We start from the raw sequence: 72,089 nt of genomic DNA on the forward strand, positions 1-72,089 counted from the left end.
AGTCAATTAACCTAGTTTGGATGAATTTAAGGCTATGTTTAAGGAATACCATCTAGAATAGGGGTATAAGGGTTTAAAACCATTGGCCATGTTGTGCATTCATTTATCAGTTCCTATGTTTCTATTTTTGGAGAAAATTTTCAGCCTTTTTGTCTAATTTTTTGACCTCCATCAATATGGGTATTATTAGAAATCTCTTAAATTCCCTTGAATAGTAGATTTTTAATGTGTGCTTAGCCTATGGAAAAAGGAATGATGCCTTATTCAAATATAAATGATGCTAAATCTTTGATAGGAGTACTTTTTTAAAAAATTGGTAGTACTTTGGAAAGTGTCACTTATCATGGAATCCCTCATGCTACCTCCTCCTAGACTCCAGCCATGTGAGAGGAACTAGCTTGAAACACAAGTACTGAATGAGTTTCTCATTAGATTTCGGCAATTATTTTCAAACCTTAGCTATAGCCAGAAATTTCAATCTTTAGCTAAGAGTTCAAAGGTCACATTCTTCATTTAAAGTGTAGATTCTCAAATGCACTCCCTTGATCTCTTCACCTTTCCCCTCCGATCCACAAGCAGTTTATTATTTTTGGAGGAAATCGTTAGCTTTCTTATCTCAATGTTCATAGGATCCATCAATATGGGTATCACAAAAGCACTTGAAGAATATATTCTATCCCCAAAAAAAATAAATTTTCCATATTCAAATCGTACATGAAGCCAAAGACTTTATATATGTGACCTTGTTAAAGTGTAACACCTCGTAAAACTCCTTGCATGGCCTCCTCTTAAACTCCCTCATGCAAGATGCACCACCTTGAGAAGCAAATATGACAAGTGTTCTAACAAGAATTCATAAGTAGATCTAGGGATTAACCACAAAGTGTCTTCTACTTTTTTGGTAATAACTGGTGCACCTAGACTCCCCATTGGCTCTTCCCTAGAGTAAATAAATATAGAGGCATAGTACCTACCACTATTGCACAAAAGGAGTTTACTTTATTTGTGGATTTTCATTCAATGAAAGGGATCTAGCTATGCTTACTTAGGGTAAACTTGAGGTTGATAGCGAAAGTGAGAAAGGGAGAGAGAGAGAGAGAGAGAGGAGTGCACACGATATAGCTAGTAGCTACCTGTACACCATCCTCAACAAAGGTGGTATGCATATGATGTGTTTTTATATAGGGTATGGTAGGCTAGATGATGGAGAGAGAAATACATTCTTAATATAGAAGATATCCCTAGCCTTTTTTGGTAGTTGGAGAGTTAATCACACACTAAAAGATCCATAGGTATCTCCAGCCTTTTTGGTAATTGGAGAGTTAATCGTACACCAAAAGATCCATAAGTCCATCCTCTTGATAAACAGCATTGAGTTACCTTCCCCAAGGGTAGTGTTTGGAAGATGGTTGCTAGCAACATGGCCAAGATCATCTAGGTTGCATAGTCTAAGTGGTATCAATTATAACCTACTACCACTCTCATCTACATTTTTTGCTAGACTTCATATACGTTTTGCAAGAAGTGTATTGAGAAAGATCAATTCTTTGGCAAGGCTTGGATTGCATGCTGTTTCTATACTTTTATGTATCAAGAAATGATTCTAGTTATATAGTCCAAAACCACACAAGTTGCTAGCGCATGTCCATGGGCTATCATAATAATGATTTGGGATAAGAGAAACTAGATGACAATGGATAGCTAATTTTGAATTAATTCTTTTCAAACATATAATAGAAGAGTTTTTGAAAGAAAACAAATTACCTTTGAGCTCAAATTTCTCCTATTACTCTCTCATTCTTCCCAGCCTGGTGTCTAATAACATATATGCTCCTTACTCTCCTTCATGAGCTTGTCAATATATGCTTCTTAATCTTCTTCATGAGCTATTATAAATTGGATATATTGGTAAGAATCTTCTACATCAATAGAGGACAATAGAGTATTAACGTGGATGGAGTAACAATGGGATAACGAGGGAGGAGGAGGGATGGAGTGACAAAGAGAGGAAGAATCAATTGTTATGACACTTCTAGTCCTTAAGCGGTACCTTTTTCAAAGTTCAATAATATCATATGTACTACAAGGGATAGGACATCTTTTGAAAAATCTTGGCATGTACATTTAGGAATTTTCTCTCCCATGAGTTTGTCTCAATTCATGGTTGTGTCGAGTTTGTCTCAATTCATGGTTGTGTGTAGATGTTTCCATTGTGTTGAATCTCTATCTTCCAATCGTTATCGCCCATCAAGATGGCGATAAATTCTTAGTACAAACATGAATTTTCATGGGTCATGCAATGCACCAACCACCTTTCAGAGGATAATTTATATTGCAATCTAGGACCCTCCTAAAAAATTCTTGCAAATTCCTAGATGCCTTGTCTGTACACTTAGGTAAATAGAAAGATGTGGAATGTTTAGTTCTTTAAAAAGTGTAAAGAATAAGGGATTTCCCTAGATCCTACGATATGTCTATTCTTTGTACTACATGGTATTGTCCTAGGCCATATATTGTTAAGATATGGAATTGACATATACATGGACAAAAATAAAATTATATAGAATTTATGGCATGTAGGGTACTATAGAAATTCTATTCTTAGCTTCTAGTAGATTCTCATGTACTAAAGACTGTGAACAATACTTTGAAATCATAAAGTGGAGATTGGCTATTGCTTTAGTATTAAGGACACATGTCTATGAATTGGAGTTCCATGTACATGCAGAGGGATCTAATTATGCCATCAAAAGTGTACTTTGCCAACTTATGAGAGTTGGTAGTCAATAACTCAAAGATACAAAAGCAGACTATAGCACCACTAGGAGAGAAGCATCAGTAATGATGTTGCATCAATAATGATGCACAATGCTAAGAAGTTTCAGCTCTATTTATTAGCAAATGAGTTTATCTTCTACACTAGCTATCAAGCCTTTATATATTTAGTTAGATAAAGCCTTGAGCAATTGGAACGATAGCTAGATGCCTTCTACTATTCTAAGAGTTCAAATTCATATCATAACCTTAACCTTCCCAAAGCCAAAGGCACCATCTTGGGGCATCCTACTCTAGAATGCTTGGGGGGATCAATGTGCCACTCCTTCCCCAACCGGCCCACAACTCTCATCATCTGCCAATGAATCCCATCCAGACTCCCGTCCATCTTCAGGTCTCTCTCAAAAGCAAGATTCTAGGCCCTATGTGGAAGAAACCAGGAAATTGCTGCCTCGTTGGATCATCATTCTCAAGGGGACCCCAGTCCTAGAAAACTAACCCAACCAATTGTTGTCCATCCACGCGTAGCATCCCTCCCACCAAGACTCAGGGATGGCGCAGTCAATCTCCCTCATCCACTACCCTGCCCCTCACATGTGTGCTAAGGCTCCAAGCCTCGCTTCTACCTCCAAGGGTAATCTACTCCATCTGCCAAAGGAGCAAGCCGGGCCGCTGTCCCACTGTGCCCATCTAATGCAAGTCCAAACTCAAGACCTTAGTGAGCATCTTGTATGCGGTGTTAAGCAGGGTGATCGGTCCCCACTACCGAATGTCCTATCTCCCCCTTTCGGGATCAAACAAATCCACCCCCTGCTCAGGGATTGAGCAAGGGAGCCCGTGTCGAAGATCTCCTAACAAGCTAAGCGCTCAGGGACTGAGGAAGGGAGCTCGTCGAAGATCTCCTAGCAGGCTAAGCGAAAAAAGGTAGAAATGATCTCCCAGAAGTTCCAAAAGAAGGCTGGAGTCAAGCCATCTCTGCCAAGAAACTTCTGGGTCAGGAGGGTCTTGAGAGCTTCCTAGAGCTCCTCATCCGTGAAAGGCTCCTCCAGACTCCTGCATAACTCTCGCAAGACTAAGCTCAACTGAAAATCCACTTCAACACCATGGACGTGCCAAAGGTCTAGTCCTTGTGGCCCATCCATTCGTCCATCATGCATGAAATCTGATCCCCCAACATAGCATCAAATAGCACTCGAGACCATTTCTCCAATCTTGTGAAAGTAAACTAGAATCTCCAAACTGGGTGCCTCTAGGAGCCCACTACGCTGATCGAACCCCCTTTCCGAGGCTACAAGATCAGAGTCCTTGATCTCTAGGTAGTTCCAGAGCCCCAATCTCCAAAAGTCCCGCGGTAGAGGACGCCCAGGCTGGAGTTTGGAAGCGGTTGACTGGGAGGACGATAGGCCCCTTCCCTCTAGATCCCACCTTGAATGGAGGGAGGGGATGGGATGCTGAGATGAGGAAACGAAAGGGGACGATGTCTTACCCTTGCTTAATGGCAGGGGAGTCGAGGCAGGTCCAAGGGAGGGTGGGAGAGGGGGGAGGCTAAAGAAGCTGTTACAGAGGGAGAGGGGGGTGCGGAGGGAGGAGGGGAAGATGCAGAGGTGGAGGTGGAGGGAGGGGGACGGGTGGTGAGGATGACCATAGCAAGAGGGACGAGCGGGTGGGGAGAGCTCGAGGGAGAGGGACCCGAGAGGAGAGGGGGACGGGGAGGAATAGGGGCAATCACAAGCACCCTGCTAATCAAGCTCATTGGGGCTCTAGATCCCCTCCTCAACCGCTACCGCGCTACTCTCCGTAGCTTCCGCCATCGCAACATCAAGAACTCGAGGTTCATTGCCAACGCATGGGTGCGCATGGGTGACTACAGTCGCTAGACATCCACTACGGGAGGATCTTTGCACATGATTTAATTTTACACTCACACGGCACCATTGTAAAGCCTGTTGGCTATTTTCTAGCATTGTGCACAACATTCAAGTCTTATAAAGCCTCTTGGCTATTCCGTGCATCATTTGCCACAAGCCTGTAACAAATTGAAATATATTGCAATTCTATCTTCACCGATGGTTCAGATTTTACTTGATAAGGACAGTGTTTTGCAGTTGATTCAAATGGTCATTTTCACAAGCACTTTGATTACTATCTTACACCATGTCTATGACTAGCAAACTCAATTTGAAGGCATCTACTAAGTTAGACAGCCCAAAATATGGAACATGGAAATACTGAATGGAGACCATTCTTGTACTTCAAGACAGATGGGAGTATGTCAATGGATCGACACCTAGATCATCAAACGGTCCAACATCAACTCCCACCATTGCCACAGCACAAGCAGAGGGATCTACACATGTACCAATAGTGATCACACCTGCAGTAGATCCTGCCATTGCCCGATCACACGCAGTATGGGACAAGAAAGACAAATATGCATATCATTTGATCAAGCAAAATGTGCAAGATGTCATGCTAGGCTGACTCAACACAGTGAAGACATCCAAAGAAGCATGGTATATGTCTGCAGCTCTGTAAAAGTCTAAGAATACTCTGAGAAATTAAATAAACCAGAGTTTTTGCAATAGCAATGAAATTGGTCATGCTTACATACTCAAAATCAAGGACTAAGAGTCTAGTCTAGCGTATTGCCATTTAATGGCAAATTCCAACATTAGAAGAGTTATAGTCAATGTTACTTGGTGAAGAACTTAGGACTCGGGCCATTCAAGCACGCAAAGGTCTAATGATCAAGCTTTCACAGCATCAGATAGAGGTAAAGGCAGAGGCAAAGGTAGAGGCAAAGGTAGAGGCAGAGGTAGAGGCACAGGCAGAGCATCTCGAAGGAGTGATTTGCTTGGTTTCTTTTTCTTTTTTACTTGGATCCATTCTTGTCACCCAGGGCATCTAAGACTCGTGTTGCCCTAGCCACGAGGACAGTCTCTAGCTAAATGACCCATCTTCCTGCAAAAACGAAGACACTAGCCTAGGAACCCAAAAATCTCCACTCTCTGACGAAGTGTACCCCCCTCAAGGGTCTCGAGGAGGATCAACTTTGGGAAGGACTCTGGGTTCTCAACCACCAGTCTGATCCCGGAAACCCTGTTGTCTACTACTCATGATGTTGCTGAATCTGTTTGGGAGCCTCGAGAAGCAGAGCGTCACTGGGAATCCGAGAACATGGTGTGTCTTGTCCATGTCCTCCACTGTAAAGCCATGGTACCAAGGCAAGAGGTACACCAAATGCATGTCAAGGCGATAGCGCGGGAGCTCAGCTGGATGAGGAAGACCCCTCTTCCGTAGATGGTGACCATGTGTAGATGGCACAAGACGCGCTAGTGGTTTGCCTACTAGCCTAGCCATGCTCTAATGGACAGAAGCTTGCACACACCATCTTTAGTAGAAGGTGGATGGGAAATCCCCATGCACCTAAGTTGCAACAAAGTCGAGTTGCGTTGCCTCTTCGTACCTCGTTTGTCCATGCACTCTACCTACAAGATTGGCCTAACACGTTGTCAACCGTATAAATTGACCACGTGTTGGGCCAAGCATGTAGGTAAAGTGCATGGACTGAGCAATCAGCAACAGCAGTCAACTCAACAACCCTCTGTGAGACCCAAATGAGGTTGGTAAGCCTGGGGCGGACAGCACTCCCTGGCACAAATGCCAGGAGCAGCAGCTGCTGGGAGAAGGGCTCTGCAGGACGGCCAGCAGACAGACCTGGTCAGCCAGATGCGCAGCAGGTGTGATGCAGGAGTACACTGTTAATATAAGCTGCCCCCCAATGCCCCTCCAGCTCTAACAGTTACTCTGCAGCCTTGAGGGCAGATCCACAACAATATGGAGTTGGTGAACAGTCCGCAGCAGCAAGGCTCTTTTTCGAGTGGGCAACAGCTCCTCACCTGCAGCCAATAGATTTCCACCTGGTTTTTTCCTCCCTGCCATTGGCTAGCACGGCAGTATGCAGGCACGCACTGAGATACCAGCAAAGGCCTTGTCTTTTGAATCTCTGAAACAAAGAGTGGGCTGATGTCAGGTGACTAGTATGACCTTGTGATTGATACAGAAATTATGCATACTAATGCCTACCATTAAAAATGCAGATCAACATGGCCTTGCGATATCCTAAACTGGGGATGGGCAGTGAGTAGCGAACCCCAAATTGTCTCAATGTGGATTGGAAAAGGCGTATAACAGTCTTATGACAATTATATGATGCTTTGCCAAGGTGGGTTTTGGTGAGCAATGTGATTGTAATGCATTTTGAATCCTAGTCAATGGGAGGAAAGAGAGCTGCTTTCTTGTCCCAAGTCTTTCGAGCAGGCATGCTTGAAGGCCCCTTTACCTACGTTCATATGTAAGGGTTCTGAAGGTATTAGAAAGGGTGGCTCAAAAGCTTACTATGGTGACCAGCTCTTGGCTAAACCATGGCTGATGATACCAACAAAACCCTTCAAATATTTCAGCTCTCCTGTTTTCTATGAAGCTCCAAATTAATCTGGATCAGGTGGCTGTCCAACACCCGTCAAGAATGCATGTGTAGGATCCCCATGAAGATTCATTCAGGCATCTTCAAAGTTCTACAGGGGTTGACGGTCAGTTCTTGTTTGGCACGTTGCTAAAATTGTTGCTAAGCTTAGCTATTGAACTCCCGAGTCACTACGAGGTTACAAAGGAACTCTTTATCATGCAATCGGCGAGGAAGACAGAAAATGCACTTTGTCGGGTGGAAGAGGTTGCCCCCCCCCCGCCCCCAAAGACAAGGGTAGTTGAAGTAGGAGTTTCTTTCCAGGTTCCCACTTAAGATTGAGACATTCAGATTTACTTATACCATCAGGGCACTCATTGCAGCATGGTGGATCAAGGGAGATCAGAGGATGCCTCATTGTGTAAGACCTGCCTCCTCAACCAGGACCCCTTTAACAGGGTGCAATCGCTAATAAAATCATTATCAAGTCTAGAGATAATTGGGACCTGGCTCTGGGGGGTAGGAGTCACAGCAGTGACCAAGAAACTCACAATCTGCTCTGCCAGATGAACCAGATATGGGCAGGGAAAGAATGGTGTCCCTTTGGAAAGAGCAGCAAATCTTGTCTGTAATCATATTAATAAAGCAGGTCAAGGATCCCACTTCGACATTGCACCACTTCCAGAAGAGAGACTGCTACGCACCACTTCCAGAAGAGAGACTGCTACAGGAAGCTGATACCAAGCTCAGCAGTGAGAAGCTCCCAGTGCTATGCGGCTTACACTGAAAACAACATGCAGCTGTACTCGGTTCAGCCCATCATAGGAGTCTGGATTATATTACTATATAATAGCGAAGTGGTTGTAGGGGCAAAAATCTGTACTCACTGTGCTGCCTGCTGGTGAAGTGGAAGCTTCTCCTAGAATCTGCAACTCCTGAGGTTGCTGTTCCAAATCTTGAGTGCTAGGAAATAGAATTTCCTTTGGAGGCAAGAGACATAAATTTGGTAGCATATTTCAGGTTGAGGTGGCCAGGCAGCTGGTACGCGGAATGTTGGTGGCACATATGCAGGGCGGATACGCTGTTTCTGACTAAGCTAGAATATTAAAAAATGTTTGGGATGTTGCCTTCATTGTATCTCGGTCTCAAGTGTCTCAGGCTATTGCTTTTCAGATTGTTCATCCTCTTTACCGTAGTTCAAATGATATTAACTCTCCTCAGAAAAAAAAGGGGAAGAGATCCCCGTGTCATTGCAAAATTAGAGTCTGCAATGAAAGACGAGGGCTAATTGCAAAATTGGTCAAAAGGACAATTTTTCATATTAATATATCTTCCATCTTTAGGGGTACTCTTGACCAAGAAACATGTGACCTTGTCTTTCAAAACGCACCCAAAAGAAGACATTTTTCACCCAGATGCCAAAAATGTCACACCTTTTACATCAACTTTTTTCTGGCCTGGATGGCAATTGATGATTACATGAAAGAAATAACGACACTAAGCAAAAATGGCTCACATTTCTTACCAGCATATCCCATCAATTCTAAAATTCACAGTTTTTTCTTTTGCAGGGCAGTAAGGCTCTGAATGAAAGATTTGAAATGCTTTAAATCAAACCACTTTCATTGCCACTTGGCTCTATTGAATTGTCAGGTGGCACCGTTCTAAAGCTTGAAAATGATTGGTGATGCCACTTTGAGGTTATCTTTACGGCCCAGTCCCAAATATCCTGTTTCATGTAAAAATGACTCCAGCCAATCTGGCCAAAGGGAAATTTGAATTTTCTTGTATACATCATTCGGAAAAAAATCATGCCTTGGAGTCAGCCAGCACAACCTCCATTATATTACTCCGATTCACTTCAATGCATTTGGAGATGGTGTTTATGGAACAAAGGTCATCTATAGGTGTGCACCGAAACCACCACTAGATCTTCAAATTTTGTCTCTTGCAATCATACAAAACAAGCCCAATGAGTAGCAGAAACTTTACTCATCTTCCTCAACTACTGTGAAGGAGAACGGTTGGAACTTATAGCCATCTCCCTCATAGAACTTATTTTGGAACTCTACCCAATGCAGCCGCAATGCATGCAGGAAGGCACTGAGAGTCTCCATGCAAAGCAGCACACCAACAGTTGCACACACAAAGACAATAAATCCAATGATGATAATAAAAATGTTCTGGTATCTGCAAGAAGCATCATCATTAGCAATGTCCACAAATAGAATGAATTCACTACAGCCGAAAGAAGAAAACCGTACTTCACCTATATCAGCTGACAGAGAAAACTACAGCATACAAACAAAATTGAAGAACTTACCCCCATGCCAGAACTAGTACTTTATCATAGAACACGGAAGACAACTCCGAATGCGCAAGACTGACACACACAGAATAACACATTTTAATCCATTTTCCTCATCAAAAAATGATGCTGCTAATGCCACGAGAAATGCATTTTGATACCTGAGTGCCCAAAGACGAAGGTAAGACGCTGTATTTGAAACAGCACCCAAAACAAATTCAATCGTATGAATCATTTGATGCACAAAGACCTCACTGAATTCGAACTCCTCATGATCAGGATCACTCTCATGATCCAGATCAACTGAATCTGAATCTGAGCCCCCAAGTATACCATATGCACGTCCTTGCAGTTTCTACACAACATGCACAAATCAAAATTTACACAACTCTCTCTCCAAAGGGTATTACTCAATCCCACCTATCAATGCTTTCAGCATATATATAAATCACCAGTATAAACATGCACAGAGAGGCTTGACGCTAAGCACTACCAACCTAGCTTCAGTCACGCACTTCCTATGGAATGATATATTCAACTTGCTTTCATTATAGACCTTAAGTTGACAAATCAAGGTGTGAATTTCACTAGGTTGATATATTTCACCATGCTATGATACCCCGCCCTGGTTAAAATCCTCAGATTCAAAGATGTGTGTGTTTCTTATGAACAGAAATGTTTATTCGCCGAAACAAAGCAAGCTACCTGAATGTGTTGTCTTCTCAAAATCAATGGTTTTGGAAAAAGCATCCAAGGAACTGCAACGAGAGCCAAGAGCAGGAGCACAATCTGAAAATGGAATTGTACTTCACATCAGTTCAAAATTCCGAAGGTGCAGGGCAGTGCAGTCATTTAGAGATAAGTAGAGTGCAAAACATAGAAGAGGGGAAGGGGGCTTTTAACCTGAATATACTTCTGGCCCCAAAACAGCTGATTTTCTCCTAGATCATCAGTTGGACTAAGGAACATATATATCATTACATGATACAAATCTGCTGTGGAACCTGAACACCACTTGATAATAATCAAGAGACTAAGGTATCCAAACAGGGCATTCAAGAAAATCACCTGCGGGACAAATTGATACCTGCACTACAAGACAAAAGTCAGGCTCTGCACATATTACCACCCCCCCCCCCCCAAAAAAAAAAAAACACAATGTGCACGTGCTCACACACACGCACACACACACACACACACACAACCTAGCTCACGTCTCACTCCTGAGGCAATATAGGCTCCTACGGCACCATAGCATCCATATCTCTTGCTTTCCATGATATGCCAAGATCTCCATCTGCATGTTGGTCTTGAAGTACTAAAGTGTATAACCATAGGTTTATCATGTTTGACCATTAAATCTATTTGAATACATGAATTTTGTAGGACATACAGATACTATCTGAGGCAATCAGTAGAGGATGGCATGAGGATCACACCATCTGCATAAAGTAAAATGGGAACCACTGTCTCGGCATATGGTGACCCTCTCCACCAAGGCTGTTGATAAATGTGGACAGCTCTGTTAGGTTCACAGCCAATGAGACTCACTAGTTCTACGGAGACAGTGTGTGTCAAGATGTCTGCAAGATCAAGACTGCCAATCCAGATTAATCCAGATAGTGGTGAACTCTGTCCAGGAATCATAGGCTTTGTGGAAGACTCGGTACCACTGACTAGGCATAATGCCAATCTGTCTTGATGTGAAGCTGATGGGAGCCTCAGACTGCAAGCAGGCCATCCGTAGGGTAGGTCTGGCAAGTCTGTGTCTTTAGAGCATGACCATGACTTGCAGTCCCACTAGCTTTGGTGGTGATTCTCTATTTACAATGGTCTGAGTGTTCCTCTTGGCTAGACCAGCTCGCAGGCATCTGGTTGTGTCTGATTTTCTTCAAGCATCAATGCAGACAAGCTTAGAAGAAATCTCATTGTGGCCAATGACATGGTAAGTACTAAGTAACATCCATCTCCCACAGCTGGTGGGGCAAGCTTCTGGCAATTAGGGTAGATGGGCACTGGTTTTGAGCCCTATTTAACAGGACAATGGAGGTCACTGCCATCCGATTAGCGCAGTAGATCTGGCCATCTGTCAGACTTTGCGTAGGTAGAGTTACCTTTGCTCTGCCAGGCAAAAGGCAGTGAACAGTGAATAAAAGGCAGGCTGCAGGACAGCAGGGCAGGCTGGAGCTGTACGTACCTGTCAGCAGCAGCCTGTAGCCTGCAGAGGTCAGCAGCAATCTGGAGCAGTGAGTACAGGCTGCAGGGTGGAGAGAACAGCAGGCAGGGAGCAGAGCTATTTATAGGCCCTAGCAGCCAGTGCAGGTCGTCTTAACACAGACCTGATCGGCCAAGGCTCTGTACCCAGAGAAGGTCCTTCCCGTCTATGAATACAGGCCTTGGTCATTCCTTTGGGTAACCAATAATATGGATCGTGCCTAGGAACCCATGGTTGAACAAGTAGTATCCTTGGATCTCATAATATCTAGGGCATATCATCCATTATACACAAATCTTTGCACCTCATGCATGTTACATAGAAACAGAGCCTTAAAATCTCAACCATGTCATCTTGCATCAATCCCATGACTACGCGTTCAACTTAAGAACCTAATTGGCGTGTGCGCAGATATCCAAAAAGACTATTCTAAAATAAGATCATAATTTCACTACTTGAAAGCGCCCAGTTACATTCTCATGGATTATGAATCACTGCGTAGCCAACCCAAGCTTGACAGACTTCTGCTTGTTACACTGCCTGGTCCTGTCACCATATCAGTGACTAAGCAAAACTTGATACCATGCCTTATTCCCTGTGTATGCAGAATTTTATTTTAATATTGAAGAAATCTTCGAAAGCTGAAAATCAACCTGTATTACTGGTTTGAAAACCCTTATGAGCCTCTCGAGGAAATATCATGCTACTTTACTTAAGCTTTTTTCATTTGAGAAACATTAATCACTAGTTGAGACAGATCACATGAACATGCTTCACAGTTTATTATATCATGAAATGTCCACACCCGTGCATGGTGGAGTTCAAAGATAATGTCCATGCAACACTATTGTCGCTTCAAACCAATCCTTACCAGACATTCAACTTGTTGTTGAAGAACTTAGCATTGAAATAGCTAATAGCAATTCCCAAATTCATCTGGGCTACACCAATTAAAATAGACATCTTCATCTTTAAAGAGTTGAGAAATGTAAGCTCTGTACTGCTTCCATGCCAGACTGGATCTACACCAAATGGATAGGGTGTTGAACGTGTCTTCACCAGCCCAGTGGTGTACTCATCGCTGCAAGTATAGCATACAGGAAGGAGACATCAGACATCCAAGTCAAGAGGCTCTATTGTGCATATGAGAGGCTACATTTTAGAATCTGCAACAGGTTTAGAAGTAGAATAAATACCTGCAAGTGGAATCACTGCAATGGTAGGCTGAAGATCCAAAAATTGAAAACGGTACTGAAAAGAACTCATTGTAAATGAGCCCAGTGTATATTGAAAATATAGACATCAGCAAAATCACGTATCGACCAGAAAATGCCATAGACATAATGTCACCCAATTTCTGCCCCAAAAAGAAAAGTGCGTGAAATTAAGATCAAGTTAACCTCATAGATCAGATAAGCAACTGAGATTTAATAGTCCCTTGAATAATATAGCTTCTGTGTACCTGACTGCTCAATTTTCGTTCATTGAAGATAAGCCAGAGAATGGCAACTAATAAGCATATTCCATGGCCCCAGTCGCCAAACATGACAGCAAAAAGAAAGGGAAATGTTACAATCGTAAAGACAGCTGGATTGGCTTCTTGATACCTTGGTACCCTGTTCAATCAGCATAACAGAAATCAAGTGACTTGAAAAGTATCTGATACAGCACAAACTGTAACAACTGGCTAAAAAACTCTTGTGCTTACCCATATGCATCAACTATTTCTTGGAAAGCCCCCGTCAGTTTGTTTGTTTTGAAATAAGTGGGAGGCAGTTCTTTTGTATGTATGACTTGAAATATAGTCACCACTTGTGAGTTGCTGTCAAAGGCTGCACGCTGTAATGCTTCTTGAATCTATGGACAGTATTGTAGACATCACAAAATTTAAAATTTTGATGCAGTTCAAGCTTCTCCAACACATAATTAATCAAGACTTCACATTACACAAAATTTGGCAAGACTAGACATTACAAAAAATTGGACACAACAGGTATCATGTCAGTTTTGGCATCAAGCTTTACCTGAGGCTTTGCAGATAATGGGCACCAGGCTTCAGCAACCAGGCACTTTCTTGTGACGTCAATACTGAGCATATTTAGTGTATGATAAACAGCCTTCTCTCTTCTGACCTGTTCACATGCACATATAATGCTCTGATCCTCATCACTTTTTACAGCACATGTTAAAAAGAACAAGGAAAGGAGATGGGTTGATCAGAAAAGATGCAAGAACATTTCAAATGGCCTACAACAGTAGGAAGGATAATAAAGGTTTTATTTCCCATAGCTCACCCAAACAGCTCGCTCATCTCCTAACACCACCCACCTCTCGCGCTTTCAAGAGAGGACAGAATCAATTTGGGACTACCATGCTAAGTTGAATTTCAATCAAAAAACATCCTCAAGTCAAAAACTTGACTTGATATCACTCCAGCAAACATTGGCCATAATGCAATCCTTTGCCATAGTTTAACAGATTAAAAGCTCCATGCATGCATTGTCTTAGCTCACCATTGAAGTCCACTTTTCAACTTGATATGCAATAGAAGATAGCAGATTATCACGATGCCTGTTCCCAGCTTCTATGGTGGCTTTGAGTTCAGATAGCCTTGCAGAAACCTGTATGTAAAAGGAACTATGTCATCCATTGCTTTAAAGTAAATCTTAAAAAGATGGCATTGTACAAGGAAGTATACCTCAGCCATCATTTGTGCTCGACGTCCTACATCTTCAGGGAACGGATATCTATTTGCTCCAAAGGCTTCACAAATCTTCATGATCTTCATCTTTGCACGTTCACCAGAGAAAAAAACAACAAATACAATCTTCTCCACCTATGATGATTGATAGAAAAGAGGGAAAGAAGAGGAAAAGTTTCATCAACTGCCAAAGACAAGTGTCAGGAGAAAAACATGTGCATGTGCATTTCACACAAATCTTGTATATCCCTACAAAAACAAGCTTTTTGAGTGCATGTATGCATGGTTGTGTGTATATGTATGTATGTATCTATGCATGTACAAAGAAGATGTATAAAGACGAGTGACACAAAGAAGAAGGGGCAAGGGCAAGATGGGGGAGGCGAGAGAGGGAGAGAGAGAGGAGGGGGGGGAGAGAGTTTATTAAAGTCTTTGGAAGACTGATGGATCTATGAGACTGTGAGAAACCTGATACAAGCAAGCTGAAAGGGTGGAGCTACTAACCGACCATCAACACCCATGCAAAAGCAAAAAGCTAAATGCTACATAATCGTATCAAAATGTGTGTGTGTGTGTGTGTGTGTGTGTGTGTGTGTGTGTGTGTGTGTGTGTGTGTAGAGATAGAGAGAGAGATATTAACGTCCACGGGAGGCCTCACGGGCCTATGGGACAAAGTGACATTCCCATCCCTGGTCCCTGTCCGAATCGGGTCGTGGAAAAAGATCTGATAGCAGCGTCCTATACCACTGAGACAAGGGTATCGAAGACACTGGTGAGGTCTATGTCATCTCCAAGTAGAGCCGAGAGCTCCCTGGCTAGATGGCTCATGTACAATGGATCAAGAGCACGGTCAACATGGATCTGAGTGCATGGAAGCGTGGGGGGAGCTCTCCCTGTGGCTGGCCTGGTGGTGGAGATATGAAAATCCAAGTATGAGTGGTCAGCTCCGAGTGGGGGGGGGTGGCGAAGTCGTGTTTCCATGAGACAAAGTCTAGTGGGCCTAGTAGATAGTCCATTGTACTAAGATCCACCACCATGTGGAAAGCAAGTGAGTCTCCCAAAAGATGGCCATCTGTGAAGGCCATTAAAGATTGCCCCCAACTCAAGCAAATGTCATCCATATCCTGTCACATGTGGGGCATTTGCAAAATCCCTCACTATCCCAAGCTCAACTGCATCTAGTTCCGAGACTATGTGTCGGTCTATGTCATCATCTGAGTGGCCAAGTAGGCCCACCTGTCTATTTCCTATCCATGCATTGAAGTCCCCTAACAGGAGGGTGTCTCCCTGTCTGGAAAACTCCGTGATGTTATCATGGATCGTCTCATATGGATTGTGTCCATCTGTAGTGACCTCTCGTGCATGGGATGACGTGCCTGGAGGAAAGTAGCACACTACAATGAAGATAGGCCGAGCATCTGGGAGCTGAACTCGTATCCACATGTGTCATGCATGCTCCTCTCTCCGAACCATAGATATGAGTGGTCTCAATTGTGATCTTAAAAGGACAACCACTCCACCGGAGCATCGGACTCTGCTATCTCTTCTCAACTCTCTTCTGTGAGCTGATTCCCATGTATATCCAGTCACTGTGGGCAGCCCTCGCTCCGGACTCTCATGTGTTTCGGTGTAGAAAATTATGTCTCTATCAATGTAGGTCTCAAAGAAACCACCTGGGGATCGGACCAGAGGGTGCCATTACAATTCGATACTGCCATTTTCAATCCACTATGTGCACTCATCCCGTGGACCCAACACCGTCATGATTCACCTTCCTCTTTTTTTGCTCTTTCTGCCCTTTCATCCAAAAAAGTCGTGGTGCCTTTTAGAGCTGCCCTCATGCTCATCTGTGTGGATCTGTCCTCCTTGGTCTAGAATCTTAGTATCAGAGAGATGATATGCCATGTTCTATCCTCTGGCGACAAACCAAATGAAGCTTCTGAATACATCATGTGCCACATCTTATGGCAACTCAAAGAAGAGCATTACCCCATGAACTACATCTATATAATATATAGTCACAAGAAACGTTTCGCTTATTCGTCGTTTCGACAAGTTTCGTTTCGCATTTTCGGACGAAACGGATAGGTTTCGAATTGACACTCAATATATGCAAGGATACAGGCAAATAAGATATCTTATATTTAAGTTTAGACTGAACAAAGAGAAATACAAGTCAAGACCCTAAAAAGGAAATTCAAAACACAAACACATTGTTCAAATTTATTTAAATTCAAGCATTAAATCTCTTTTCTCGAGTTAGAATAGGTTTCGAAATGATATTGAAGGATATACAACGATAGGGGCAGATAAGATATGTTATATTCAAGTTTAGAGTGAACAAAGAGAAATACAATTCAAGACACCTAAAACACATTCTTCAAATGTATTTAAATTCAAGCGTTCAATCTCCTTGCTCAAGTTTCAACTTTAGAACATTTAATATTTATGGAGTCCAAACTTAAAAGCATATGGATTCTAGAAGAAACGAGACAAAAATGTGTATTTTGACTTGGGCGAAACAAAGGCTTTGTTGAGAGCGTTTCGTCCTATTTCGAAATGTTTCGTCATTTCGAGGTTTCAAAAAGACGAAACGGGTTTTCATGTGACTATGCTCTACAGATACTTTGCCCTCCCACTATATAGGTAGACATGGACTTCAACTCCTTCCTTGCATTCTTAACACTAGTTTGGTACTATAACAAAACACAAAAGAGTCCTTTGGAAGATTTGAAAAAAGCATTCTCTCTTACGATAAAAAATATCTTAGATTTTCCTTATCCACACTCAATGTACATTATCCTAACATGATGAGAGAACTAGGGGAAAACAATCATACATCATGGTTACTATGTTGGATAAAGATTAATGTAGCAAGTATTGAAAATAGCGGAACATTTGGAAAAACTTTAATTCTCTTAGGAAGAAGAATTACTTCAGATTCCCTCGGCCATACACAACCTACATACGTGTGTGTGTGTGTGTGTGTGTGTGTGTGTGAGAGAGAATAAAACAGAGACACAAATATGCATACATATACATACATACATACATGTACAAATAAAGAAATAAACAAATACAACACACACAAATACATACATATGTATTGTCTATGCAGATGTATCTATCTATGTATGCATGTGTGTGTACATACATACATACATGTGTGCGTGTACACTCACATGAACACATGCACTCATAGATATATACATAGATATATGTGCATACACACACGTGTATGTATATGTATATGTATATGTGTGTGTGTGTGTGTGTGTGTGTGTGTGTGTGGGTGTGTGTGTAGTAGGTGAGCGGTGTGTGTGTGTGTGTGTGTGTGGTGTGTGTGTGTGTGTGTGTGTGGTGGTGAGAGAGAGGGTGTGCGTGGCCGGTGTGTGACGGTGAGCGTGGTGTGAGCCTCGACGAGAGTTGGCTGCCGGTGTGTGACGGTGAGCGTCGATCCTGATTGCTGGTCAGCGTCGCCCGTCGTTGTTTGGCGCCCATCCTTTCGTCCGTACCATCGTACGGCCGTCGTACGGTTCCGTACGGATTCTGCGTCAGATTACCGTATCATCGCTGATCCTTTCTACCCTGCACGTCAGCTTTTACCTGCAGTTTTCCTTCCTAAAGCCCATACAGTCTGTCCGTCTTTTTCCTGTTTAATCAATTCCTACAGTCGTTAACTCTTCCGTACAGACTGTTTGTTGTCCTGTGCAGCCTGTCAGTGATCCCGTACAGCTTGTCGGTCCTTCTTGCAATCTCTATAATCTGTCCGTACAGTTTCTGTTAGTTTCTTTGTTGTGTCCGTACAGTGCTTCATCCCAGCTTCTGTACTTCCTGCCAGCCTTTTTTTGTGCCCTGTCCTGATTCTCCCTGTTTGATATCTGTTTAATTCCTTGGCCCCCATGGCAGAAGCAAACAAGTACTATGTCAAGAGAGCCCTCTCTCCTGAACCCAAAAGACAACTAAGGGAAGCCTCTTCCCCCATAGCTCCTTCTTCTGAAGATGCTTCCTATGTGTTTGATATGCTGCATGATGATTTTCAACAAAGCAGAAGGGAATGGATTCAACCTGCTCCGGAACTCACTTACAAAATGAAGCTGCCATCTCTTGTGCAACCTTTGAAGAAGCTTTCTCAAACTGCAGTTATCATCTTTTTTCCAGGCAAAATTCCCTCTGCTAATGATGTGGGACAATGGGTAAATTCTCTCCTAGGTGGATGCTTTGTAGAAGGAGTCTATTTTGCCTCCCGAGGATTTTATGAAGTTCATCTTTTGGATGCTTTGACAAAACAAAAGATGCTGGAAATGTCCCCTTTATTTTTTGGTCGCCAGATGGTGCATATCATGCCCTGGTCCCCCAATAAGGACTATCAGAACCTCATCAAGCATCATTGCCCTGTATGGGTTGAAGTGGTTGATTTTCCAGATTATATGAGAACAGAGCTTCCAGGTTTAGCTATGACATTGGGACAAGTGATCTATCCCCCTCGTCCAACAGGTAATAAAAATCGTTTTTGTATATTATGGGATACTGATAGACCGACCCCTTCATCTATTGCAGTTGAGATTAAGGGTGTTAATTTGGGCAAGAAATATTTCACCTTAAAATGGGGCATTTTTGCTGGAGCTTGTTTTTCTTGTCACAAATTTGGGCATCTTGCTTCGGAGTGTCCTTCTATCCTTCATCCACCTCCTCCAGCTGCTATTCCTCTGCCATCTAATAAAGGAGGTCAGAAGACATATGTGGAAAAGATTGAAGCTAAAGGAGCAAAGCCTTCAGTTCATACAGGGAGCCAGGCCAATTCAGCTCAAAATAAGGATAAAGGCAAAAGCAAGTTAGGAGAAAACATTCCATCTTCTCATAAGGGATGGCAGACTGCAAAGAAGACGGTCCCTCTTAAACAAAGACCTCTCCAATCTCGTAATTGGGATGCCTCTGCTCCTTCTCCAAGACAATCTTCTACCTCTTCAAGCAGCCCCATCTCAAAGGCTTGGGTCAATGCAGTCAAGAAGGGTCTTCCCCTTTGTGAAGAAGATGATATTATCAGGGAATTGGAAGCTGAGGGTCAGCAAGACCCTGTGGCAATGGCAGAGGCTTGAGGCCTCCCGCTCTTTTGGAGGACCGATCATTCTCTTGTATATATTTTCATGCGTGCTTCTCTTAAATGTTTTTCCTATAATATACAGGGCCTCTGCAACCAGAATAAATGGAGGCTTCTCTGGCATTATATAAATACAACTCATCCGGATGTTGTATGTCTCCAAGAGCATAATCAGCATTTTTTTGCTGGACAGCATGGGTTTTTTTCAGGATATGATATATTCTATTCAGGATCGGAACAATTTTCTGGGCCGTGCATCTTAGCCAGACATGATCTGCAACCCTTGATAGCATATAATGATCTAGGTGGACGATGGATGATTATCCAATGCATGATCAATGGAGAGATTTTTGAAATTGGATCTTTGTATGCCTCTCAAAATTCAGCTTCCAGAGCTCAAATGTGGAACTCCATAAAGCAATATCCCTGGTCCTCTAATGCTCTACTTTGTGGCGATTTTAACAATTCTCCTCACTGGAAGGACAATACCACGCATAAATCACATATGCTGCCCTCTGAAATCCAGCAATGGGAACACATGACTTCATCACTTCGATTTGCAGATTTATGGACAGCAACTCATCCTTCAGTGATGGGATTTACATATCACCATAATGCTCTCACAGATTATTGGGCCAGGCTTGATAGATTTTATCTCATTCATGCTCAGCAATATGATGAATATACATGTCAGATGTGGACTGATTATTCACAACAATTATCTGATCATACTCCACTTTGGCTCACCCTTTCTTTTGGAATGCCTCTGGATGACTTGCAGCTCTCTTCAATCAGAAAATTCTATCTTTCTCATGAAAAATTTCAGCATATGATCAGACTGGCTTGCAGGCCATTGCTATCCCATGCTCAGGAGGATCTGGAATTTGCTTGGATCTCTTTCATACATCGTATTCAAAATGTCATCAAGGAATATGGAAGATGGTACTTGGCAGAAACCAGACAGCATATCCAGTGGGCAAAATCATACAAGCAGTATCTTGTACAGATTAGTCATCAACGATCACTATCTGATTCTGAGCAGCATTTATTGTCTTGTGCTTCCTCTATAATTGATGCCAATGACAAACGCAAGCTGTCAAAATGGCAGATTAGGGCCAGAGTTAAACCTATGCTAGATAAGGGCTGTTCCTCTAAATCTTTTTTCCGGAACTTACATGCACACAGACAAAGCCAATCTATCATGAGGGTAAGGAAATCAGATGGTCTCTGGACCCAGTCTCTCTCTCAGCTTGAAAAACAATGTCTGGATCATTTTCAGTTTCTTTATTCTCAGCCATCCTCTTCTGCACCTCAGGTCGCATTGGCTCGCAACAAATTTACTGAGCTTGTTTCTCCCATTGTCTCCCCGCAAAAAGCATCAATGCTGGAAATGCCTTTTTCAGATGATGATTTGGATGAAGCCCTTAAGCATTTGGGTAAACATAAATCCCCTGGCTGGGATGGTCTGACGGTTGAATTTTTCGAAGCCTTTTGGCCAGAAATAAAGGGTCCAATTCTGCAGTTTATTAATGCAGCATGGCAGCACCAACATCTTCCCTCAGCTTGGAAGCATGGTTTGGTTAGGCTTGTGCCCAAAAAGATTCTTTGTGAGACTATGGATGACTGGAGACCAATTACTTTGATGCCGGTGATATACAAACTGATTGCCAAAATGTTGGTACATCGGATAAAGGATATCCTTCATGATGGACTTCATCCCAGGCAATATGGTTTTGTTCCAAGACGGCACATACATGACAATATCACTAACACTCTTATCGCAATGGAATATGCTAAATATTCAGATCAAGATGTGTTGGTCATGCAGGTGGATGTGGCGAAGGCGTTTGATACAGTACAGTGGGATTATGTCTCTCAAATCATGCAAAAACTTGGTTTTGGGCCAAAGCTATCTAATGTCATATATTGGCTTTATTCAAATTCCACTGCACAATGCTTTATAGGGAAACATTTGTCTGAGTCTTGGACTCTCGAACGTTCAGTTCGACAAGGATGTCCTCTCAGTGCCTTGCTTTATGCCATCGCTTCACATCCTTTGCTTCTTTATATGGATCACATGGTTGATACTGGACAGCTAGAGGGGCTTCAGATTTCTGGTTCACGACCCTTCATAGCGCAGGCCTATGCAGATGATTCATTTTTCATGCTAAAGAACAGTCCATTGGAGATTCGCCTCTTGATGGATACCCTTTCAGATTTTGGGTTGGCATCTGGTCTTAAAATTAATTTTCAGAAATCAAAACTCTTGCCTCTTAAGCTTTGTGATTGGCATGCTATTCTGTGGCCAGGCCAGATTATTCAACCTGAAAATATAGTAAGACATTTGGGTTATCCTATTGGCTGGAAAATCAGTAATAAGCAACAAATGTTGTGGGTGTTCAACAAAATTCAGGACAAATTACAATATTGGAAGATTTCCACATGGCCTCTGCATGTACGGCTTCGAATTGTCCAGTCTATTGTTCTAGCTTATGTCCAATTCTACCTTCCTCTATTACATTGGTCATCTCGAGATCTCTCATCTTTTATGTCTCAAGCCATGGAGATTTTTTGGAAAACCAAGCTTCATAAAAAAGCTTTACGGTTGCTCAAAATGGACTTGCTTTGCTCACCCAGAATGCATGGTGGTTTGAATATAAACATCAAATATCATGTGTTGGCAAGAAAGATTACTATGCTCAAAACATTCTTTCAACAAGAGCAGCCTTGGTCTATTATGTTAGCAATTTTGTGTGGTCAGATGCGCACACATGCTTATGGGCATTGGATAGTAGATCCATCGGAAGTAGTACTTGGAAAATTTCAAGGTAAAATCCCTGGTTGTCCATTTTCTAATTCCTTGATTCAGGATTGGAAGCAAGTACTCTCTCACATCAAATGGTCTCCTCATCCTGCTTCTCTAGCATCATCACTCAGATTGGAGAGTATTCATTGGAGTGCTGTGTTTTCCTCTCCCCTTGCTGTTCAACAACCCATCAGAGCTTACAATCTTATGAAAATGGGTATCCGGTTCATTGATGACGTTGTAGATATGCAAGGAAATATTCTCCTTTTTCCAGCAGCATGTAGACAATACAACCTGACTATGCATCATAGACCTATTTGGAAAGCTATTGCTGATCTTCTACTTCCTCTGGTTCCGATTCCGACATTGAATGGCAGTGACAGGCTTCAAGATTGGCACCTTCGGTCTTCGAGTTCAAGCATTTCTTCTAAGCCTTTGCTGTCATTGACATCTATACAGGCTTATAGATTAATATTACCTCCTCCTTGGATTGCCCATCATGCTAATTCTTTATGGCATCTGAACAAATCATTAGCCTGGTGGAAAGGAAGATTGCAAATGATATGGAAGTTAAAAATGCCATTGAAGCAAAGACTATTCCTATGGAGATGTATTGTTGGTATTCTCCCAGTGGGAGTGAAATTGGCTAAACGACGAATAGCTTCACCTCTCTGTCCAAGATGTCACCTTGCATCGAAGAGTATTCTGCATTTATTGTGGTTTTGTTCATATTCCAGAGACCTTCTAGATAGAATCTCCTATTTTTTATCTCTCAGATTTCCAGCACACAGATTCTACAGGTTTTTCTGGATGTATGGCACACTATCAGCTTCTGTGTCACAGTATTCTCTCTTTTTCCACTGGATCAGATACTGGGCCTTATGGACCCTCTGGCTGCAGCGCATCCAAGCATATCTGAATTCTCCTCTTCAGCATCCTTATGAGTTTTTCCGAGCCTCATTAAGGCAGTCTTTATATGATGCCTTACATGAGGAAGATTTGGATGTTTCTTGTATCCAACTTTTCTTTTACTGTTTCTGATGGATAGGGCTGTAGCTCTCTTTTGAGCACGGCCTGGATGTAAATGAATGTTTTATAATATAAGTATCTTGGTTTTACAAAAAAAAAAGTGTGTGTGTGTATAAAAATATGTACACATATACATATGTACACATAATATCTGTGTGTGTATACACACCCACACACACACAGATATTATGTGTACATATATATATGTATATGTGTGTACATATTTTTTTAATTTTTTGTATTTATCTATTTATGTACACTCACACACAAAATCATGCATCATCCTCTTTATCCTCTTTGGCATTGACAAGAAAGATCAAACTTTGATTTTGAATTTGGCATTAAATTGGACATCATGAAGGTGTCAATTGTGCTCAAAAAAATGTACGAGTTTTCTTTGCTATGCAATGATCTGATCCATAAGAGATGCATGCAGCAGATACCTTTATGTCATGTTTCCAAACTAGTGATAAGATAGAAGGGTAACATTACATAAATTATAAGATTCTATAAAGTTTCTCCGTTGGCAGGACATCTTAATGTCCTGTTTCCAAACTAGTGCTAATATAGAAGGGTAACATTACATATACTAATCTTTAGAGCAAGAAATTACTGCTCCAATCATATAGCCACTCTGCCTCTCCCCTTGAGTGAGACTAATATTTTGCCATCATATACCACTCGCCCCTCCCCCCACACCAACTAATTAATTAATTGGGGTTTTTTACCAATTGGGGGGCCCTATTCAACACTTAGAAACCTCATCTTTCAAAGAGGCATCCCAACCAATTAGATAGTCTAAATGCGTAATAAGCTGTCTCGTGGGGAATATTTTATCCCAACCACAAAAGAGAATTCCAAGAATAACTATTAATACTTGGTAAGTTTACCAATGTATAACAACATGGGATGAGTAGCAATAGCACAGAGCATGACACTAAGAGGGTAGCCTTGACATATAGATTTACCCTTTGACTAAAAGGACGCAAGATATTGATCTAAAATATATTGAGCAGTGCCACTTCATAAAGCTTGTAAATAACATTCTGCATTATAGAATCATATCCCATCCTATCCATAACCCTAGCTAAAAAATCCCAATGTACGGTTTGTGAAAAGCTTTGGCAATGTCCACCTGCATGATCATGCCATCTTGATCTGTATACTTTGCATATTCAATACCCATATACTCATAATAAGGACACACACACACACACACACACACTTCCCCTTGTGGATTTTTTTTGGGTTTAGTAACAATTTGGGGACCCCTGCAAACATACTTGGGGAATGTTTGAATCTTCATCTTGATTAGTACTAAGCATACAACTATATTATTTATGTGATGGTTGGATAATAACTTGTATGCTTAAGCATTAATTATACTTATGCGATGGTTTTACTAAATGATTAGAGAAGGGACATTTTTTATTTAGATACATTCTATAATTTTTGATATGGAATGTTTGAATCTTCATCTTGATTAGTACTAAGCATACAACTGTATTATTTATGTGATGGTTGGATAATAACTTGTATGCTTAAGCAATAATTATACTTATGCGATGGTTTTACTAAATGGTTAGAGAAGGGACATTTTTTATTTAGATACATTCTATGATTTTTGATATGCGGACCTTTTGTTTGAGACCATGGATGGGATTGGACCATGTACAGCCATTGATTGACATTTAATATGTTGAACAAGATTTGGTAAAGGATTATAAATGGTTACACATATTTATTACTCTTTACTTTAGCTCGGTTAACATTAAGACTTTAACATTTTTTGGCTAACTATTACTATGTTGTTATTAGTATGAGGATTACTAATATTTAAGAGCATTCCTCATATTTGGTTTTAATAGAGAAGCTACTTGCATACTTTGATGCTTTACATCATTTATCATAGTGACACTTAACCAGACAAAATCTGAAATTTTACAAGAACTAAGAAACATGATTCTCAATTGGTAATAAATAGTCAGTTCAAAGCTTACAATTCTTGACTATGCTAATCACTGCACAACAGTAGACAGATAAAGCAGCATATGAAGCAAGTAATCACAAACCTTTTCACCCGTTGCAGGGTCTATCACAGGTTCTTCAACTGGGACCTGTTTGAAAAACAGATTTCCACGAGTAGCACGAAACAGAATCCGTTCAAAAGCTGCTGCCTTGGATTTAGGGACCAGGCCGGTAACAAAACCTAATCGCCCTTGTTTAGATGGATCTGTCTGCATTTCCTGCAAGATCGAAATTGTCTTAAACACTATCAATAGAACAAAGCATGCAAAAGACAAAAACAATGAATGTTATATCATTGCATGTTCTACCTGTTCTAATAGAAGTGGACTATCCATAGACACTTCTCCAGAGATGGAGGATTCCTCTAACTCCCGCTGTTGTGCAGTCGCATTGCTTCGGGCTAAAGAGAAAAACATTCCAGCCTGAGACATAGGCAACAGGAGAGAAGTTGGAAAAGCTAAAATCGTGATACAAGGTACGACAAAAACATGGAAGAGCATATATAAATGCCAGATATGTTACAAACAAGCATTGATGAGTTTACATCGTTGCCTATACAGTTGCTATGGGCTCAGTGCATGTGTATGCTCCCTTGCATTAAGTTCGCCCCTTGTAGAGCTTACCTTCTGAAGCACAAGCTGAAATTCCAGCAATTCACTGTAGCTGCGTACTAATTTCTCTGTGTTAGAGTTGATTTCTAAAAGCTCTGTCTCCAGCTCACTCAGTTTGACCTAGCCACAACCACACCATGGAGACAAAATATCAAATCAGGCTGTAGATCCAACAAGACAAAATACTACTACTCCAACATCCCATGGGGCAGGTAAGATAAGGGCACATTCCCATGCCAAAGAGAGAAGGAAATAAAAAACATACAACCTTAATATACAAAACACATACAGTTTCAAATGGCATGCATGCAGCAATAAAATTTTAAATGAAGACCCACTTTTTGCAAAGACATTACATACTAGAGTGTAAACTGTCACTTTAAAACAGATTACATGCGCAACAAAATCATAAATACTCCAAAACCTGCAGAAAACTCTGCTGAGGTAAGGTACCACCTCGAGCCTCATATGCACTCTCTACAGAAGATCTCCTCTAAACTGCTGCATGCCTTTGTAGGAGGCTTCACTGGCTGCTCCAGATTGAGACCTCTGCTGCTGCACTCATGGCTCCTAGTTGCTCTCCGGCTTTTCGTGGAGGGAATGTCACACATCTACACTTTTCTTCACTACATTTTTGCATCATTCTTGGATATCCTATTTTCATTTAATATGATCACATGCTTACTGACCACACGTGAGTTTTCTTTGAGTGATTCTTGTGATAGGACATCACACCCCGGCCGCGTATCCTCTACAAATCCTGCACGCATGGTTATTCACAGTTCAAAGCTCTTAGTGTAGGCCATCTTCTCCCGGTCATATTGATGCCCTCTGGGCCCTAGTATGTGCCATGTAGCTTTAGTTATTTGTAGGCCATCTTCTCCCGATCGTATTGATGCCCTCTGGGCCCTGGTATGTTGTCATGTGCACGGATTGGTATCTGACGTGTACTGAGTACACAAGACTAGCTCAGGTAGCCTGGGGAGGCTTAGAGCTAGGCAAGCTTGATTCTCGAGTTGAGTGGCAAGGGTACGAACCAGTTAGAGGTCTTCGCTATTTTTGGCGCTTAGGGCCCGAGTCTATATAAGGGGCCCAGAGGTTCAGTTCTCAGAGAGCCGATGGGAGCAAGTTTCGTTCCCAGGTCCTAGGTCTGATCCTGGATTGAGTCGCCGACACGTGCCTGCATCATAGCGTAGCCCAAGGCCCAGCAGCAGATCCTAGGCTTCACAGCGCCACCTGGTGGTATGAGACACCAAGCTGGTTAGGATCTAGTTGGGAGTTCGTACCAGTAGCTCAGCTCGTGGCTCGGAGGGGACATCTCCTGATTCAGGATCACATCCCGTAGATGTCATGGTTGGGTGGTGAGCAGCCTGCTCAGTTTCCTCACGTTGTGTGTTCTTGTATTTGCTTGCAGATCAGAGGTTTCGGAAGTGTTGGGACGTGTCAGTTGGTATCAGAGCCAGCTCCTGAGGTAGGAGCTTCTGTTGCGAAAATTTTGGATGATTCTTTCTCCAGATATGCCCTAATTTCGAAATTCATGCTGCAAGTGTTTGTTTGGTTCATCGGGTTTTGGGAAGCGGTTAAAATTTAGGGAACGAAGGAAGGAGAGAGAAAGTGTGCAGGGTGATTTCGTTGCAAGAAGTGACAAGTTGAGAGAGAGGGAGAGAGGTGTAGTTAGGAGGAAGAAGTGGGGTCCAAGTAAAGGCGTCAAAAGGGAGTCAGGAGAGAGCGTAGAGTTGGGGCGAACCAAAGGGGATCCCGCATGTCGGCTGGCTGCTCAGGCATTGTGATGGCAGGTAGAAGGGGAGCGCAGGAAGGTGCAAAACAGGATAGGGACAGATCGCAATTTGGGTCAGCTGCTTTTTGAGGGGGCCTAGGGGCTTAAAAAAGCACTACCCCTCCGTTTTTGGAGGGTGAGCTTTTGGAAAAGCAAGGCTGTACTAAAAGCCTGCTCTCCCGCTATAAGTTCGGCCAAATTGCCTTCTCCCATAGCCTGTAGATTGCGCAGAATTCCAGCCCCTCTACACCTTCACGCCCGGGAGCCAGGATACTTGTACAGTCTGCTACAGTCCTTCGTACGGACAGCCAGGAGCGGAGTCCCAGGTTCCAGAATCTGAGCTAAATCGTCAGCTCAGCTCAGCCCGCTTACCTTCTTCATCGACCAGTTTTCCCTTCTTCCATCGCCTCCTTCTTGGCCAGCTTCCACTTCGTTTCTACCTCCTAGCTCCGAGGCCACCTGCTTGTTTCTCTTCTCTAGCCTATCTTCTTTTCAGATCAGATTTCAGTCATGGCTGATTCTGCAAACCTTGAGCTTGCGATGGGAGACCAAGATTTGAACTACCATGCGGAGGATGACCAGGGTCTCTAGGATGATCTGATTACGAAAAAGGCCTTCAGTGAATTCACCACTGCTCTTGATGGAAAGTTTGAGCAAGTTAACATGAATCAAACGGGGTTGACACAGCAACTCCAAGGGATTCAGACTACACTCACACTTTTGACTAGCGTTGTTCACGCGCTCACGCATGTGGATGCCATGGCTTCGGTATTAGGTCCGCACATCACTCCAGATCCTTTTCCCGGAGACCAGAAGTCTCGTACCAAGGAGGTTGTTCACAATCGGTTGCACAAGTGGCAAGTATACTTCCAGTTTCACCCTTATCCAGATGACAAGAAAATACAGCTTGCAGCCGGGTTTATGTCAGGAAAGGCTTTATTGTGGTGGAAGGAACTCCAACCCAAGCCTGCAACATGGAACGAATTCGAAGGGGTCTTTACGAAAGAGTTTTTGAAGGAGGAGGAAGATTATGATATCGTAGGCCCGCTCAAAGCCCTCGATATGTCCAAGCTGAATTTCACTTTTGAGGTTTATCTTCAGAGGTTTCGGGATTTGCAGACCAGAGCTACAAAGATGGATCTAGTGACCTTGTTAGGTGCTGGCAACAATCATGATTTACTTGGCATTCTTCGTGAAGATGATAAGTTGGTTGGCACCAACTATCCGATGTGGTCTTATCTCATGAAACATATTCTTGTTGCAAGAAATTTTTGAACCATTGTTTCTGGAATTGATCTGAGGCAAGCCAATGCTGCAGTGGCTGCCCCTAATGATGGTCCCTCTGCAGGGGGGACTGTTTCTGGGATTGATCTGAGGCAAGCCAATGCTGCAGTGGCTGCCCCTAATGCTGGTCCCTCTGCAGGGGGGACTCCTCCTGATGCTTTATCCTCTAGCACCCCTGTTGCTGCTCCTCCAACTCAAGAACAAACAAGATGGGATGCAAGAGATGCAAATGCACATTCCTGTATTGCTCTATCATGCAAGAGAATCATTATTCCACACATCCGGTATGCAGGACAGCAAAGGATGCTTGGGACAAATTGGCTTCTCTTTAACAGATTCGCAATGAGGCACGTGTTGCATATTTAAGAAGGCAATTGCAAGAAGTCACTCTATGGATGCATACTTGACCAAGGTCAAGGACCTCATGGAACAACTTGCCAATATTAATGAGGTGGTGCCAAATTCTCAGCTTGTCAGTACCACATTAAATGGGCTGCCAGATACATATCAAGGGTTTGCTACAACCCTTCAACTAGTGGCCATGGGTAATCCAAACCACTACTCCTTTGATCGGTTAGTCACTTTGCTTTTGCAAGAAGAGCGAAGTCGTGCTAATAGGCAAGCTACTATTCCTGATCATGCATTTGCTTCACAACAGAAAGGAAAAGGCAAGGCTTCCAAGCCTAGGGTAAGCCTAAATATGCGCCTAACAGTGGCATTTCCTCAAATGTATCTCAAAATACAGCAGAGAAGTCAAAGAAGAAAAGATGCAACTACTGTCGCAAGCCAAGGCATGAAATTTCAGAATGCAGGAAGCGCATCGCTTCGGAGAAGAAGAAAGCAGGATTGATAGTAAATGCCTCACATGCAATTGAATCCCATGAGCCAGCAGAAGCCTCACATGCACATGCTCTCCAGGATGATTGGGCATGGGCTGTCCATTGCTCTTTTGATCCCTCCAAAGTTGATGCATTCTTTTCTGCTAATGATGCTCGGTCTTGGTATTTTGATAGTGGTGCTTCCAAGAACGTAACCTCTTGCAGATAGTTGTTTCATTCCTTGGCTAATGTTCCTCAAGGGGGGACTGTCACATGTGCTAATAATGCTTCCTATGCTGTAAAAGGAATTGGAGATGTGCAGCTCACATCCATTTCAAGCCATCCTGTCACTTTCACAAATGTTCTTTTTGTGCCTAGAATTGAAGTCAACTTGATTTCAATTTCAGCAATTGCCACTTCAGGTTTCAGAGTGATATTTGATGGATACAGATGCTTGGTATATGATCTTTGTGATGACAATGCCATAGTTCTCACTGGCACTTTGCAAAAGGGGCTTTATCACCTTGATCATCCCTCAGCTGCATTTTCTATTGAAGCATTTGCTATTTCAGATTCACAGCTTGCTGAAACTCATCTTTGGCATGAGAGAATGGGTCATCTCAATTATAGAGCTCTTGCCAAGTTGCATTCACAGGACATGGCAAATGATGTACCTCAAACTCACACAGTTTCCAAACATGTGTGTGAGGGTTGTCTTTTGGGTAAGATGCATCGGTTTCCTTTTCAAAAGGATTGTCCAAAATCCCAAAAAGGAAATTGCAGCTAGTGCACAGTGATGTATGTGGCCCAACGAGGACAAATGCCATTGGAGGGTACAAATATTTCATGACTCTAATTGATGACTTCACAAGATATTGCTGGGTATGTGCCTTAAAAGCCAAATCTGAAGTGTTCTCATGCTTTCAGAGGTGTCTGAATATGGTTCAGAATGAATTACGATGCGTCTGAATATGGTTCAGAATGAATCACGATGCAAGCTTGTCACCCTCAACACAGATAGGGGGGGGGAGTATATGTCAAAGGAGTTTATACCTAGATGAATCCAGAAACATTCCCAAACTCATCCTCTAAAAACACAACATAGTGCAGATTCAATCTCACCATAGTCACTCATAAGATTGAAAACCATAAACTCCATCACGCATAGTAGGGACTAGCTACTATGACATCCCCACTGACGTCATCAGCGCCCAACAATGGGTGTAGACCATAGTATAAAAATATGCTCTCACACATACAAATCCACACACCCACACATACTTGAGCATCCATTTATACAAAGTCTTCATACTGAGTTTCTGTCGGCACTCCGGAGGTGAAGGGCAAACTCAGCCATGACGAAGGCTAGCACTAAAGGAGAAGGCTAATCAAAAAGCAGTCCAAATCTCTTCATTCAAGCTACAACTGCTTGTGAAGTCTAAATGATTTCATTTTAGTCTCTCCCAAACGAGCATCTAAATCTAGCTGATACGGCAACGCACCATTTAAGATAGAAAGAATTATCACAATACCAGCAGGCCGCAACTTGGACGAAAACTTCACAAGGTGAAATTTGCACGCTAATACGGCAGAAGCATATACCTAGATGAATCCAGGAACATTCCCAAACTCATCCTCTAAAAACACAACACTCATAAGATTAAAAACCATAAACTCCATCATGCATAGTAGGGACTAGCTACTATGTCAAAGGAGTTTGATGCATTTTTGGCTTCACGGAGCGTTGTTCACTCATGCACTACTCCTTACACTCCTCAGCATAATCATGTTCCTGAATGAAAGAACAGGTCCACTATGGAGATGGCCAAATGCATGCTTAAGGCCAAGTCCTTGCCCAATAAATTTTGGCTTGATGCAATGATGTGTGCCAACTATGTGCTGAATAGATCACCTACAAGGGCATTGAGGACTGTTACACATTATGAAGCATGAAAAGGCAGGAAGCCTTCACTTTCACACATAAGAGTTTTTGGGTCTCTTGCATATGTCCATGTACATCTCAGCTGAGCCAAAGTTTGATGATAAGGGAATTGAATGAATATTTATTGGTTACAGCCACAAGAGCAGAGGGTATAGGTTGTACCAACCAAATACTGGGAAGATTATTGTCAATAGAGATGTAATCTTTGCTGAACATTCAGCTTCTCCTCTTGTGGACTGCAAAGCTAAGCCAGAAGTTGACATGTTTGATGCCTTTGACTCTTGGTTACCTCTTCTTCCCTCAGAGGGGGACTTTGACCAGCAACATGAGCCTCCTGCAGGCCCTCCAACAAGCAATGATCAGCCAGCACCCCATGCTGATTTGCAGGTTCCTCTTCCAGCACAAAATGATCCCACTATTAATGATGCAGTGATTGAAGAAAGAGCTGTCAATAGACAGCAAAGGCAAGTTCCCAGATGGCTTCTTGACACATTGAGGGACAGCAAACAAGATCAACCTCTTGCTGCCCAGACAAGATCAGGGAATAGACAAATGCATGGTCACTTTCTTGAGTTTGCACTCCTTGCTACAGCTTGCAATGAAGAGCCTTTGTGTCTAACAGCAAAGAGTGGATGGATGCAATCAGAGCTGAGCTACAATCTATTGCCAAAAATGACACATGGAAATTAGTAGATCTCCCTCCTAACAAGCATGCCCTTGGTACCCGGTGGGTCTACAAATTAAAAAGGAAATCTGATGGCAGCATAGATCAACACAAAGCCCGTCTTGTTGCAAAAGGGTATGCCCAACAACAAGGCATTGACTTTGAGGAGACCTTTGCTCCCACTTCCAAGATTACCACTATTAGATGTGTCATTGCCATTGCAGCCCATAACCATTGGCAAGTGCACCAGCTTGACATCAAGACTGCCTTTCTTCATGGGGATCTGTTGGGGTAAAGGCACTATGGCCACCCAAGTACAGTTAGTACACTTAAGTACAGTTAGTACTTTATTTGTTAAGTACACTAAGTACACCGTACTTAGTGTTGTAACCTTATCCTTTCATATAAAAGGTTGATTGTGTGCTAGGGGAGGTACACACATATGTTTTATCTCCACACTCTTGTGTTTATCCTGCTAGTGTGTGTCGGTGTGCTCCTACTCTCCCCTTCCACAACTGGTATCAGAGCCACTCTCCCTATCCTCGCCTATCCAGCAGCTGCCTATTCGTGTGGGTGCCCAAACGTGGGTCTTACCAGCAGCCAGCAGCCAGCGCCGTCAGCGACGCCAGCAGCTGCTAGCGCTGCCAACGCTTCCAGCTGCCAAGGCTACCAGCGACGCCAGCGGCCAGCAGCCACCTGCGACGCCAGCGGCCAAAGCCACCGGCGACGCCAGCAACCACCAGCGCCATAGGCGCCAGCAGAAGCGGCGCCACCAACGCCATAGGCGCCAGCAGCGGTGCTACCAGCGCCACAGGCGTCAGCAGCTCCGCCATCATCGTCTCCACCGCAATCTCGTTATGGGCGCCAATATCGCTTCTTTCCCCGCCTCCCGCCAAGCGTCCTCGCCCTGATTTCAGGACAAACTGTAGATTGATGCCTTTGGTATGCCTTAAAATCTTTGGAGAGCTTTGTCTTACAAAGTGATGCAGACTACACTCCCATGAGTACCTAGTCGGTGTTGAGAATTTCAAGTCACAAGGTACAGAATCAAGGGGCTTTTGTAGCCACAGCCAAGCATTGGCTTATACACGCACTTGTTTGCGTATATCCTCCTGATTGGAGTTGATTTGTGCAAGGATTTGATGCATTTTATGACTTATGGGGCAGTGGCAAATGCATATGAATTGGGGTTTGACATTGTTATGCATATCAGTGTTGGGGGAAACACCTAGATGCTTTATGAGATCAGTGGAGCTTTGGGAAAGCGGTGTATGCACTAAAATCTTCAAAAAATTGGCTTCCAGTCAAGGGGCTTTTGCCTCATTCAAGTTCTAAACTGTGTAACACAGTTATAGAGGCAAGAGAAAGTCTAATTCTGACAGTTTTGGACAGTTATACAGTCAATTTCTGTTGCTGTACTAGAAAGTACAGTCAGGTACTGTCCGGAGTCAACTTTTGGACTGTAAACAGTCACTTTACTGAAGTTTAAAGTGCATAAAATAGTGCTGTTTTCACTGTTACAGCAGGGACATACATTGTGTCAAATAAAGGTACTGCTGTACTGTACTACAGAGCATCAATTAATGCATTAAGTATTGCTTTTCTGGATCTGCAGCAGGCAGGAAACAGACAGTATTTACTGTTAAGAGGGAGAAAGTTGCAGGTCCTGTGTTCCATTGCAGGAATTAACTTTTGAGCACAACTACAAGTGCATCTGTGCACTTAGTTTGCAGGGAGTCAGGCACCCAAGTGTGGGTTATATTTCTTGCTGAAGTAATGGCTTCATCCTCGGAATCTTCTCTTCTCAATATTAAAAAGTTGCAGGGTGCTGCTAACTACCCAATGTGGAAAAAGATGGTCCTGAATGTGCTAATTCTCAGGCAGTTTCATGCTCCTATTATACACAAAGGTGTGAAGCCCACTGGCACATCTGATGATGCTTGGGCACTAGCTGATCTGTCAGCAAAGTCCATAATTGAATTGTCACTCCATGAGAGTGTTGTTTGGAATGTGGATGGTGAAAAAACAGCCTGGGGTGTGTGGAAAAAGCTACAGGACACATATGAGCAGCAGAGTGTAGCCACAAAGATATATTGGCTGCGCAAGTTCTTCAATCTGAAGATGAAGGAAGGGACCTCCATGGATGCACATCTCAATGAGTTTAATTCAATTGTCACTCAACTTGCAAATCAAAAATATGTGGTGGATGAGGAAACCAAGGGTATGGCACTCTTGATCTCACTTCCTGAAAGTTGGGATACATTCACCACAGCTGTAACAAATGCAAACACTTTCATAAGTTTTTCAGATATCACAGGGCTGATTTTGCAAGAAGAGCAGAAGCTGAAAGCTCAAGATGCAGTAAAGCCTAACAATGCCTTAAATGCAAGGGGGAGAAGTCAGCAAAGAGGCAAATCTTAGGAAAGGGGAAAAGGGAGGAGCAAGTCCCGCTCCAACAAAGATGTTGAGTGCTACTACTGTGGCAAAAAGGGACATACCAAAAAGCAGTGCTTTAAACTGAAAAATAATAAGAGAGACAAAGCCAAAAACACTGATGCGTCAGATGCAAAAGCAATTGTTTGAAAACTCATTTAAACATGGTCATATTGTGTACTCATTTGCACGTGCAGGCAAGGTTCAACGTCCTTCAGATGAACACATATGGATTACTTCTTGAGTACTCATTTGGACATGGCACATATGGATTATTTATTAAGTACTCATTTGGACATGGCACATATGCATTACTGTTGAGTACTTGTTTGGACGTGATCACCATTCTCGGATGCCCATTTTCTTGGTTACTTCTGGATGTTCTTTGTAATCTCGAATGCTCGTCTTCCCGGTTGTTCGATACTTTCAGATGCGAAGAAATTGTTATTTCATTCCCCCTATGGTTATAGAAGCTGTGTCTGATCCACAAAAGCTTGCCTCTTGTCATACGTGCGTGGCTTATTCTTGTTGCATTTTCTGTTATTCGGTACTTCCGGCTGCCCAGTTGGTGACTGCGCGGGAGTCTATGTTTACCCCAAGCTCCAGCATGGTGAATGTCACCAATTGGTATTTCTCCCAAGAGATTAAGAGGAGCCTTTATCACATTGACTACGGTCAAAGAAAGTTGACTTTAGGTTTCTTTCAGTGGACTTTAGTTAACTAGAATAAGTTTTATTATTTCTACTTTTGCTTTACATTAATAAAAGAGAACTGTGGGGACGCCCATAGGATTAGTCCAAGAACTAGGAATGCATGCATTTCGCTAACCTCTAAAGGGTTAAAGTGTTGGAACTTGTTTGTGCAATGTGTAGGACCTAAGAGAGTGCAACAAGTACCCAAGAGGGGGCAGAAAAGCACAAAAGGCAACTCCCACGAGGCCTAAAAGCATGGACAAGGGGACGCCTCTTTACAAGGAGGACCCACAAGATACAAAAGGCGCCAAAAGCACCAGATTTAAAAAGAAAGCCTAAAAATCTTGGCTTTTACTTAAAAGTAGCTTTTAGAAAGCAAGCCCTAGCTTTTTGCTAGGCCTAGTCTATAAAAGAAAGACCCCACGTCTCATTCAAGAGTTTTACTCAGCTTCATACTCTTCTCAGAGTCTGTTATACAAAGTATTTTCTATTGCAATAAAGACCTTCGGGGGGGGTCCAGCCCTTATTTCTGGGCCCTAGTGTGTATGTTCTTTGTTTCTTCTCCCTCTCCATAGTTGCCAGAAACGGCCGTTTCTTGGCAGGAAATGAAAACGACGAAACAAAAACGGCGTTTCTCTTGAAGAAACACCGTTTCGTAAAACCTGTTTTTGACCTAGACCCCCAAAATCGCGATTTCGCCGCCTGGCTCCTTCTTTCGCCGTCTCACCAAGAAAAAGAAGGACCTATGGCTGCCCAGTGCTCTTAAAGAGTAGGAAACACCAAGAAAAAAAAGGGCCTATGGCTGCCCAGTGCTCCTAAAGAGTAGGAAATGCCAAAGAAAAAAAAGAATCTCTGTATGGAAAGCAAGTGTTTGAGGTGCAAAAAGAGGGGCATGTGGCTTCCTAGTACCCTGGAAGGCCAGTCGGCCAAAAGGAGTAGAGAATGCCACAAGATTGATCTGATTAAAGGAAACGCCAAGAAAAAAAGACATGGCTGTGTCATGTGCATGGATTGGTATCTGACGTGTACTAGGTACACAAGACTAGCTCAGGTAGCCTGGGGAGGCTTAGGGCTAGGCAAGCTTGATTCTCGGGTTGAGTGGCAAGGGTACGAGCCAGTTAGAGGTCTTCGCTATTTTTGGCGCATGGGGCCCGAGTCTATATAAGGGGCCCAGAGGTTCAGTTCTCAGAGAGCCGATGGGAGCAAGTCTCATTCCCAGGTGCTAGGTCTGATCCTAGATTGAGTCACGGATGCACGCCTGCATCTTAGCGTAGCCCAAGGCATCTGAGGCCTCTTGGCACCTCCTGGTGGTATGAGGCACCAGGTTGGTTAGGATCTGGTTGGGAGTTCGTGCCAGTAGATCAGCTCGTGGCTCGGAGGAGACATCTCCTAATTCAGGATTGCATCCCGTAGAGGTCATGGTTGGGTAGTGAGCAGCCTGCTCAGATTCCTCACGTTTGGTGTGTTCTTGTGTTTGCTTGTAGATCAAAGGTTTCAGGAGTGTTGGGAACGTGTCAGTTGGTATCAGAGCCAACTCCTGAGGTAGGAATCTCTGTTACGAGAAATTTGGACAAGATTCAAGTATGCCTCAATTTCGAAATTCATGTTCATGCCCTGCAAGTGTCAGCTAGTGGTTCAGGATTGGGAAAGAAGGAAGGAGAGAGAGAGTAAGAAGGGTGAATTCGTTGTAAGATGAGAAGGGCTGAGAGAGGAAGAGAGAGGTGTGGTTAGGAGGAGGTAGTGAGGTCCGGGTAGAGGAGTGCGAAGGGAGTCGTGAGGGGGCGTAGAGCTGAGGACCAAGGGGATCCCACGTGCGGCTGGTTGCTCAGGGGATGTGATGGCAAGTAGAAGAGGAGCGTAGCAAGGTGCGTAGCAAGTTGGGGCCAAATCGCGATCTGAGCCGGATGCTTTTCGGGGGGGTTTGGAGGCTTTAAAAAGCACCATCCCCTCCAAACTTGGAGAGTGGGCTTTAGAAAAGGAAGGCTTTCCTAAAAGCCTGCTTACAAGCCTATAAACTCGGCCACTTCGTCTTCTACTCTAGCATGTGGACACGCAAGCCAGACATGCGGTACGGCCTATTGCAGACGTTCGTACGGCTTAGCCAAGAGCGAGAGTCCCAGGTCAAGAGATCTAGGCTGATCGTCAGCTCGTACCAGCCTACCTTCTTCACAAGCCAACCTTTCCCTTCCTCCATCATCTCCTCTCTAGCAAGCTCTCACTTCGTCCCTGCCTCCTAGCTCCGAGCCCGCCTGATTGTTTCTCTTCTCTATCCTATCTTCTTCATCAGATCAGATTTCAGTCATGGCTGATTCCGTAGACCCCAGCTTGCGATGGGAGACCAAAATATGAATTATCACATAGATGATGACCACAGCCTCTACAATGATCTGATTACAAAGACTGCCTTCAGTGGATTCACCACCACTCTCGATGAAAAGTTTGAGTGCGTCAATGCGAATCAAACAAGGTTAACACAGCAACTCCAAGGGATTCAGACATCCCTCTCACTTTTGACTAGCACTGTTCAAGCACTCATGCATGTGGATGCTTTGGCCTCAGTATTAGGACCGAATATCACTCCAGATCCTAATCCCGGTGATTAGAAATCCCATACCAAGGAGATGGTTGACACTTGATTGCGCAAGTGGCATGTACACTTCCAGTTTCACCCTTACCCAAACGAAAAGAAAATGCAGCTTACAACAGGGTATATGTCAGGGAAGGCTTTATTGTGGTGGAAGGAACTCCGACCAAAGCCTGCAACATGGATAGAATTCGAAGAGGTCTTCAGGAAAGAGTTTCTGGAGGAGGAAGATTACGATATCGTAGGCAAGCTTAAGGGCCCTCATATGTCCAAGCTGAATTTGACTTTTGAGATTTATCTTCAAAGGTTTCGTGATTTACAGACCAAAGCTACAAAGATGGATCCAATTACCTTGCTAGGTTTCTTTGTGGATGGATTGCCTAACTCGTACAAGCTACAGATTAAGAATAACAAGTGTACCACTTTGCAAGAGGCCATGAAGTATGCGCGCATCTATGATGATACCATGGCCAGCGCAAAGGGAACCACCATTGCCGACACAAGTGGGAAGAACAAGAGGAAGTTCTTCCAGTCTACAACTGGTACCGGGGAGTCAAAGTCCATAGACAACACCTCCAAGAAGAACTCGACTCCAATAAAGAATTATCGTGCCTATTTCCTACACACCTTGAAGTTAAAGAAAGAAGGACGTTGCTTCATATGCGAGGAGCGGGGCCACACTCGAAATGATTGTCCTAAGCGAAATAACTAGATGCAAGCACCGGGACCGAAGCTCCATGCGGGACAAGGTACCAAAGCTAAGGGAGCTAACCACCAATCGAACTTTGTCTCTTGTGAAACATACCTTTTATTGGCCTAAGATGCATGCATTTATTGAAAACTATGTGATAGGTTGCCGGGTTTGTCAAGTTACTAAGACAGAACGCCTAAGAAGCGTGGGTTTATTACAGTCCTTGCAAATCCCGAGTAATAAATGGGAAAGCATTTCCATAAATTTCATTATCGGTTTGCCTAGAACACGCAGGGTCATGACTCCATTTGGGTCATCGTGGACCGTCTCATAAAAATGGCTAGATTCTTACCTACTAGAACGATCATATCAGCTGTTCAATTGGCTCACGAGTTTGTGGACCACTTGCTTAAGCTGTATGGTTTGCCTTCTGACATAGTCAACGACCGGGACTCTAAGTTTACAAGTAACTTCTGGGCACTTGTTTTTGAGAAGTTGGAAACTACTCTAAATATGAGTTCCTCATATCATGCACAATCTGATGGCAGCACAGAGAAGGTCAACCAATTGGTTGAAGATATGCTTCGGACATATGTTTCTAAGAGAGAGTCTTCATGGGAAGATTATCTCCCCATGATAGAATTTGCTTATAACAGTGTGAAGGATTCAAATAATAGTTACAATCCTTTTATGCTTATGTACGGGTTTCAACCTAAGTCACCAGTTATGGTTGGGTTCAAGGGAATTCAAAATGATGCTGCAAAGACATTCTTGCAAGACATGCAAGAAATGTTGCAGTTTGCCAGGGAGTCTATTGGAATTGCCCAAGATCAGGACAGATTTTACATCGTTCACCCAGAGAGTTCTCTGAAGGAACGATGGTATATTTGCGTATTCCCAAGGAATCCAAGAGCCTAAATACTGGTTTGGTTCCGAAGTTATCCCCCAGATACTCTGGTCCGTTCAAGATTATTAAAAGAATTGGATCAGTTGCATATAGACTAGAATTGCCTCCTTATGTTAAAGTACATCCAATATTTCATGTCAGTAGACTGAAAGAGTTAGTGGGTGCAGATGATCAACTTGTTTCTCCTCAAGAAATAATAGAAGTTGCAGATTTGACTTTTATTCCACACGAACCTAAGAGTATTCTTGAATTTCGTGAAAGACAGATTCGTAATAGAACTATCATGGAATACAAGATCAAGTGGAAGGATCGTCTTGAGGAGGATGCAACATGGGAGACATTGCAGATCCTCCAGAGAACGTTCTTGGGTTTTTTTGGCGAACTCAGGAGTGTGTTCTTAGAAGAGGGGAAGTATGTCATGTGCATGGATTGGTATCTGGCGTGTACTGGGTACACAAGACTAGCTCAGGTAGCCTGGGGAGGCTTAGGACTAGGCAAGCTTAATTCTCGGGTTGAGTGACAAGGGTACGAACCAGTTAGAGGTCTTCGCTATTTTTGGCACATGGGGCCCGAGTCTATATAAGGGACCCAGAGGTTCAGTTCTCAGAGAGCCGATGGGAGCAAGTCTCGTTCCCAAGTGCTAGGTTTGATCCTGGATTGAGTCATGGACGCACGCCTGCATCTTAGCGTAGCCCAAGGCATCCCAAGCCTCTTGGCGCCACCTGGTGGTATGGGACACCAGGCTGGTTAGGATCTGGTTGGGAGTTCGTGCCAGTAGCTCAGCTCGTGGCTCGGAGGAGACATCTCCTAATTCAGGATCGCATCTCGTAGATGTCATGGTTGGGTGGTGAGCAACCTGCTCAGATTCCTCACATTTGGTGTGTTCTTGTGTTTGCTTGCAGATCAGAGGTTTAAAGAGTGCTAGGGACGTGTAAGGCTGCCCAGTGCTCTTAAAGAGCAAGAAACACCAAGAAACAGAAGCACCTATGGCTGCCCAGAGCTCTTGAAGAGTAGGAAACACCAAGAAAAAGAAGGGCCAATGGCTGCCTAGTGCTCCTAAAGAGCAGGAAATGCCAAAGAAAAAAAAGAATCTCTGTATGGAAAGCAAGTGTTTGAGGTGCAAAAAGAGGAACATGTGGCTGCCTAGTACCCTGGAAAGCCAGTCGGCCAAAAGGAGTAGAGAATGCCACAAGATTGATCTAAGTCAACGATCGGAAGTTACCAAATCCAAGAGCCACCTAAGGTGGAAGAGATGGAGGAGAGCCTCCAATGAGAATAGACTGCGTACCGCACAGAGAAGAAAAGCACCTAGAGGCAAGTTTATTTGCAGGTATCTTGCCAAGTTCTAGAACTATTAGGCAATGGATGCCAGGAGAGAACGTATCCTCAAGTTTTACAACTATATCAAGAAGCTTTTCAGTTGAGGACAATTGATTAGAAGCCGAGGGGATGTCACCAATTGGTATTTCTCCCAAGAAATAAAGAGGAGCCTTTATCAATTGACTTACCGTAAAAGAAAGTTGACTTTTTTTTAAGTTGACTTTAGTTAATTAGAATAAGTTTTATTATTTCTACCTTTGCCTTGCATTGGTAAAAGAGAACCGTGGGGACGCCCACAAGGGACTACGATTAGTCCAAGAACTAGGAATGCATGCATTTCGCTAACCTCTAATGGGTTAAAGTGTTGGAACTTGTTTGTGCCAATTTGCAATATGTAGGACCTAAGAGAGTGCAAAAAGGACCAAGAGTGGGGAGAAAGGCACAAAAAGCAAGTCCCACGAGGCCTAAAAAGCATGGACAAGGGGGCGCCTCTTTACAAGGAGGGCCCATGAGATGCAAAAGGCGACAAATGCACCAAATTTAAAAAGAAAGCCTAAAAAGCTTGACCTTTATGTAAAAGTAGCTTTTAGAAAGCAAGCCCTAGCTTTTTGCTAGGCCTAGTCTATAAAAGAAAGGCCCCAAGTCTCATTCAAGAGTTGTACTCAGCTTCATGCTCTTCCCAAAGCCTGTTGTACAAAGTATTTTCTATTGCAATAAAGACCTTCAGGGGGTCCAGCCCTTATTTCTGGGCCCTAGTATGTGTGTGCTTTGTTTCTTCTCCCCCCCCTCTCAGTTTCTTTTGTTTCCCAGAAGAAATGTGCTGCTGCACCTCGTCAGATGAAGCTATCAAATGTTGTTTTTCCTTGTTATCTATGAAATTCGAGATCTATCTTGGTTATCATGTCCTGCAAATCAAAGATCCAGGCTGCGTTTATACCAGGAGTGATTCATTTTTAGGGTTTCAAGGCTGATCACCAATTAGTTTTAGGGTTTCAAAGCTGAATACAGATTTGTTTTTAGGGTCTGTGGCCCGGTTTCAGTGAATATTACAAATAAAGTAACACTGGCAGCCAAGAAGACTGTACCTACAAAGCAGCGAAAGATTGAGAAGCATGTTGATCGGATACGACCAGTTCAGTCGGGAGGACGAGACTCTCGTGACACCAGAGACCAGAAGAGAGCCCGTTAGAGACGAGATGGCACCGGATATCTTTCATCTTTTTTTTTCTTTCAAAGCTGAGATAGAGACAGATTTGAAGAAAACGTTTTCGGCCATGAATAATCAGTCCGAGAGAAGGGGAAAGCAAGTAACCAAGGAGAAGCCAACAGCCAAGAATGTGGATGGAAAAGGATTTACCTATCATCTCAAGAGGAAGGAAAGAATACCCAGTCCCGTTGGTTTTACAAGTGTGGAGAACATGCTGCAGGATTATGAGGCTGATAAGGAGAAGGAAGATAAGCTTCAGGAAGCGGTGAGAGAAGCTACCAAGCAGAACTATGAGGAAGCGTTATAGATCGGAGTCACCGGAGATGTCAGACTCATCTTGGGAGACATACAGACGATGCCAACGCCATGAGCCAAAACATAAGATCAAGTTGGGGGAGAAGCATGTGCATATGTCCAAGTATGATGGCAATCATAAGGCCAAAGTTCTACTGGGATGGATCAGGAGTTTGGATACTTAGTTCAACCCGACATTTCTTATGGATCCTTGCCAGATGTGTCTTTCTGCAAGCGTGCAGACTTCCCTGAAACCTTTGATGCATTCAGAAAGAGATATAGTTCGTGAAGCAGCCATGTATAAGAGCCGGTATAAAGATGACGAAGAAAAAAAATATATGCTCTCTCGAAACAAATTCCTTGAAAGATGTAGGTTTGAACCCATCGATAGACAGCACTTTTGTGAAGCATGTAGAATCGCATGCGAGGAAGCAAGAAAGGGAAACTTGCCGTTTGATGAGTATTCAAACAAGTTTGCAAGAATCATTGCATGCATTTGCTTGTTTGAAGATGGCTCGAAGTACATATCGGAATCTGTGCGGCTCAACAACCAACCCTATGAAAAGGAGAAGTCAGGTCTCTCCAAAGTGCTAATCAAAGCAAGGGAGGTGTAGTATGGATGCAGAAAGCCACAGTTGGCAAAGGGGAAAAGGCCTGCTACAGAGTTCTTGTCAAGGCAGACTCGTTTCTAAAGGTGCCTGAAAGGTTAGTGTATGATTGCCACCCGAATCCCCCGGATCTTAAGACAGAAATCATCATGTACAGAGACTACAAAGTTATATTCTTTCGTGAAGAGGAAGCCTTTCAAAGTATTGTAGACGTATGCATTGCCTACAAGGCTGGCAAGATGTCTTTCGAGTCGCCTGAACATGAGGTGGGCAAGAGGCAAAAAACCATAAAGACTATGGGTATTAACTGGTGGAGTCCTTTGAGATATTGCACAGAAAAGATACACAACTCAATGATGGCATGTCCAAGTCAAAAGAATCGTTTTGGGATAGTGAAGCAAGGAAAAGTAAACTTCTAGAGCTAGAAGCTTAGCAATGGAAGCATTTCATGGAAAAGCAAGAAGTATAATAACATTGCTCTTTCATCCACTAAGACTGAGCACATGGTAGCTACAGTAGCAGTGTGTGAAGCTGCTTGTGATCTTGGCAAAGCAGAGAAAAGACCACTTCCTCTTTATTGCCATAACTAATCTTGCATAGATTTGGCCATGCCAGACAGTATCGTTCTTCCCAGACTTTCCGTGGAGAGAATCATACCTCGAGCTCATCTAGGTCTACATCTTTTTGCGCAGATGCCCTGGGAGCAGCAGAGATGCCTGCCTTTACCATCTGGTCTCTCAGAAAACGCAACTTTCGAGCCATTTCTCCACAACGTTTCACCTAAAATTTTCACCAAAACAAGTATCATCAGTAGTCTCCAAACATTGCAGCCCCATAAAAATAAATATGTGATTTAAATTTCCAAGCATCAGTCCAATCAAATTTTATCCCAGAAATCTTGCAAACAATTGAGAAGCCTATTTAGCATAATCAAGGTTCTTAAAATGTTAGGATAGCAGCAAGTAGCTAATATGGCATACCCACCCCTGTCATCAGCGCTCGCTAGACCATGGTATAAACTTATGCTCTCACATGTACATAAAGACTTGATTATCCATTTATGCAAAGGTTGCATACTGAGTTTTGTCAGAAGAAGGGCAGATCAGGCATGACAACGGTTGGCACTAAAAAGGATTGCTAACCAAAAACAAAACAGGAAAACTCATCACTAGGGTCACTAGATGGATCCAGCCAGGAACAATCCTCTAAATGCAAAGCAGTTTTGAACTTCACGACAGTCACCCACAATATAACAAAACTATAAGTTCCCACTCATGCGCAGCAGGGAATAGCTAGTACCTACTATACCCACCGATATCATGGATGGGTGTAGACTATAGTATTAAAAAATGTTATTTATACACGAACGCACATTTCACTGTCCATATACAACAGAACTCTCAGCATGAAGGGCGGACTCAAAATGACAAGTTTATAGCTGCATATAAACAGTCCCCTCAACGTCCTTCAGTATCCTAACAGTGGAACACAGGTCAAAGCTTAGTTGTACTTACAATACAGGCAAAACAACTAAAAAAAGTTCAACACTTTGTCAAAAACAAGTAATCTCAACTGGAATCGCTCCGACTGCTTTTTTCCTGAAAAAAGGGGGGGGGGGGAACTCCAACTGCTATTCTAGATTTGCTGATGTGCACAGCTCTACCTTTAAAATCCAACTTCTATATGAAGCCCATCCCAATCACATTGAACATTTCACAGCGTGGAACGCTAAAGGAGGGCTCCAAATTATTACATAACACTTAACTTGCACAATATTTCTAGACTTATCAGGAACAGAAGTTTGTTAGTCTGAAACAGGTCCAAGTATGGAGGTGAGAGAGAAAAACAACAGGGACGACCCAAACCTATCGAAACACCACCAACTTTTGCAAACAGGAGATACGGTGGCACTAAAAGTCACCAATGAACGCGTGGCGTAACATCGTCCATGCATCTGATTAATACTTGTATACTCAGCACTGACCGATCCAATTTAAGGCTATATGTGACTTTGATTTGTGAAATGATGTACAGATCTTTAAAACCATTATTATATCTTTTAAATTTGCTGAAAACTCTACACCCAGTTATTTGAAGATTGATGCAGACTTTTTGAGATCGTATAATTTTTTACCATCACCTTCATGCAAACGTTTGCAAACTGCAACATTTAGCACAAGGCAAACATTTCTTGAACATATGACAGCAGTATACTGCTAACCAGATACGATCTCTAAACGTTTGACTTACAATATTGAAAATAAGAACGATAACTAAAAATCAAAAAGCCCTATCCTACCTACCTTTGATTTGTGAAATGATGTACAGATCTTTAAAACCATTATTATATCTTTTAAATTTGCTAAAAACTCTACATCCAGTTATTTGAAGATTGATGCAGACTTTTTGAGATCGTATAATTTTTTACCATCACCTTCATGCAAACGTTTGCAAACTGCAACATTTTGCACAAGGCAAACATTTCTTGAACATATGACAGCAGTATACTGCTAACCAGATACGATCTCTAAACGTTTGACTTACAATATTGAAAATAAGAACGATAACTAAAAATCAAAAAGCCCTATCCTACCTACCCTATTCACAGGTCAGACATTTGAAATCTGACAGGAAAGTATGGGCAAGTTTTGTTTTAACGAGCGAGTTGGATTACTCATATCAATAATGTTTACGTCAGTAACAATGCAGTTCGCTGCACAAAATAAATGACCGAAATCCCCAACGACACACTATCGATTATATTCGACCTTCTGCTAAAAGGACAGAATGTCATGAGAAGGGGTTACCTGATTAGCGTAAGTCCGTTGAAAGGGACTCTTATCGGAATTCAGCTGCAACAGAAGCAAATATATTATTAGGAAATCCCCTCTTGCCCATACTTTTTCTCGGTTTGAAACCCCCGCCCCCAAAAAAAGACAAGCTTACGTCTTTGAACTGGAGTAGGCCGAGCTCCCCCAAATATGTGACGGTCTCATGCGCAGATTCAGCGGGGATAATCAACTGCACGAGATTCATCTCTTCGGAGCGAAACAAATCCATGGAAGGCAAGCCAGAGCAACAACCGGTGTTTGCCATGTGAGATCGTGTGTCAACGATGCATGCCAAAGAATGGAAAGGGTAGATTGGAACTAAAAAAGTCTCCGCGGTTGAATGATGCGCAAGAATCCGATGAGGGAAGGGAAGCAGGGATTGGGAAGAATTAGATCCAAACAATGGCAAAATCTGCGAATGGCAAAGAAAGAAGGGTGGCTATGGCGAGAAAAGAGAAAAGTACGCCTTCTGAGTCACCGGCACTAACCCGTCCCCCCTACCTCCACGTGCCGGGGGCCCATGTGACTAGCATCACCTGTCTACGACCGGTTAGAGACCCGCTCCGCTCGGTTTAAATTGCTCTATGCTCTACAATTCAGCTAGATGCGCGGCCATGTGATGTTTATCGAGGGGCAGAGCATTCACACGAAAGATCCCCACGCCTCCCCCGACACATCTCTCTCTCTCTCTCTCACCCACTCTCTCTCTTAGTGCACATATAATATTTCTCTCTCCATCACACACCCATGTGTGCTCTCTTTCCCTTGAGTGTCTCCCTCACATATATACACACACCGACACTCAAAGATATGCTTGATCCCTCATCCCCCCTTCTCTTTCTCATGTACATCTGCACACACATGCACACACACATCCTTGTTACAAAATCAATCTCTCTCTCTCTCTCTCTCTCTCTCTCTCTCTCTCTCTCTCACATGCACACACATACACAAACGAGCTCTCTATGACTATTCCCCTCAAACTCAGAGACGCCTATGCACACATACACACACAAACACTCAAATTTAGGAGACATGCAAACATACACACATAAACATTGCAATTCAAGCTCACTCTTCTTTTTGGCTACTATATGGAAACTCTTCCTAATAAAAGAATATAAGTAAATATATATGTGCATACGTGGTGTTGATTGTGCAATGTGCATGTAGCACTGTATATTTTCTGTTGAACTTTTTTGTTGACACATGCATAAAACCTTCTTACTATACTTTAAGGAAAGGATCCACATGGAGCATTGTGGAGGTTTGGAGAGAGGAGACAGGAGGTCTGAGGTTCGCAGGAGGTTCGAGAAAAGGGGGAGGAGGTTCGGGAGTGGAGGGAGAGAAGAATTGTGCGGTGACATGTGGCAAAGATGTGCAATGCTGACTGGGGGAAAAAATGCGCAGAGGCGCCATGGGGTAGCAGCTCGCTCTTCCATGCTGGCGCAACACGTGTCATGGCTGACGGCGGCTCTGAGTGTTGATGAGTTGGCAGGGGGCTAGCATGAGCAGTCAAGAGACAGTGCGAGAGTGGCAGAGAGGTCAGATAGGTCCACGTGGCGCACGTGCAATGACATAGCGACTCGGCACGAGGCAACCTATTGCGCCAATCTGCCACGTGTGGTGGTGCCATCCCACCACGTGTCACAATGAACCAACCCACAACTCGAGACTAACTCGCTCACATGCTTCAGACACGCTAATAGAGACACACACACACACACAGGACAGAGAGGAGAGAGAGAATGATAGGACACACAGATATTGAGAGAGAGAGAGAGAGAGAATATTCTATTATATATTTTTTTACAATATAATATAATGTAATATATACATACATATATATATATATAATTTTAAAATATATATATATATGTATGTAGTGAGAGAGAGATAGAGAGAGGAGAGATAGAGAGAGATTGAGAGAGAGAGACACACACACAGAAATATAATAGAATATTACATATATTATAATATATTAATGTATTACACACACAACATATATATAGATAGATCTATATGTATAGTACATGTATATAGAGGGAGAGAGAACAAAGAGAGAGAGAGAGAGAGAATAGAATAGAATAGAATATATATTTATTTATATTTATATAAAATAAAATATAGTATATATAATATTATATATACATATATCTCTCTACATAAAAAGACACACACATATATGTATAATATTATATATTATATGATGTTTAAAAAGAAAAGTTATATGGATGTTTGGAAAGAGAAAAGGGGGGGGGGGGGAGAGATTAGGCATTTGATTAGGAGCAACAATGCTAAGGAGCGAGTTGACTCATCCAAAGCAATTCTTAGGAATCAAACACACACACACATGCCTGCCCACAGCTAAAAAATTAATGACAACATGATTTAAACTCGTGCCAGTCACCAGTAGTAGTAAGGCACTCATTCAAAACCATGTAGACATTTTCAGGCGCATGCAATTAATGAGCTCTTTTAATTATTGTTGTGTCCACATGGGAGGATTACCAAAAGCAAGCAAGGAAAAGTGAGCAAACCAAAAAAAGCGAGCAAGAAAAAGTGAGCGAGCCAAAAAAAACAAGCAAAACAAAACAATAATAGATTGACAAATCCCCTATTTTAGTGGCAAAAATATCTAAGTTTTTCAAAAGTCCATGAGAGAGTTGACCTATCTCTTTGCCAAGGCATCATTAGTAAAGACACACACCCTATCTTGGCTCACTTTTCCTCGCTTGCTTTTTGGTAATCCTCCATAATCAAGTTCTCTCTCTCCACCAACTTAAGTGAGATCACCAATGAAGCCGTCCAGACAAGTCAAAAGTTTCCTAGGACTCCTCGAATGGAATAGTCCACATTACATACATGTGCAAATGCTTGGATTTTGAAATTCTATTTAATCTTGGAACAAAACCCATTTTATTGTGTTCTTGCAAAAACCTTCCTCCATAATGACTCACTCTCACATCCCACCAATCCAACAAAACCTAAAGAGCAAGTACATCCCTTTCTTTAAAATGAATTAAATTCCAAAACAAATCAATATTTTCTATTAGTAGAAGACAAAACAGACAACATATTCACATGGTCCCTATCAGGTAAACTTTCCTCTAGATCCGATACAACAAATCAGCCAAATTTTTAATAAATTCACATTTTGATCAATGAAGCTTTACTAACTGGTGCAAAATGTCATGACAATCATCTAGACATAACCCCATTTGGATTTGTAAGTCAAAACATACAGGATGTCAAAATTCTCATGTTTTGGACCAAAATAGGGAGCGCGTTAAAATTCTCATGTTTTGGGCCAAAATATGGAGCACGTTCAAATTCTCATGTTTTGGGCCAAAACAGGGAGCGTTAAAATTCTCATGTTTTTGGCCAAAACGTGCTCCTTGTTTTGGCCCAAAACATGAGAATTTTGGCATCTTGTATCTTTTGACCTACAAATCCAAATTGGGTCATGTTACATATAAAATCAAATGGAAAGACATGATTTAGATGATGATCATGACCTTTTCACCATTTAGTAAATTTTCATGCATCAAAATGTGAATTTAATGGAATTTTTGCCAGTTTCTTACATCAAATTTAGAGCAAGGCTGCCCGTAATAGGATGCATGTTAAGACTCTATCTATACATTAGGCCAAAAACAATCAAATATTTTCTATGCAAGTTCATTTGGTGATAATATATATAACACTTTTACCAAGGTAGGCTTTCAATATTATGTTATGATCATGTTCAATGTTGAAGTTTTTATTGATGATGCATTTTAGCTATATACTAGTTGCACTTATTTAAAAAAACTATATACTAGTTATCAGTAGCCAAACCATTTATATGCAAGTTCATCTCATGAGAATAAATAGCACTAAAACTAATGTACACTTGCAAGCTTATGTTATAATCATCTTCAAAATTTTCATGATACTATAAATTTTTATTAATGATGAGTACATACTGTGAAGATAGTGGGAGAGAGGGAAGGAGTCTCACTTGCGGCGTTCTCACATAAACAATTGGGGGAATACACACAAAGGTGGAGGCTGAAAACAGTTTTCCTCTTCTTAGTTGTGTAAGCCAAAAGAACTCAAGTACAAAGAAATAGAAGAACCCTATATGTGGGTCTCAAACCAAACTCAACTAACTAAGGTGGCATACTAACTGAGCCACGAACTAGTGTAAATAAGGATAGCTGTCATCCAGCTATTATTCGTGGGCGGTGTACCAACCGCATCTCCAGCTAACAAGTCCGTGACATAAGTACACAACGGTCACCCTGGCATATCTCGAGTGGAGCTCGATATCTCAACACTCCCCCTCGAGCTCAATCCCAAATCCTGCACACCAAGCAGGTCTCTGAACTTGCGCAGCTTCTCTGCGCCCAATGCTTTCGTGAATATGTCAGCTACCTGATCCTCTGTGCTGACATAAACTAGATCAATAAGACCTAGTAAAACCTTCTCCCGCACATAGTGATAATGCACCTCAATGTGCTTTGTTCTGGCATGAAAGACTGGGTTCTTTGCCAAATGTATACTACTCATGTTGTCACAATAAATGACAACCGGCCCATCTGTAGACTGATGCATATCATAGAGTAGCTTATGCAACCAAGCTACCTCACATGCAGCCATTGCTGCACCCCTGTACTCAGCCTCTGTGCTCGACAAGGCAACTGTAGGCTGTTTCTTGCTGCTCCAAGTGACTGCAGCACTCCCAAAAGAGAACACATATCCACTGGTAGATCGTCTATCAGAAATACTACCAGCCCAATCAGCATCAGTGTATCCATGCAACTGTATCCGAACCCCAGCCTCATAAAATAGTCCATATTGCAATGTGGACTTCACATACCTGAGTATGCGTCTAGCCGCATCCAAATGCGGTTTCCTTGGAGCCTGCATAAACTGACTTACCAACCCAACAGCATAGCTCAAATCTGGTAATAGTCATGTAAATCAAACTTCCTACTATGCGTCTGTACATAGTAGGGTCTTCCAGAAGCTCACCTGCATCTGTGCTCAGCTTCACATTCTGCTCCAAAGGAACTGAAATAGGCTTACAGCCTGTCATCCCATATTTGGACAGCATGTCCAATCCATACTGCCTCTGCAAGAGCTGTATCCCACTTGGTGATCTAATCACCTCAATGCCCAAGAAATAACGTAGCTCTCCCAAATTCTTCATCTCAAACTTCTGCCTCAATAGCATTTTCACATGAAGGATATCTTCATCACTATCACCTGTGATGATCAAATCATCAACATAAATGACCAGCAGCATAATCCCTTTCTCTGTTTTTCTCACATAGAGTGAGAAATCTGTCTTGGAAATCTGAAAGCCAATAGTGACAAGATACTGTCCTATCTTGTCAGACCATGCTCTAGGTGCTTGCTTCAAGCCATACAAGGCTTTCTTCAACCTGCAAACAAACTCAGGATGAGTAGCATGAACATAACTTGCTGGCTGCTCCATAAAGACCTCTTCTTGCAAATCACCATGCAAGAAGGCATTCTTTACATCCATCTGATGTAAAGACCATCCCTTTGATGCAGCCATAGCAATGGCTGCTCTTACGGTTGCCATCCTTGCAACCGGGCTCAAAGTTTCTTCATAATCAATGCCATATGTCTGTGCATACCCCTTGACAACTAATCTTGCCTTGTATCTATTCACAGAACCATTTGCATTGTGCTTGATCTTATAAACCCATTTACAACCAATTGCATTCTTGCCTTTAGGCAAAGGCACCAATTCCCATGTAGCATTAGCATCCAAGGCATCCATTTCTTCATCCATGGCTTTCTCCCATTTTTCATTTCCCATGGCTTGCTCAAAAGAAGTGGGTTCTGGTTCCTGTATCACTTTGACCATATAGGCATAGTGAATGGCTGTAAATCCATCATATTTCAGCCTATCCACAGGATACCTAACCCTGGTAGACCTGCGCAAAATAGGCTCACTTCCAAATGCTCTCAAAACATCCCTGGTCTTCCTTACTCCAGGTGTAACAACAGAAGGAATACCCAACTCATCATCAATGCTCTGTTCTGAGCCACTGGATTCACCATCCACACAAGAGTGACCTGCATTCACATCATACATGGGCTGATCTACCTTCTCTTTCCCTTTTCGTGATACCTGCGTACCACTCTCTACATTGCTTTGAGGGGATTCTCCTGATCTCAATCTGCCTGTCCATGGCGAAGTATGTGAACCACTGGTAGAGGACACTCCAAGTCCACTGATATTTTGTGATTGCTGCTGTGCATTCTATGCAGCATTACCATTTTGTGCATCTACATCAATCATCACATTTACTGGTTTATACCAGCTGCTCATCTCATCAAAAACAACATCTCTGCTCACTGTGAACTTACGTGTAGAAGGGTTATAGCATCTATACCCTTTCTGCTGTAGAGAATAACCAATAAAGACGCACTTCTCAGCTTTTGGATCCAACTTGGACCTCAGCTCATCTGGCACATGGACATAGGCAATGCAACCAAAAATCTTCAAATGAGAAATATCTGGTTTCCTACCAGTATACATCTCCTCTGGCGTCATGCCATGTATTGCTGCAGTGGGAGTCCTGTTCATTATATAGACTGCTGTAGCAACTGCTTCAGCCCAATAATAATCTGGTAGATCTTTTTCATTTAGCATAGCCCGAGATACCTCTCCAATATGCCTATTTTTTCTTTCTGCAATTCCATTTTGCTGTGGGGTATGACTGCATGAATATTGCTGCTTTATACCATGCTCCTGCAAGAACCTTGCAAACTCATTTGAGAGGTACTCTCCCCCTCCATCTGACCTTAGGCATTTTATTTGCAGGCCTGTTTCTTTTTCAACCATAGCTTTGAAAGCTTTGAAGTGCCCAAACACTTCACTTTTCTTTTTCATAAATTACACCCACAGTTTTCTACTGAAGTCATCAATAAATGTGACAAAATAGTGACAGCCTCCAATAGATGCAACTTTTGTAGTCCACACATCAGAGTGGATTAATTCCAATGGCTTTTTACTCTCTTGAACATGCCTAGGAAAAGGTTTCCTTGCCTGTTTCCCAAATTGACAGGCTTCACAAATCTTGTGCATTTCTGCAACCTTGAATTTTGGCAATCCTGCAACAATATTTTGGGCTTGCATTGATTTAAGTCGCTGTATATTAACATGACCAATGCGTTTGTGCCAGATATCAATATTTGCAACTACACCGGTCCCATGTGCAAACATTGCTGCACTCAATTCAGGCATGTCTGCATCCAACGTAAACATCCTGCCCTTTTTCTTTCCTTTTGCTATCAAGCGACCATTATTTTTCATATCCTCAACAAAGCATCCATGAGGATTAAATCTGACCTGCAAGCCCTGCTCAACCATCTGACCAACAGAAACCAGGTTCTTGGTGATGTTCGGGACATGAAATACATCAGACAAGTATTTCTTTTTCCCATCCTGCATAGACAAAGGAATTTTGCCAATCTGCACAATAGGATGTGCAGTATCATCACCAGTCTCCACAAATCCTGGCTTTTCCATTTTCCTTGCATCTTGCATCCATTCTGCATGACCTGTCATGTGGTTTGACGCACTTGAGTCAACATACCACACATCATTTTGTTCTTCTGCACTTGTCACAGAATTGGTCATATGCTGCACCATAAATAGATGCTCATTTCTATCATCACCCTGCCTCCTAGAAGATGCATAATTGCCTTGCTGCAATTTTCCATTCATAATGTCATTCTGCTTTTTGTAGCAGTCCACCACGGCCTCTTTGGCTCCCCCTGCCTCTAGAGTTACCACGTCCTCCTGCATAGGACTGGTTTTCTTGCGTTTGCTGCATATTCTGATTTCTACCATGGCCTGCAGATCAGCCTCCTCTACCTCTGCCTCTACCTCTGCCAGCATTTGAGTAGAAGACAGTTTCTTTTGAAGTTCCTGCTGAAGAAGATGCACCCCCATTTCTCTGCTCTTCAGAAATTAGAAGAGCAATCAGCTCCTCAAAATCAGGAAATTTTTCACGGACGGCAATGGATGTCCGGAACTGTGCATAATCCTTTCCTAGACCATTTAAGGTCACAGAAACCAAATCATCATCATCCACTGGCGACCCAATGGAAGCAAGTGCATCTGCAATTTTCTTCACTTTCATGTGGTAGTCATTTATGCTCAAATTTTCTCTCTACACATTGTGCAACTCCTGTTTGAGTTGCATTTTCCTGGCTTGCGTATTTGTGTTGTGTACATTTTTGCCAAAGTATCCCATGTCTCCTTTGGCGTATTTGCATCCTGAATATGCACAATCATGGAGTCCGAAATGCTGATAGACAGCCAGTACATAACTTTCCTGGCTCTCTCATGCCATCCTTTGAATGCCTGCATTTCCTGTTGACTGGGAACATTAGGAAGTATAGGTTCTTCTTCATTTCCTGTAATGAATTCCCAATAGCCTTTTCCCATCAAGAAATTCGTCATTCTAAACTTCCATGCCTGGAAGTTGCTCTTGTCAAGCTTTTCAGTGACAATCTGTGAAAGAGAATCAGATGCCATTACAGAACACTGCAAAATATTCTGTCACTGCAAAAAAACACAGCTTTTGCCTCACACGGGCAGATCTGCAAAACTGACGAAAGTGGTATTTCACCACACAGTCACTTCCTAGTGACGATTTTGCATCAACACGCAACAGGCATGAATCTGCAACTCCCAATATCTTTGCACACAGGCATACGATGCAATTTCTGCGGCACCTTTCCACCGACTAGCCGCGCCCAGTGGTCGCACAGTAAAAAACAGGGCCTTTTTCTGAGTGCCTGCGAAGAACTTTCGCCTTCAAAACGGGCCCCGAAACGGCCTCAAATCAGAAAAATAAAATCATACAGGGCTTTGCCCTATCCCGCAGCATATACTGCGCTCTCGCCACACCGCGAAGGGCGCCTCAATCTGAAACGGTGCACTCCTGCACTTCTGGCTGTGCTACCTGCAGAGATTTGCTCCCAAACTCGAAACAAGAAAGCAACACTGGTCCTCTTACCAGGACACCACGAACTTGGCTTGCTTTCTTGAGCTCCTTACCACGAACAAGGCTCTGATACCATGTGAAGATAGTGGGAGAGAGGGAAGGAGTCTCACTTGCAGCGTTCTCACATAAACAATTGGGGGAATACACACAAAGGTGGAGGCTGAAAATAGTTTTCCTCTTCTTAGTTGTGTAAGCCAAAAGAACTCAAGTACAAAGAAATAGAAGAACCCTATATGTGGGTCTCAAACCAAACTCAACTAACTAAGGTGGCATACTAACTGAGCCACGAACTAGTGTAGATAAGGATAGCTGTCATCCAGCTATTATTCGTGGGCAGTATACCAACCGCATCTCCAACTAACAAGTCGGTGACATAAGTACACAACGGTCACCCTGGCATATCTCGAGTGGAGCTCGATATCTCAACACATACATGTAGTGAGGTTATGTTTTTATCAGATGATGCAGTTCAAGTATATAGTACCTGTTCATAGCCAAATCTTTTTTATTCAAGGTCATCTCATGAGAATATAGAACACTATCACCAATGTACACTTGCAATATTATATTATAATCATCTTCAATGTTGAAGAAGCACTATAAATATTAATGATGAGTACATACATACAATGAGATTATTGTTGATAGCCCAACGATTTCTACTTTGCTCCCTTTTTCTTCGTCACTAGCTTGGTCCTGATCGCTCAACATTCGACTGCCTTTGCACATGGTGTGTAATGAGACACATCACCCATCCCTTTTCTGGATGACCCACCCATAGGTCATGTCTCCTTGGCCTCCCAAGGACACTAAGGGTGGGTACAGACTAGTGAGCTCTGCCAAAACCCCTTCTAACCTATGGGAAGCCACAAAGAAACATGTTTCTATGTGGGCCAATTGTTGGTGTACCATGCGGGGGAGACTCACCCGCACCTACTGGAGCATAAGTCTCATCATAGTCTTGACCATATTGTTGCGCAAATCCTTTTGCAACTAGTCTAGCTTGTACCTTTGAATACTTCCATCTGGATTGTACTTCACTTTGTATACCCATTTGTTTGCTATGGCCTTCTTTCCTGGTGGAAGGTCGCATAATTCCCAAGTATTATTCTTATACAAAGCATCCATTTCTTCAGTCATAGCAGTTTGCCATTCTGGTTTGTCTACTGCATCTTCAAAGTACACTAGCTCTTCTGTAGCCATGATGGTAGCCATAAGAGCATAGTTGGTGGTTTCAGCCTAAATTGCTTTGCCTTTTTGAGCATATGTCAATCTGGCTGGTGGTCTGCTTTCTCTAGTAGACCGTCTGAGCTACTGTGGCTCTGCTTGGGGTGTTTTTGGCAATTCTTGCTCTTCTTCATCAATCTTTTCTGTGGATGACTGTGAAATCGATGCATCTATCTCTTGTGTATTTGAGGTTTTCCTTTCAGATTCCTCATCGAAGATTACATCTCTAGAGATAATGACCTTGCAATTGATGGGATCATACAACTTGTATGCTTTGCTTTCTTCACTGTAGCCAACCATGATGCATCCAATTTCCTGCGATGATCATCATGTATGTGGGCATATGCTATGCAACCAAATATGCGGAGATGCCCAATGTGTGGCTTATGTCCAGTGAATGCTTCATAAGGTGTCATACCTTGAATTGGTTCGGTAGGAAGACGATTAAGCAAGTAGTTTGCAGTGGCTATTGCTTCTGCCCAATATTGATTCGGAAGATGTCTCTCACTAAGCATTGCTCTAGCACTGTCTGCTAAAGTACCATTCTTCCTTTCAGCTCTTGCATTCTGCTGAGGAGTATCTGCACAAGTGAATTGTCTTCGAATGCCGTGACTTCTGCAAAAGTTCATGAATGCTGAAGAGATGTATTCACCATCTCTATCTGGTCTCATGACTTTGATCTTTCCTACCTGTCTGGTTTTCTACCATGGCTTTGAATTCTTGAAATCTGGAAAAAACTTCAGATTTCTCTTTTAAAAAGTAGACTCAACAATATTTGTTGTAGTTGTCGATGCAAGTCAAGTAGTAAAGTGAACCATTGATGCTGTGGGTCTGGGCATTAACCCCATACATTTGTATGTATCAAATCAAGAATACCTCGTGCATGAGAGGTACTTCTACCAAAGTTGGTTCGCTTTTGTTTGCCGAAGTAGCATGCTTCGCAAACTTTTCCAAGAAACTATAGCTTTGGAATCCCAATTGTCATATTCGAATTCTTGAGATCTAGCAAGCTCTTGAAATTGACATGACCATATCTCTTGTGCCATTTTGCAGATGGTGGCATTTGTTGCGGTTGAGCTAGCATGGCATGCTTCTCTAGTACTGTAGCTAGCGTCCTTCCTTGACACCTTTTCCTACTAGCTGAAATCTTTTGGATTTGTCTATGATAGTGCATTCATCTCCATTGAAGACGACTCGATAGTTGTGTTCTGTCATTTGACCTACTGACACGAGGTTCTTGTTGCTAAGCTTTGGAACATAGAATACATCTTTCACCAATCCTTTCGTAACCATGAAATTCTTCATAGGGATAATGCATGTCCCTTGAACTGGATTCGGTGTATTATCTATTACTACTGTGTATACATTCTTTTGACCTCTAATGGTTTCATCTATGTGAACCATTCCTGATGATTTGTCATGTGAGACGATGCATCGCTGTCGATGTACCAAGGATCTTGATTCGCTTAGTTAACTTGATAGCTAAAATCGTCTTTTGGATTGCAATCCATGTCTAGGTACATTGTATCCATTTGCTGCATTTCCTCGTTTGCAAGAAACACATTCCCATGTTCATTTGCAAAATGACTGTGACTAGAATGTCCACCACGATGATTTTCTTTGCCATGGGAATTCCCTCGATTACTGCTGGATTGGCCGCCTTGGTCGTACTGTTTCTTGCGGCAACTCCAAGTGGAATGGACCATAAGTAGGAAAGAGGAGAGGTAGGCAATGAGCATACCTTGCAAGGGCGGTTCTTGCAACACCTCTAATTTGGGGCTCCATGGAGTTGGTGTGTTGACATCTCTCACATTTGCTTGCCACAAGTGGCACCTAATACTTGTTGCAACTCTCTTGCTTTAGTCTTTTGTATTTGAAAATGGAATAATTCAGTCACACATGTCCACGATCCATTATAAAGAACCAAAACCTTTCTCAAGCCATGCTGACTTCTTCGATTAAAGGATTAGCTTATCAATGACAACATATACCAGCCGCCTCCTCTCATCAATCAAGGGATGACTACTCCAAAGTGTAGCACCATAGTATGATGTGCTTGGCAGAATCATAGGTGCTCACTACACAATGGCCACATTTCGTTTAAGGCTTAGTTTTAAAAGCTTCTAATGAAGGTACAACATGTGTGACTAGAGCTCCTCAAGAGAAGACACACCCACTAGATGAAATAAACAAAATAAATTTCATTCAAGTGGCCTATCTTGTGATGGTTTGTGAAATTGTAGTGTAGAGGAGGGAATGGTTAGACCAGTAGATGTAGTTTGTGCCTATTGTTGTGCTATGGTTGAGGACGGAGTTGTGCCAAATTTGGTCAATAGTTGAGCTTGTTATTGTTGTTGGAGATGTGACTAGTTGCTCCATACTAAGTTTGTGCATGAATTCTTACAGTCTTTTGTTGGAGGGTGTGTTTTTCTTGTAGCAGATGTTAAAGCCACGGACTATGTATGCATGGGGATATGCCTTCAAAAGCGGCATGGCTTGCTCCAACAAAGCTAGCAAGGAGCTGGTTTGTGCCCTCAATGACTTTGTAGATGTTGGTGATTGCGACCACGTCCCTGCCTTTTCGTTGTGAAGTAGAGTTATGAGGCATTCAATACCAGCTTCATACGTGAAAGATTTGTGAATCAATGTTGTGCCATTCTTGAAGTATGTTCCCACCCCAAATCCTTTCTCTCCACAGACATGTTGATATCTTGGAATAGTTATACGTTGAGGGTCTATACAATGAAGCTCTTGCAAGCACAAGAACGTTGCAGACAGCAAGCTATTGCATGTGTTGATGTCTTCTCCATGAGCATGAAATGTCCTTGTATTCAAGGATTGTGCAACAATGCAGGATGCTATTGCGGCACTGAAGTCTTCTATGTTTGATAAGTGGAAGGCTACTACATCCATGGCTTAGAGACCTTGTGCTCAGCTGATCATGCGAGCAGTTGTGGGCTGTATTGGAAATTGGTAGTGGCATATCGTGTTCATTTGATTTTTGCCGACTTGGAATTCGCATGAGATTTGGTCAAGCGGTGTCCATTTTGTGTCAATTTCGCTCGTGAATAAGGTAGCGTAGGCATGTCTTTTTTCTTGCCTATGTCACAGTATGTGAAATGAACCCACATGACTGGAGGTTGTTTTGTCATGTCTACACCCTTGAAATAGCCTTCAGCACCATTGACAAGACCAGTGTGTCTAGGTTACTGGAGCATATCTCAATTATACTTTCCTCTTTTAAGTGGAGTTCAGCATTGAGCCCACCTGTTGCCTTAGGGTCTATTGGAATTATGATAGTCTTGCTAGATGTTCGATGGCAAATGTCTTTAGACTTTATGAAATGGGCTTGTGACTGGATGAGCTCAAAATCCTTGTCATTATGCTTGTCCTTTGCTGCATTCGTGTAAAAGAGGTGTGGTGTTTTGTCCTTTGCTGCATTCGTGTAAAAGAGGTGGGTTTCGATAGTAGAGTGTGTTTATTTGCTCAATGTCATGTGGTGTGTGACTTCCAGTACGAATGCGATTTAGTTGTTCTAAGAATGCCAAGTTTTCTTACCTCATTGGGATAAGTTGCTTATAGTACATAACATTTGTGGCCCACACTGAGGGTGCCATTGCCAAAGACGTTGCCTTTGAAGAGAAAACCCAAGCATATTTTATGGGGCTAGCTTGGCACAAGTCTCCACAGAAAATCACATCTACACCATCAAAGGTTGCTCGTGGTTGTGCTTTATTTCTTGCATACGCATGTCACATGCTATAAAAGTGTTGAGGCCGATGAGTGAGATTTCATCAATCACCAAAAGTTTAAGGTCTTTGTACATAAGGGTAAGTGCTTGTAACAACTCCACTGAAAGGACTTTGTATGTGCTTTGATAGCAATGGCAAATGCAAAGCATAATGTATTGTAGTGCCTCCTATGTTGTAAGCTACCTTACCCGTGTATGCAAGAAGCAATGCTTTTGGCAAGTCTACATCTAGTGTTTTGTCATGAGATTAATATCTTAAAAGAGCTTGCACAAGGAGAAGCAGGGTAAATCTTTTACCAGTTCCTGCATTCCCTCCTGCATTCCCTGAGAGAAAAAGGCAAAAGGGGTTGTTGTTGTATGCTCTTTTCTTCAACAATATGTCTTCTCGGAGAAGACGTTCTTTGTTGAGCTTGCATGGTGAACGATGGTATTCATCGTTTGGCATGAGCTGATACATGAAGTGCTAAGCTCTTTACATGAATGAGACTTTGCTCGATAGGACAAGTTCTTTGTGAAGGTCGAGCCAATCATTGGTGCTTTTTGTGATGCTTGACTTGGTTTTTGCTGTGGAGGTTGTGTCCATGCTGCTCTAATGCGGGATAGGGGTAATGTGCTTATTGCATTTTGCCATGTTGTCTTCGATGACTGAATTGCACTTGTCATGCCATGTGTGATGTTGCCCATCCAATCTATGTTCGTTTGAGTGGAACGGCAGATAAAGGATGCATAGCTCTTGAAAGTGGTTCTCCGGATTCCTTGCCTTGTTGTAGTTGTTGAAGCGTATATTTTGGGGCCGTTTCCTTTTTTTGGGTATATGTGAATGGCATGAATATAGACTTGCATACTTAGCGAGGCAAAAGGTAGACAAAGTGCTTCATCTACGTGAGTACTTCGTGATGATGTCATTGAAGATTACATCACTACTAGATGGGTCCATTTCTTTGAGCTGTATGCGCCTCTTCAAAATCATGGTAAAATCTTCAAGGGTGCTTGTGTTAATGTAGTAGAACTCCCTTGTGCTACTGGTGAGGGATAGTGAAAGAGACAAGTGTACTGCTTGCTGCACACTTATGTGTTGTGTAATCAGGATAGTGTTGCTAGTTTTATGAATGCGTTCATTTACTGGTACATGCTCTTTCAAGCATTGATCAAAAGATTTATTAACAACATCCGTAGTTGCCTTGTTTTCTTTTGTCATGTATGATGTGCGATATCCAATGGCTCCGTGGGATTTGAACACAAATTGTATGTCAGTGTTAGCTCTCGAGACCTCGGAAATAGTTGGATTGAAATTCTTCATATAAATGTCCTTAGGCTATCTTTTGAGAAAAAGAGTAGGTTGTGTGATATTGCTTCACAACGCTTCAACACATTTGTGACATTGAGAGTCTTTGTTCTGCGAGTGGTTGCAAGACTTGTGTAGTCTCCATGTGTAGCCAAGGAAAGCGGAAGCACCATTGGCTGTTCCTTTTCTTGTATGTCCTATGCTTGTGTTGTTGGATATGCTTGGGCTTGCACACCAATTTGGTGATATCATTGTTAACTGTCTCTTCATTTGTATTTGTCAACAAAGTTAGCTATTTCTTCATTTGTAGCTTCTCCTTAAGTTGACCCGTTATCAACCCATACAAGGCCATGGTCATATTCGCTTCCCTGATTTTGGAACTTGGTGACGAAGAAGAAATCTACAACCTTGCCTAATATTCTGGAGTCTTGCTTTTGCAAATGTTTCAAGGCTTGAAACCTATGGACGTAGTACCTCACCATCATGATATGCGTACGGCATTCCAAGTCACGAACACAATAATTGCTTTTCATTATTCCTCCATCTTGTATACTTTCATGAAGTCTCTTGCCAAGATCGTAATGAAGAATGTTGGTAGCCTAGTTGACGTAGTGTCGTGAAGAGATTGTTCCACAACCTATGCTGGTCGTTAGCCAATGTTCATAACAGGTGAAGTCATGGTTGTCAATGAGGGACTAGAGAGATCTTTTGACATTAGTATCATGGGCAACATCCCTAGCTAGAGTAGTTATGCCTTGCATTTTCCCATGTGGCTGACAAAACTTGTGCAATTAGGATTTTTGTAGTTTTGAAGTCATTTTCTAGCGGATGTGCAAACCGATGGTCTTTGTTTATGAACTCTCATTATCCTATCTAGTGGTAAGGTGTTTGTTTCAAGCTTACATAATGCCTAGAGAGTGGCTTAAGAAAATTTTGGGAAAATGCTAGCTCTTCATAGTGCTTATCTTTGAATATACTCAACGAACCGTAGTCTTCTACAAGTGTCACAACTATTGTCTCGTCCTCATAATCTATGAATTGTATTGATGTGTAAATTCCATAGACCAATGTTTTTATAGCAACGCCATTTTTGTCCAAGTTGTGAGTACTTGGGTTGTCATGATGGAAATAGTTGAAACTTATATTGATGTAATGAATGAACTCACTCTAATGCGGATGAAGCTTCATGTTGCATTCTCAGTAGAGTGGTGATTGCAAAAGCTCATGCAAAGCTTTAATTATGGCCATGGGCTGAACGAGGTCGCTCAAGTAGTTGTGTGAATAACAACTTATGTTTTTGCACGACCAAAATTGTCACACTATTAGGTAGACCATACTCTGCCTTGTCCACATCCACGAAAACATTAGCAATTGCTCCACTTCGATTGTATTACCCATTGAACGATAGGTTGCGGGGAAGCTGTTTTTAAAAAAAATAAGCAAGAGAGAGAGCCTTTAAATGCCTATTGGGAGATTATATTATTGTGGCTATATTTACAAACATTTATTAGTAAGTAAATATTTTATTGAAGGATTAGAATGGTTTCATTGATTTTGAAAACATATTTCAATTTAGGACACCATCATATTTTTCCCTCTCTCTCTCTCTCTCTCTCTCTCTCTCTCTCTCTCTCTCTCCCCCTCTTCTTCATTATCTTTTTTTAAAAATGGTTCTTCGTTCAATTTCCCCTCCCAATAAACTAAGCTCAGAATGCTTTATAAGATCAGAATGCTTTCAATTACTTTGAAAAATGTATCCATCACACACACACACACACATAATCTCTCTCTCTCTCTCTAAAAATGGCACGTACACTTCTAAGCATGCTATAGATAGTGGCTAGAGGCACAAAAGTACAAAACTTCTAACACCACTATCTCCCAAAATGCACGTAAACATCTTATCAATAGATCGCCTAGCAAGGCACTAGATGGGAAAGTGCTAGAAGAGGTTTGGTCAGGCTAGCCACCATCTTATGGGCATCTTCGTGTATTTGGCTATGAAGCTTATGTTCATATCCCTAAGGAAAAACGTAAAAAGCTTGATCCAAAGTCAAGGAAGTGCATTTTTCTTAAATATGGTGATTCAGGTGAGATGGGATACCGATTGTGGGATCTAGAGGCTAGGAAGATAGTACGTAGCCATGATATTATCTTTAATGAGGACAAGATGCACAAGAAGCTAGAAAAGACTGTTGAGATACATAGAGTGGTGTTTCAAGAGGATGGACAACCACCATATGAGAGGCATGCACAACTTGTTCCACATGATGCAAGGCATGGACAACCCATAGATCGTGAGGTGGGAGAGCCACATCTAGGTGGACAACCTCAGGTTATGCAGGAAAATCAATTGGGACAGCAAGATTCTCATGGTAAGCAAGTGTTGAGACGTTCCACTAGAGTCTCACAACCTCCACAGAGATATGCTCCATCTCTAGATTATGTCATGTTGATAGATTGTGGTGAGCCTTCATGCTTTAAGGATGCTATGTCTAGGAATGACAAGCATAAGTGGGAGAAGGCTATGCAGTCAGAGATGGATTCTTTGATGAAGAATGCTACTTGGGATTTGGTTTATTTGCCCAAAGGAAAGCATGCATTGCCATGCAAATTGGTTTACAAGTTGAAGATGTCTCCAGTAGATGCATTGCCTAAGTATAAGGCAAGGTTGGTAGCCAAGGGTTTTAAGCAGGAGAAGGGTATTGACTTTGATGAGATCTTTTCCCCAGTGGTGAAGATGACTACCCTTCGTATAAGCTTGCATTGGTTGCCAAAGAGGACATGGAGCTTGTCCAAATGGATGTAAAAATAGCTTTTCTACATGGAGATCTTCATGAGAACATCTATATGTAGCAGCCAAAGGGGTTTGTTGTGCAGGGCAAAGAACGGATGGTATGCAAGCTTTAGAAAAGTCTTTATGGGCTGAAGCAAACTCCTAGGGAGTGGTACCATAAGTTTGATGCATTTATGTGATCCCAAGGGTACACACAGAGTGAGACAGATCATTGCCTCTACACAAAGAAGGCATCAGATGGCAGCCTTCTTATTTTGATTTTATGTTGATGACATGCTTATTGCTAGGAAATCTACTTTGGATGTGGATGCCTTGAAGAAAAGGTTGCATGAGACCTTTGACATGAAGGATTTGGGTGATGCCAGTCACATACTTAGCATGAGGATTGTTCGGGATAGGAACAAGAAACTCCTTCATTTGTCACAGAAAGTGTACATTAGCAAGGTACTTGAGCGTTTCAATATGGAGAGGGGGAAGTCCATAAGTACTCTGTTACCTCCATATGTGAAACTCAGCCAAGCGGACAGCCCTAAGTCAGATGAGAAGCGGGCTGAAATGGCAAAGATACCTTATGCATCCACAGTAGGAAGCTTGATGTATGCCATGGTTGCTACACGTCCAGATATTGCTTTTGTAGTGGGAGCTGTTAGCAGGTATATGGCAAATCCTGGCAAGAAGCATTGGGAGGCAGTGAAAGGTATCATGAGAGATACTTGAATGGTACAAAGAACATGTGCATTTTCTTTGGGAGGAAGGACACGTCTATTGTTGGATATGCAGATGTTGATTTTACAGGGAATGTAGACACCAAGAGGTCTACTACAGGATATGTTTTCTCATTTACTGGAGGTGCAGTTTCATGGGTCTCTCATTTGCAGCCATGTACGGCTTTGTCTACCACTGAGGTAGAGTATGTTGCACCCACTGAGGCATGCAAGGAAGCTATATAGCTTACTCGTCTAGTGGGAGACTTGAGCATTGCAGGAGAGGTTCCACTTTTGCACTGTGATAGACAAAGTGCCATCCAGTTGGCACGGAATACTGTCTTCCATGCGAAGACAAAGCATATTGATGTGAAGTATCACTTCATCAGAGAGGTCATTGAGGACAAGCGCATCCAACTTATCAAGGTTCACACAGATAAGAACCCTACATATTTTCTTACAAAGAGTCTTTCCTCAGAGCAGTTTGCACATTGCAGAGTATTGATGGTTGTCAGATGACATTAGGATGCCCATCTTTTCCCTTAAATGCGCATTGGCCTTTAAGTGGGAGGTTGTTGGGGTAAAGGCCAATGGCTCAGTATATACCCCTTTGTACCATACATACATATAAGAGCTTACCTTGATCTGGGTGAGTTAGCACCCACAATTTTGGTGGTTCTCCCTTTCTTTGTTGCTCTCCGATAAGACCTCCTCTTCATCATTATCTAATGAATGCACACTTCAATGCATGGCCACTTCACTTTACATGTATCTCTATACGTTGTTTTTTCAAATGGTATGGTCTTTTAACTCAAGGCTTGTGGCCTTTTCACCCGACATGGAACTTTGATCTATCCTAAAATGTTTGGGTGGCTTTTATTGATTATGTTATAGCTTCTACATATAACTTTTATAGAGCTACCTTGCATGTATACTATGCCTCTAGCATTCCAATTGTAAATATGCACACAATCAACATTAGCCTATAATAGGCTATTGTACCCATTATGTATTTCACTCATGTAAGGATTTCAATAGGCAAGGGTGCCATAAGGGTTGCATTCTACAAGGACATTAAGGAAAGCATCACAAAATCTCTATCCAAAGAAAACTTTGACTTCTTAAAAAAAGGATGGGTTTGAGGAATAATAAAATGTCAAAGGGGAAGTAAAGTAGTTTTTGTTTTTCTTGCTTTGTACTCCCATGGGTTGCTATATACTTGTGAGAATGAATATGTGCACCCATGGTACCCATGGAACTTTAGGTCTCTATGTATTTATGGGTCCACCTATGTATTTCAATCATTTAAGGTTAAGGAATCATTAGGATAAAGCAAGAACTAGATGGAAGATGGGAAATTTTATGTGGTGGAGATATGGACGTGGCATAGTTGGGAAAGGAAGTCTCAAAGAGAATGATCATTCTTAGTGAAGGTTCCATGCATGTGACTTGACAATAATTGAGTGGAAATTTTTTGTCTAATTGAAGATGTTTCACTTGTGGAAGGATTATGTCATGCTGCCACATAGATTAGAGCCAATGTGATTCACTCAAAAATTTATCACAAGTATAATCTATGGCCTTTGACTTGGAACAAATAAGGTGCCGAGGTAGCATAGGAGTGACTGCTCATAGGTTCATGGATGGGAGGATTTCATGACTTTGCCAATGGTGAATGAGGTCTTTCATGTAAATTCCTTTGTAAAAATGTGCCTTGAACATTTGGTGAGTTGGAACTCCCATATAAAAATTTCTTTGAAAATAAAGGTGGCTTAGAACTTTATCCACTTGTCTTTTTCTACAACATTGCATGCTAAGATAGTGTACTTCTTAGTCTGCATCCCTTGATGAGCTGAATAATAATGGGTCATGATTTCCCCATTGTTGCTTTATATAGCCCTAGTCTCTCTCATATCATTTGATTTTTGTCTTTGATATATTAAATCATCACCCTTGACCTCTTATTTCATTTGGTTCCTTAAGTTGAAACATCCTTTTTGTGTTGTTGTCTTTAAGTTAAATGTAGCAAGTCAAATGTAGTAAGAATGTAGCACTATTTTGGAGGTGGACTCAATAATAAAGCTAAAGCCTTGGCATTGTGCAAAATTTAGCATTTAGTTTGTATTAGGATTTGTGTATATGAGAGATGAATTAGAGTCTCTTCTCCTTAGCATTTTGTGATTTAGTTTGTATTGAGGTTTAATTTCCTTCTCCTTAGTATCTAATAATAAAATGTCAAAGGGGAAGTAAAGTAGTTTTTGTTTTTCTTGCTTTGTACTCCCATGGGTTGCTATATACTTGTGAGAATGAATATGTGCACCCATGGTACCCATGGAACTTTAGGTCTCTATGTATTTATGGGTCCACCTATGTATTTCAATCATTTAAGGTTAAGGAATCATTAGGATAAAGCAAGAACTAGATGGAAGATGGGAAATTTTATGTGGTGGAGATATGGACGTGGCATAGTTGGGAAAGGAAGTCTCAAAGAGAATGATCATTCTTAGTGAAGGTTCCATGCATGTGACTTGACAATAATTGAGTGGAAATTTTTTGTCTAATTGAAGATGTTTCACTTGTGGAAGGATTATGTCATGCTGCCACATAGATTAGAGCCAATGTGATTCACTCAAAAATTTATCACAAGTACAATCTATGGCCTTTGACTTGGAACAAATAAGGTGCCGAGGTAGCATAGGAGTGACTGCTCATAGGTTCATGGATGGGAGGATTTCATGACTTTGCCAATGGTGAATGAGGTCTTTCATGTAAATTCCTTTGTAAAAATGTGCCTTGAACATTTGGTGAGTTGGAACTCCCATGTAAAAATTTCTTTGAAAATAAAGGTGGCGTAGAACTTTATCCACTTGTCTTTTTCTACAACATTGCATGCTAAGATAGTGTACTTCTTAGTCTGCATCCCTTGATGAGCTGAATAACAATGGGTCATGATTTCCCCATTGTTGCTTTATATAGCCCTAGTCTCTCTCATATCATTTGATTTTTGTCTTTGATATATTAAATCATCACCCTTGACCTCTTATTTCATTTGGTTCCTTAAGTTGAAACATCCTTTTTGTGTTGTTGTCTTTAAGTTAAATGTAGCAAGTCAAATGTAGTAAGAATGTAGCACTATTTTGGAGGTGGACTCAATAATAAAGCTAAAGCCTTGGCATTGTGCAAAATTTAGCATTTAGTTTGTATTAGGATTGGTGTATATGAGAGATGAATTAGAGTCTCTTCTCCTTAGCATTTTGTGATTTAGTTTGTATTGAGGTTTAATTTCCTTCTCCTTAGTATCTATCTTGCCTCGTTCCATTTCCTTTCCAATGGTTTACGAGTCAGATGAATCATAGTCTCTTATCCTTAGCATTTTGTGATTCTATTTGTATTGAGGTTTAGTTTCCTTTTGTAGGGATTTTTGTGTATGTGAGAGATGAATCATAGTCTCTTCTCCTTAGTATCTATCTTGCCTCACTCCATTTCCTTTCCAATGTTTCATGACTCATATCAAGCTATGCAATGTGTAAGTGTTGTTCTACTTGTCTTGCTCTTCTTTCCTTATTTGAAGTTTATGTCATGATTGAGCTTACTTTTTCTTGTACTGTCAAGATGAGAAATTTTATACTTGCTTCTTGTTGACTCTATGTCAACATGGACTTAAGTAGCACAGAATGTGTGTGTAGAGTAGTGGCAAAGATCCGCTTGTACTTGCATAAGGCTAGGAATAATCTCTCTTAGGAATCCAACATGCATGTTTTAAATGCAAGTCCTACATGCAAGTTCAACATGCAACCCCTATGTGCAAGTCCTACATGCAATTCCTACATAACTCCTACATGCAGCATGAAACTCTTAAATGCAACTTCTATATGTGCATCCTAGATGCAAGTTCTACATGTAGAGAGAGAAAATCTTACAATTCCTACATGTAAAGAGAAGCTCTCCAACTTGTATAAATACCCAATGCACACTCTTTAGGGCATTGTGTTAAGTTCTACTTTGGTGTTGCATGCAATTGTCTCTAAGTGTCCATTCTCCCTTGCACTCCACATCCAAAATCATATCCTAGCCTTGCCTCCTACTCCCCTCTCCTCGAACCATGCAACTCCTCCTCTCCCTCTCCTCCAATCTTGCAACTCTTCCTCTCCCTCTCCTCCTCCCTTCTCCTCTCTCTCCCCCACCCCCATGCTCTTACACCTTCTTCCTCTCCCACTCCTATGCTCCCCCTAAACCCTTACTCTCTTAGATTAGTTCCTCAACCCTTGACCTCCATAATCTATGAGGGAGATGAGTTCTCTACCATGTACTCTACTCTGAACCATGGATCCTCCTTCTAACCTTGAAACCCCTTTTAAACCCCGGACCTCCTTCTAAACCTAAAAACGTCTTCTGAATCTTGGAACCCCTTATGAACCCTGAACCTCCTTCTAAACACTTAAACTCTTTCTAAAGCTTTCAACCCCCCGATGGAGGCGAAAGCCTTCATTACCCCTACCATGAAGAAGAACGTTCACAAAAGCATGCATAATGTTTGCTTCCCACACTTAAGCCTAGAGTCTCTCACTAGAATATGACCCAAGGCCCTAAGCTACACTTATAGTACAAACAACAACATCGATATATCTATAGGTGACAAAAAGCCTCAGAACCCTGCATACCTAGAACACCTTGCTCTTCCTGCGAAAGCAGTGGGGGAAAGAGTCAACATTTGGTGTCGTCGTCAGAGAGACTAGGATCTCAAGTAACAAGTAGACATACACAAGTATGTGTGAAGAGAAAACCACAACAAACTATCAAAACATATTACTCAAGGGCTAGGAGACTTCCCCCGCCCCCCCCCCCCACCCCCAACTCTAGCAAAAGATAAGAACCCCAAGCACCAACCTTGGGTTACTACCTTAAGAAATTTTTTATTTCTTAAAAAGAAGCCACTTAAAGAGCAAATTGGGATATTTAATGGACACCAATATGTAGAGCTCAAAATTTTGAACATTTCTCCTTTTTACAGAAGAGCAATCTGAGCTAACCATGAAAAGTTATGGCACGGGAAATTTCTAGGGTTTAACCTTAACCCCCTCCCAAATTTAACCCTTTAACCCTAACCCCTCCCAAATTTAACCCTAACCCTAAACCCCTCCCAACTCCATTCTTATAAAAGCCCACTCCATGCCCTCATTCTTCTTCTTCCACATCTAGCCTCCATCCTCTTCCCAGTTCCGAGCCCTATGCAAGACCCTCGTCCCTCTCCATTAACTACCATCCTACTCCCATCCTCATCATCAAATTGCTTTGAGCCCTTCTTGCAACGATAACCTAGCATCCATCCACCGTCCATTTGCCCTCAACAATCCCGTTACACTAACAAAGAATTGGGAAAGCTTTATAGGTGATCATTTCCTCCTCCCTTTGAATTTCTGTCAAGTTTTCCATCGCACCAACCCCCCTCCCTCCACCATCACTCCTCGCCCTCCACCCTCCCCCCCCCCCAACCCCCCCTCCACCACCCCCACAACCCCCCTCCACCCCCCCCCCTCTTTGTTACAAGGTTGTCTCCAAATGGCTCAACCCATCTTGAACATCCATGTCTCCCATTCCATGATCCCCTTCATGAGACCCGTGCATTGCAACCCCATCATGTCGTTTTGTCACCAAGTGCACATCCCCATATAAACGATGTGCCATTTCATGCAATGCGTGTGCTGTAGATCATTAACGGTGAAGAGATTGCATGCGAAAGGCAAAATGGTGCAAAAACGATGAACTGTACATATAGGCGTTAGTGGGGTTTTGGCCTGCCACCATGAGTGTTTTCCATAGTCTATGTTGACAGGAGAACCCACCCTGCCTCACAGCTAGCGACTACTATAGGGGGTGTATGTCTTGTGAACACCTCGTGACATCTGATGTTTATGAGTCCCAAAGGTGAGAGCAGCACAAGAAAACCATCAAAATAGACAAATCCATGTTGTATTCATTCATGTGAGCTTACAATGGCACGCCTCACCAAGGCATCATGGACACCATCACGAAGCCATCCATGCATCGTGATCTCTTGAGTCCTCTATTTGTGGATTCTAGTGTTATGAAGCTAGATAACACTAGGGTGCACCCTGAGAACCTTGGAAGTGAACTCTTTCACTTTAATGTCATGCGCCGTCGTGTGACATCGCTGGTCCACACAGCTCACTAGTCACCTTGGTTGCCATTCTTGGAACTTGCTCGCTAGAGCTACCATTTCTCAACACATCTTTAGAACCTTTCCATTTGAGTCATGACACCTCATGGGCTCATGAGAGCACGTGTCTATCATGGGCACGTCTCTCACTGGGTGGATCACCCTGGCACTAGTAGCCAGGCTGCTCATTGGATCATCATCACGTAGGTTGGGCTGCGTCTTGAAGGCTTGCACCTTGAGTCTTCATGAATCCTGTAATGGATGCGCACGGGAATGGAGCCCACCTATGAGACATCATAGAGGGTCCCAGAATCAGGTTGGGGTCAAACTCTCAATCAAGTAAGATGTCACGCCATGCCTCATCTCAAACTTTATCAAAGAGGAAAGGTGTCACGTCGCACTTTGTGAATGTGTTGCGTGCCTTCACCTCGTTTGATCCATCTTCTCCAAGCTGGAACGGGTCTTTGTTTGTCCTAGTCCCTTGTCTCGAACAGTGGCACGCCTCTGGGGTGCTGCCTTACACATATGTCTTTGTCTCTCTCTAAACGTGACTTCATGAATGCCCCTCTTGGATGAGTCTTCTCACATCCAAGAGGATGCCAAGGGGTGCAACCCTTCCATGCCACCTCATCCATGCCCCACGCATCGCGTGCAGTGCAAAGTGTCCCAACTCACGTCTCATGTTTGGCACAGTATGATCTGCCCCTCCGAGTCATTGTGTTCCAAATGTGCTCCACCCAACCCTAACGCCTTCGTCATGTTTTGAAGAGGTTAGCACATAGGTGGGTTTTTCTCGTGGCTAGGGGAATCACTGGCTATCACACCTCGCTTTGGTCACTTGAAGTTTAGAGTTCAGTCAAAAAATGGTGTTTTTCCTTGACAAACAAGGGCGCACTTGTTACACACACCCCCTTGAATTCCAAGCCACCCTCGACTTGTAGTTGTCACTGTGCGCACACTAGTTCATATGTTTTCTATGCCAACCTAGCCCATCGCTGGCAAACCCTCGCCAATC

The 72,089-nt window shown here is 42.4% G+C and overlaps 1 protein-coding gene across 1 annotated transcript; it reads right to left on the minus strand.

Annotated features, from left to right (window-relative positions):
* Positions 1-8,594: 8,594 nt before the first annotated feature.
* LOC147897687 (V-type proton ATPase subunit a2-like) lies at positions 8,595-46,502 on the minus strand. The gene is made up of 18 exons (XM_087379959.1): positions 46,207-46,502; positions 46,068-46,112; positions 43,918-44,040; positions 26,052-26,159; positions 25,737-25,850; positions 25,473-25,646; positions 14,462-14,599; positions 14,277-14,384; positions 13,788-13,895; positions 13,472-13,620; positions 13,226-13,379; positions 12,960-13,120; positions 12,635-12,844; positions 10,452-10,635; positions 10,254-10,337; positions 9,710-9,903; positions 9,564-9,623; positions 8,595-9,430 (listed from the first exon to the last, which is right to left on the minus strand). Exons 1-18 carry the CDS (start codon positions 46,354-46,356, stop codon positions 9,229-9,231), a joined length of 2,466 nt encoding a protein of 821 aa, XP_087236085.1. The 5' UTR covers positions 46,357-46,502; the 3' UTR covers positions 8,595-9,228.
* Between the last annotated feature and the right edge of the window lie 25,587 nt (positions 46,503-72,089).

Source organism: Dipteris shenzhenensis, chromosome 10 (assembly GCF_047967505.1).
Source record: "Dipteris shenzhenensis isolate YYH24624 ecotype China chromosome 10, Dip_SZ_1.0, whole genome shotgun sequence".
NCBI lineage: Eukaryota > Viridiplantae > Streptophyta > Polypodiopsida > Gleicheniales > Dipteridaceae > Dipteris > Dipteris shenzhenensis.

Bases quoted from the DNA above. Each gene is read 5' to 3' on its own strand.
- LOC147897687 (XM_087379959.1), bottom strand. From the start codon at position 46,356: ATGGCAAACACCGGTTGTTGCTCTGGCTTGCCTTCCATGGATTTGTTT. The intron at 44,041-46,067 runs GTAACCCCTTCT...TGAAAATTTTAG, and splicing joins AACGGACTTACGCTAATCAG to GTGAAACGTTGTGGAGAAAT. The intron at 9,431-9,563 runs GTAAGTTCTTCA...TGCTTCTTGCAG, and splicing joins GTACTAGTTCTGGCATGGGG to ATACCAGAACATTTTTATTA.